At 55.6% G+C, this 66,478-nt stretch overlaps 4 protein-coding genes, 4 non-coding genes and 1 pseudogene across 9 annotated transcripts; 8 read left to right on the forward strand and 1 right to left on the reverse strand.

The window, feature by feature from the left end:
- The first annotated feature begins 15,116 nt into the window (after nt 1–15,116).
- Nucleotides 15,117–21,760, forward strand: KLK15 (kallikrein related peptidase 15). Of its 2 annotated transcripts, none has more exons than XM_046680258.1 (6): nt 15,117–15,166; nt 16,410–16,483; nt 19,306–19,462; nt 19,761–20,044; nt 20,167–20,303; nt 21,015–21,760. In XM_046680258.1, the coding sequence occupies exons 2-6, from the start codon at nt 16,441–16,443 to the stop codon at nt 21,165–21,167; spliced, it is 774 nt and encodes a 257-aa protein (XP_046536214.1). In that variant the 5' UTR covers nt 15,117–15,166; nt 16,410–16,440; the 3' UTR covers nt 21,168–21,760. The 2 variants fall into 2 exon arrangements, with proteins under 2 accessions (XP_046536214.1, XP_046536215.1); XM_046680259.1 differs by having other exon boundaries at nt 20,167–20,261.
- Nucleotides 21,761–22,839: 1,079 nt separating this feature from the next.
- Nucleotides 22,840–27,752, forward strand: KLK1 (kallikrein 1). Its single transcript, XM_046680257.1, has 5 exons — nt 22,840–22,920; nt 24,700–24,859; nt 26,330–26,616; nt 26,825–26,961; nt 27,559–27,752. Exons 1-5 carry the CDS (start codon nt 22,875–22,877, stop codon nt 27,712–27,714), a joined length of 786 nt encoding a protein of 261 aa, XP_046536213.1. The 5' UTR covers nt 22,840–22,874; the 3' UTR covers nt 27,715–27,752.
- Nucleotides 27,753–38,187: 10,435 nt separating this feature from the next.
- LOC124250339 (outer dense fiber protein 4-like) lies at nt 38,188–42,303 on the forward strand. The gene is made up of 5 exons (XM_046682140.1): nt 38,188–38,321; nt 38,700–38,977; nt 39,502–39,648; nt 41,593–41,724; nt 42,236–42,303. The coding sequence occupies exons 1-5, from the start codon at nt 38,188–38,190 to the stop codon at nt 42,301–42,303; spliced, it is 759 nt and encodes a 252-aa protein (XP_046538096.1).
- A 3,371-nt stretch (nt 42,304–45,674) lies between these two features.
- On the forward strand, nt 45,675–53,520 carry LOC124251448 (uncharacterized; annotated as a pseudogene).
- Nucleotides 47,334–47,424, forward strand: LOC124251589 (small nucleolar RNA SNORD88). Its single transcript, XR_006891782.1, has one exon. It is a non-coding gene; the product is annotated as a small nucleolar RNA SNORD88 (small nucleolar RNA).
- Nucleotides 49,838–49,928, forward strand: LOC124251588 (small nucleolar RNA SNORD88). Its single transcript, XR_006891781.1, has one exon. It is a non-coding gene; the product is annotated as a small nucleolar RNA SNORD88 (small nucleolar RNA).
- On the forward strand, nt 50,468–50,558 carry LOC124251590 (small nucleolar RNA SNORD88). The gene has a single exon (XR_006891783.1). It is a non-coding gene; the product is annotated as a small nucleolar RNA SNORD88 (small nucleolar RNA).
- LOC124251591 (small nucleolar RNA SNORD88) lies at nt 51,919–52,012 on the forward strand. The gene has a single exon (XR_006891784.1). It is a non-coding gene; the product is annotated as a small nucleolar RNA SNORD88 (small nucleolar RNA).
- Nucleotides 53,165–60,291, reverse strand: ACP4 (acid phosphatase 4). Its single transcript, XM_046682141.1, has 12 exons — nt 60,187–60,291; nt 60,009–60,113; nt 59,851–59,937; nt 58,891–59,037; nt 58,498–58,596; nt 57,709–57,804; nt 56,810–56,942; nt 56,646–56,728; nt 56,098–56,222; nt 55,705–55,883; nt 55,500–55,629; nt 53,165–53,177 (listed from the first exon to the last, which is right to left on the reverse strand). The coding sequence occupies exons 1-12, from the start codon at nt 60,289–60,291 to the stop codon at nt 53,165–53,167; spliced, it is 1,302 nt and encodes a 433-aa protein (XP_046538097.1).
- Nucleotides 60,292–66,478: the final 6,187 nt, after the last annotated feature.

The following is a 66,478-nucleotide window of genomic DNA, read 5'->3' on the forward strand; positions in this document are numbered from 1 at the left end:
CTGCCCTCCCTTCCCTTGAAATCCCTTCCACCCTTCCCTGGGAGTGGTCTCTGGGGATAACTGTCTCTTTCCCCATAGCTGGGGGGGTCGCTGTGTGTGATCTGTGACCCCAGGTCTGAGAGGTGGGGCCCCACTGACTCTTCTCGCTCTCTCTCTTCCTCTTCGGTCCTAGGGTGACTCAGGGGGCACGCTGATCTGCGACGGTGTGTTTCAAGGAATCACGTCATGGGGCTACAGCGAGTGTGCCGACTTCAACGACAACTTTGTCTTCACCAAGGTGATGCCCCATCTGAAGTGGATCAAGGAGACCATAGAGAAAAACAGCTGAACGCCCGGCCCTCCTGCTAACACAATTAAAATAGAATATTAAGCAAGTCCTAGCATCATCTGTCTTTTCTAGATGTGGAGCCCCCAGAAGCTCAGGACCCACCTGGCCAAAGCTAGACCCTCCCAGCCCTCCTGATGTGTGTCCTGAGCTGTGGAGTCGGGGTGGGGAGAAAGGAAGGGTGAGAGACAGGTGTAGACCAGTGGTTCTCAAATGGACACAGTTTTGTCCCTCCCTCTCGGGAAACATTGGCAGTGTCTGGAGACATTTCTCCCACAGGTTCTGCAAGGACACAGGCAAGGAGGTGGATGGCCACGTTCTCTGTGGCGGTGGAGGGATGGAGGCAGGACAGGTGTCCATTTTGGGAGAGGGGACAGTGACATGTGGTAGATGCTTCCTATGGAGCAATAAGCAGAATCTGGGAGTGAGATGCACCAGACACACACACAACAAGGATGGACCTTAAAGCCTGGCTATATTGGTTTCCTAGAGCTGCCATAACTAAGTACCACACCTTGGGTACCTCAAAACAACAGAAATCTATTCTCTCACAGTTCTGGAGGCTGGAACTCCATAACCAAGGTATTGGCAGGGTTGTTTCCTTCTCAGGGGTTCATAGGCAGAATCTGTCCACGCCTCCTTCTAGCCTCCCTTTGTTCCAGCATTCCTTGGAATTCCTCATCTTATGGTAGCATAACTCCAGTCTCTGTCTACATGTCCACATGGCCATCTTCCCACTGCATCCTTGTCTCTGTTTTCTCTTCTTACAAGGCCATTAGTCATTGGGTTAGGTGCCATCCTAATCCAGGATGACCTCATCTTAACTCATAACATCTACAAAGGCCCCTGTCTCCAAGTATGGTCACATTCACAAGGAGCAGGGGTTAGGCTCTGGGCTTATCTTTAGTTGGCTTCCACTTTCTTGTATCCAGTCAGACAACTGGCAGAGGTTGGTGTACACATTGAGTTTGTTGAGTAGGTCACACAGAAATGGTCCCAAGGATATGAAGCCCTGAAGGAAACTATCACAGTCCAGGATGCCCCCAGGGTCACCCTTGGGAGAGAGTGAGAGGGGCAGTGAGTCACTGAAGTGAGAGACTTTCAGAAGGAACAGGGCAGCCGAATATACACAAGGACAAAGACTCAGGGACACACACGGAGACCCAGGCACGGAAAGAGAGACAGGTTTGTAAACAGAGGCAGCATTGGTCACCCTCCCTTTAAAAAACCAGCCTCAGGAGAGACATCAGCAAAATGACAGAGTAGGCAGCTACGGACACCCATTAATCAACAGAAAGATTGAAAACAAGCAGACACCATCAGAACCAAGTATGTCAGAACTCTGGAACAGTCAAAGGTTTACAGCAACCAAGCGAATGCTGAGTCAAGAAAAAGGCAACTTAGAAATGGGAGAAAAGCTTTGCAGAGTTTTTATTGGCTCCAGATCTGGCACCTCCCTTGTTTGACAGTAGTCCCGAGGATGGCAGCCTACACTCCCAGGGTGGGACTGTGGCCTCTGATTCTGAAGGGAGCACAGCAGATCTTATACACAAGTTATTGTGTTTGTCTATTCCTACCTGTCTTGGTTAACCTGAAGGACTGACAAAGGGTGCTTGTCTCTATTCCCCCAACTCAGAACTCACTCAGGGAGGAAAAGTGGCAGGCATTGTCCAAAAACATCGCCAGGAAAAGGAAAACCCCACAGCTGCCTGGGACAAAAGATTGCAGTTACAACATAAAAGGTACTATCTGAAGCCTGGAAAGAAAACTGGAGAATATCTTTGGCAAATTGGGGCATTTCAAAGGGTACATGTACACTAGGGGAATTTAGAAAGCCACACTCATGCCAAGGGCAGACCATATAGACAGAAAAGACCTGAAAAGTCCCTCAGCTTTCATCTCCTGCTGATCACTAGGCTGAGCACCAGGAGGAAGTGAAGACAAACACTGGGTTATTTTAAAAACCTGGCTAAGAGTCAGAGGAGTAACGCAACACTGAGCCAATCGACACAGGCTGGGACAGGTGTAGATATTCCTCCTGATGCTCAAGGAGATGTCCATCAAAACACTAACTGAATGCAACCTAAAGGAACAGGGACTTCAGTAACCACACACAACAAGGAATAAAGTCTTTTGTAGGAAAAAAAAAGTTTTGAAATATCATTAAACCAATGGACTACTACAGCCTACTACAGTCAAAAAGAAAAAAAAAAAACTCTAGGGAAAGGAGAAATCTTATTTTTATGGTTAACATGCTATAATGTGCAATTTTCAACAACAAAAAAGGCATGCAAAGAAGCAAGAGTATATGGCCCCTTCAAAGGAGCTAAATAAAGTAGCAGAAACCATCCCTGAGGAACCACAGACATTGGATTACTTCTATACAAAGACATTAAAATAACTGTCTCAAATTTGCTCAAATAACTAAAGGAAAACAAGGACAAAGAACTAAAAGAAATCAGGCAATGATGAATGCATAAAATGAGAGTATCAATAAAGAGATAGATCTTATAAAAAGGAACCAAACAGAGCTGGCCCAGTGGCATAGTGGTTAAGTCTGTGCACTCTACTTCAGCAGCCCAGGGTTCATGGGTTTGGATCCTGGGTGTGGGACCTAGCACCACTCGTCAAGGCCGGCTATGGCAGCATCCCACATAAAATAGAGGCAGATTGGCACCAATGTTAGCTCAGGGCCAATCTTCATCCAAAAAAAAAAGGAACCAAACAGAAATTCTGGAGATGAAAAATACAATACCTGAAATGAAAAAATCACTTGGGGCCAGCCAGCCCTGTGGCCAAGTGGTTAAGTTCGTGTGCTCTGCTTCGGCGGCCCAGGGTTCACCGGTTCAAGTCCTGGGTGTGGACCTACACACTGCTCATCAAGTCCTGCTGTGGTGGCGTCCCATACAAAGGAACTAGAATGACTTACAACTAGACAAATATGTACTGGGGCTTTGTGGTGGGGGGGAGAGAAGAAGAAAATTGACAACAGACATTAGCTCAGGTGCCAATCTTAAAAAAAAAAAAAAAAAAAAGCATTTACCAGCAGAATTGAGCAGCCAGAAGAAAGAATCAGCAAACTTGAAGGAAGGTCATTGAAATTATCCTGTCTCAGGAACAGAAATAAAAAAAAGAACAGTGAACAGTGAACAGAACCTAAAGGACATGTGGGATACCATCGACTGAAGCCACATACACATTATGGGAGTCCCAGAAGGCAAACAGACAGAAAAGGAGGCAGAAGAATGTCTGAAAAAGTCATGGCCAAAAACCTCCCAAATCTGATGAAATACATGAATCTACACATCCAAGAAGCTCAATAACTCCAAGTAGGACACACTCGAAGAAATCTGAACTGAGACGTATAATTAAACTGTCAAAACACGAAGACAAAGAGAAAATCCTGAAAGCAGCAACAGAGAAGCAACTGGTCACGTGCAAGTGACCTGCTGCAAGACCAACAGCCAATTTCTCATCACAAACCAGGACACCTAAAGGCAGTAGGATGGCATATTCAAAGTGCAGAAAGAAAATAAACCATCAAACAAGAATTCTACATCTGGCAAAACATTTCTTCAAAAATGAGGGAGAAAGTAAGGCATTTCAAGAAAAACAAAAGCTGAGGGAGGAGCTGACCAGAATGCCCATCCTACAAGAAATGCTAGAGTCCTTCAAGTTGCCATGAAAGGACACTAGACAGAAACTTGAAGCCATGCAAAGAAATAAGGATCTCCGGAAAGGTACTACATAGGTAAATACAAAAACCAGTAATACTACATTTTGGGTTTGTAACACCACTTTTTCTTTCCTACAGAAATTAAGACACAAATGCATGAAAAGTAATTATAAATCTGTTTTACTTGGCACATGACGTAGAAAGATGTAATTTGTGAGAACAATGACATAAAGGGGGAGCAGAGGTGTAGTTTTCATACGCTCTTGAGGTGAAGTTGGTATCGATTCAAATTAGGCTGTTACAAATTTAAGATGTTAATCGTAATCCCCCCAATTAACAGTAAGAAAATATTTTTTAAATATATACACAAAAGGAGGTGGGAAAGGTAGTGCCCTGTGTTTCCTAGCATCGCTGAGCAGTTATTATATGCCAGGCAGGAGGCTTAATCCTTACAGATGTTCATCTAATCCTTGAAATATTTATACGGGGTGGGCACTACTGGCCTCATCTGACAGAGGAGGGGGCTGTGACTCAGAAAGGGGCAGCCACTAGGTGGAGGGAATGAGTTCCAGGATTTGGAGGCTACTGCAAGTGGCAGTAGCATGCACAAGATTTATTTGGATGTTTATTTGGTTTGCATTGGTGGGAGGTTAGAGGATTCCCCCATGACATGAGACCTTCCAGTGGACCAATTTCCAGGGGCCCACCATCCAGAGGGCAGAGGGGAGGCAGGTCCAGGGAGCTTCTAGAGGAGAGGGAGCTCAGAGAGGAGGTTTCCCTGGTGATGTCGCCCAGCAAGTTGGGAAGCCCATGGGTAAGAGAGCTCCAACGTGCCACAGTGCAAAGGGCCTGTATTCATAGGGAACAGATGGCAGATGAAGTTTCTTGGGGTGTTCAAAGCAAATGGCTAAAAGTATGTTTGTTTGGGCTATTTTTAAATAATTGGATACGTAAATTTTTGAGTTTGCAATCATAGGCTTTTGAGCTGATGGGTCTCAGCCTGCTGTGAAGAAATAAACGTACAGACCAGTATACAAAATCTACTGCTGGCTCATTTTTATAACAGTCAGCCAAGGTCACCTGGATGCAGGGGGGGTTCCGGCCCCCACCATCAGCCACCACATACAGAGAAATTAACTGTGACCTGATGCCCACGCCGTGGAGAGGGTGGCAGTGGACTGAAATCAGCACCCACTCTCATCTCTGGGGGATCCTTCACCTCCTTCAGGCTCCCAACCTCCCCTCAGGCTCTCTCTGCCCCTCTCTCCTTCCAGCTCCCACCTGGCCCCTGTTCCCAGCTCAGGCCCCTGCTCTACTCTGGCTCCACCTGGCCAGGTGCACCCTCAGAGCCCCGTGTTGTCCAGAACTGTGAAGGACCTGAGATTTTACCTGCCTGCAGTCAATTAGGTTAACCTGTCACAGTTTCACGGATCCTGGCAGAACACTTGAGACTCCTGGGTCCGAGAAAGGACTTTCCATTCTTGACTCAGTGGGCAGCATGAGCTCCGCATTCACATTGGCTCGCCTTGACCCCCAAGTCCTACAGGATGATCAGAGGGGTTCGGTGTGGATACTGTGCGGCATTTGTCCTACTGCTGGGGAACCCAGGCTTGCAGATCCTTAATCTTAGAAGGTGGCTGGGAAGAAACTTGTCTGACTTTTGTACAGGAGGGAGATAGTATCTTTATTATCTTGGACAGACCTGCTCTGAATGGGGCATACTATATTTATATATTTCGGACAATAAATAAATCCGTTATGGAGGGACATTATCTTTAATCATCCAGGATGGTGAACATACATACTCTGTGTTCTATGTGAATATCCTTGAAAAGACAGCCCAGAAAGAAACAGTAGTTAATGAGTTTCTGAGAAGACACACGGAAAGGTGAGAGGGCTGTGGAGAAGTGTTCCCATCACCGTTCAGCTCATCTCCTCTGTCTCTCTTTCTACTTCCTCCATCCCTTCCTCACTTGGTCTATTTTTCATTCTCCTGCCTGTTCTGTTCTTTCTCTCCTGCTCCTTCCTGGGATGAGTTCTCACTGTCTCTGTCCTGTTTCCTCCATGCTGTCTCTTCACTCCATCTCTCACTGTTTTCTCTCAGCCTTTATCATTCTCTAACTTTTGATGCTCCCTCAGGACTCCATTTCTTCCTGTCATTATCTCTTTCGCACTCTCCCTCTATCTCCCCTTCATTTATTTTCTCACTGTCTCGGTTTCTCCATGAGTTCATGTTACTCCCCTCCCTCCCTCTCTCTCTCTCTCTGTCTCTCTGTCTCTCTGTCTCTGTCTCTCTCTCTCTCTCTCTCTATTCCTCACTGTTTCCTTCTCTCTTCTGGACCTTTCCCAAGCCCTCCTGCCCCATCTCCCTTTCCCCCTCCTCTCTCCTCCTTCCCTGCATCCTTTTCTCTCCCCAGCAGCTACAAGGTCTGGCTAGGTCAGCACAGCCTTCTGAAGCACAAAGACGAAGAGCAGTGGACTGAAGTCAGACGCTGGCCCCCTCCCTGGACGACTACAGCCACAACCTCAGGCTGCTCCACCTGGCGGAGCCTGTCAACACGACCGTGAAGGTCCTGGGCCAGCCCAGCCAGGAACCCAAATTGGGGAGCCCTTGCCACACCACTGGCTAGGACAATGACTCAGAAAACGTATGTCAAGGCCGCCTTGCCGGCTGGGACTCAGACACCTGGATCTGAAGGAGGAGGGGGCTGGGTGTGGGAACCCTTGAGTCTGACTGAAGAGGGGACAGATCTGGACTCCTCGATCCAAAAAAGAAGGAGGCTGGGGGCTGACACTCCTCGGTCCTAGGGGGAGGGGCTGAGGAGCCAAGCGAGGTCAGCAACAGTTCCGTTCCTCCATTCCTACAGCCAGGAAGCCAAAGGATCTCCCAAGTGAAGGCGTCAAACTCCTGTCTAATGACATGTGCCAGGGCCCATGTCCACAGGGTGCCAGATTCATGCCATGCACTTGGAACATGAAGGATGGTAAAGACACCTGCCTGGTAAGCCAGACTCTCCCCTTGGGTCGACCACCTGGGCGGGCGAGAGGACCCAGATTCAAGGCGGGGGTGTGAGAGCGCAACAGACATATGTCTCCACCGCTTCACCCCTCCCCCATTCAGCCCCTGCCCCGAGCCTCAGCTCTCTCCTTTGTGCTGCCTTCGCCTCCCCAAACCCCGACCCAGGCACCACCTGCATCTCATGCCCCCACGTCATCCTTCATTCCGTCCTCCATGCAACATGTCTTACTGAGCATCTGCTATGTGCCCGGCACTGTCCCAGCCCCTGGGAAGACAGCAGTGATCAGACGGAGAACAACCTCCACCGTGGAGCTCTCATTCTGGGGAGGGGAGACAGAGAGATAGACACAGTGAACATGGCACAGAAGTGGTGGTGCTTGTCAGGAGGTGAGGGAGCTGTGGGGGCGGGAGGAGAGAGAGCAGAGCCAGGGAGGTGGCCGGTGTGATGAGAGGGGTGACCTCGTGCGGAAGGTGAGGCTGGGCAGACACCTGCGGCAGGTGAGGGTGAGCCGCGTGCTGTCTGGGGGAAGAGCAGAGGGAACAGCAGGTGCAGAGGCCCCGAGGGATGTGGGCCTGGTGTGTGTGAGGCCCAGCGAGGCCGGTGTGGGTGGAGCCCAGCGAGCAGGGGAGAGGGCGGGAGGTGACGGCTCGGGGAAGAAAGGGCCCGTCCTGTGGGGCCTCCCTGGGTCCAGGGGAGGACTTTGCTCTTCCTCTGAGGGGCCCGGGAGCTGCTGGTGGTGCTGAGCAGGAGCAGGACAGGGTCTGACTTGGGTGTTCACAGGTCCCTGTGGCATCTGTGTGGGGTCAGCGTCCAGGGGTGAGGAGAGGCAGGGGGCCTGGTGGGGGGTGGAGGATGAGGCTGACCAGGGTGGTGGCAGAGACGAGGGGAGATGGGGTCCACTCTGGGTACCTCGAAAGGGAGCCCACAGGATTCGCTGACCGAGTGCAAGTGGGAGTGAGAGGCGGCGAGGACTAAGGATGATCCTGAGGTTTGGCCTGAGTGTCAGCTGAGCAGCCCCAAGGAGACGCTCACACCCCCCACCACACACACACGTGCGCGCGCACACACAGCCCCTGACACCCACCAAGTGCCACCTGAGCCCAGCGTTTTCCACCAAACTCACTCCCACTTCACCCCCCAGCCCCGCAGTCTCTGGGCCGCCCCCTTTCTTCCCTTCCACGACCCATCAGTCCCCAAGCCTGGTCCCTCCTGTCCCCTGACTCTCACTGACTGCCCCCTCCTCTCTGTTGCACTAACTCCACTAACAGGCGGCCTTGTTCCCACCTGTTCTCACTCCAGCCTTCTTCACAGGCTCCTGACCCAGTCTCCCGCTCTACACTATCCCCCACCTGCCCCAGTGGGTTATTCCAATCTCAGAGCTGCCCTTGCCTCTGTGGTCACTTCAGGGCAATGTTACAGGCAGGGAGCCCTGCACTCTACTAGCCTGGGCACACTCCGTGAGCTGCACTCTGTGACCCGCGCACAGCCGGGACTGGAGGCGTGGCCTTGGTTCCGAGGGCGGGACTGGATGGGGGCGTGGTCCCAGCTCCATGGGCAGGGCTGGGCCAGGTGCGTGGCCACAGCTGTGTGGGCGGGACTGGATGGGGGCGTGGTACCAGCTCCGTGGGCGGGACTGGGAAGGGGGCGGGGCCTAGGCTCTGTTGGTGGGCCGGGATGGGGGCGTGGCCTACACTTGTTCTGCGGACTGTTCTAGACCGAGGCTGTGGAATTAAGAAGTCAAATCTCTGCTCAGGAGAGGGCGGGTGACCCAGCTATGGAGACTTAGCATGGAGGGAATGATTTGAACCTGGACATGAGGACCCAGAGAGTAGGGCAGAGGGTGGAGTCTGTTGTGATGGAGACCCATTCTGCTCTGGGTCCGAAACCCAGCTCAGCCTCTCAGGCAGTGAGTGAGATCAGGCAAGGTGTCTTGATGAGCCCTGATCCCTCATCCTTGAGGCAAAGGATGAGGATGTAACTGGAGATGGTTGGGACTGAGGATGGAGCTGGGCTGGCAATGGGGATGGCGATGCGGATGCAGTTTCTGCGGAGCTGACCTGTCCTCTGGTCCTTAGCTCCTCCACCAGCAGCCCGAGTTTGTAGGGCCTTGACCTCAACCTACAGCCGGGCAGTCAGGTGATGGAGGCCACGTGCTCCGTTCCACGCCAGCATACAGCCGCTCCACCAACATCAACAACCTCATGCTACTCAAGCTGAATGCCGCAACCACCGTCAGACTGCATCGGCTCCCTCAGCATCACCTCCCAGTGCACCAGCCCGGGTGCCCCTGCCTCATCCCCAGCTGGGGCTGGAGGAGGAAAAGGGAGCCCTGACTTTGACTCTCACTGTGTCTCTGTGCTTGACTCTCTGCTCTCCTTATGGTGTGTCCCAGGCCAGTCCCCCAGTGCTGCAGTGTGTCAACGTGCGGGAGATGACCGAGGAGGTCTGCAAAGCCACCTACCCATTGCTCTGCCCTCCGGGCATGTTCTGTTCCAGCAGAGGCCAAAAGGCGAGGGGCCCTGCATGTCAGATCTGGGAAAGGCAGGTTCGGGGAGAAAGGAGGAGACCTGTACACACAGGGAGACGGGAGTGGGGCAGAGAGAAGGAGAGAGTGAGAACCAGGACCCCAGGATGGAGAGACACAAAATATGGAGACCCAGGGAGGTCCAACAGAAGGAGAGTGAGGCCCCATTCAGAAAAAGAGGGTGGAAGAGAGAGAAGTGGGAGGCAGAGGGACGCGCGAGGCGGGAGGCATAAAGAGAGAACAAAATGGAGACAGTGGGATGGAGAGAAATGAGGGACATCAAGGGGAAAGGAGGAGGGAGATGCCCAAACTGAGATGGAGAGAGATGGAGGAAGGGAGAAAATCAGACGCAGAGAGGCAGGGAAAAGGGTAAGGAAAACAAAGAAACAGAGGGAACCAGAGGTAAAACAAAGAAACAGCGAGAGAGAGACCAACACTGCGGGTCGCTGAGAACAGCACAGATTAAACTTCAGGACGAGCAAGGACAGGCAGACGGAGGAGGAACAGCTCGGGCGGGAGGGGGGCAGGAAAAGGAAGCAACTGAGCGGGCAGAGGGCGCCCAGGTTCTGGGACGGGACCTCTCGGGGGTGGGGGGTAGAAGTGGGAGAGGGCTGGGTTTGGGGGGAAAGATCTGTCCTGCCTGCCTTTGTCTTCTCTCCTGTTTTCTCCCGCTTCCTCTCTTCTCCATCTCTCTCTGTTCCCCCACCTTTGACATTCCGCCTGACTGGAATCTTGGTCCCCCTCTCCCTCTCTCCCAGGGAGATGCTGGAGCCCTCTGGTCTGGGGTGGGAGGATCCTGCCGGGCCTGTGCCCACGCGAGGGCGTCCCCGTGAGAAACCCGACACGCCAAAAAATCGGCACAAACATGTGCCCGTTCAGCAATTGGATCCAGGAACTCCTGCAGGCCGATTAAGGACGAATCCCAGGACCAAGGCGTCTCCAGCCTCCCCTCCCCGCTGCCGCCAAGATCCACCCCTCTCCTCAGAGTTCCAGAATTCTGAGTCCTTCCCCTCCTCCCACAGCCCTCCTCCGCCAGACCCCGGAGTCCCCGCCCCCAGCCCTCTCAACCAGCCCAGTCCTCCCTCAAAGCCAGGAAACCGAGTCCCCAGCTCCTCCTCCAGCCCCCTCCTCCCCCAGACCCGGGAGTCTGGACCCCCAGACCCTCCTCCCTCAGACCCAGGGATCCAGGCCCCCAGCCCCTCCTCCCTCAGACGCAGGAGTCCGGAGCCCCAGCCCCTCCTCCAGCCTCCTCCTCCCCCAGACCCAGGAGACCTGGCCCCCAGCCCCTCCTCCCTCAGACGCGGGAGCAAACCTCCTACAGACAGGCGCACACTTGCGCCGTCTAGCGGCGGGACACTCCCACGACAAGAAGAGAGAGGCGGGTTTTCAGGCTCCGTTCCCTCCTGCTCCGCCCAGCACAGCCCAAGAAATAGTCTCAGAGAAAAACTAGGCTCTGCGTCGTCCGGCGTCTCCCTGCTCGGTGTCACACTCACACTAGGGCCTCACGCATCCGTTTCCTCTCCCTGGGCCTCAGTTTCTCCATCTGTCTTGATAAGGGGGTTTCAGAAAAGGAGAGACCTTGCCTCTCAAAGTCCCGGATCTGCCACTGCCAGGCTATGTCATCTGAGACAGACCCCACGACCACCCCTCCCCAGGATTCTGTTCCCAGGGGAAACTGATAATAATGGCCCAGTATTACTCAGCACTGAATGCGTGCCAGGCACGGATTGCAGGCATTAACACCTCAAAACTCCCCAACAAGGCAGAAACGACTATCATTCCCATTTACAGGTGAGGAAATTGAGGCACAGAGACACCAAGTGGCTTGTCCAAAGACGCACAGCATTATATGTTGGAGGCAGGATTCGAACCCAGGCGGCCTAGCTCCAGAGTCAGTGTCTGAATCACGTCCTGCATTAACCGGTCTTTCAAGCGGCTGCCTAATTTTACGATTTACACACCTGCTCCATGTGGATTACCTCATCCAACCCTAGCTACCCCACCCTAAGACCCCTTCACAGACGAGCACCTCATAACCAGAGAGGTGGTGCTGTGCGCCCAAGGGGCAACAGGACTTGCCTCCCCCCTCAGCTCCTGCAGCCCGGGTGACCTTGAATGACCAGGGCCCGCCCCTCCCCCACTGCCTGCTCACGCGTCAAACCGGGTGGGATTAACAGTCGTGGTTCACTCCGTGTTCTTAGCTCCTTACACGCACTAACCCTTAGCTACTCCTCAAAATACTCTATCGGGGGTCCTCTGATTATCTGATTTTAAGGATGAGAAATTGAAGTACAGAGAAGTGAAGACATTTACCAGGATCTCCCAAATTAGCAAGTGTGGAGGGGGGGTCCGGGCCCAGGCCGTCTGACTCCAGAGCCAGCACCCTGGACTGGCCCCATGAGGGATGGGGGCTGTGGTGAGACGAAAGGAGAAGAGGGCAGATGCCACATGGGGGTTCCCTCGGGCACCAGGAGTCCAGTGCCCCTCCCAGGGTGAGCAGGACGCAGTGACTGTCTGCCTGGGGGAGGGGGCTCAAGATGAGGCTTGTGGTAGTAGGGGGGTCCCAAAGGGCTTCAGATGCCAGGCTGAGGGCCGGGACCTTGTCCGGGGGGCAATGGGGAGTCATCACAGAAGGGCAGTGAGGAGAGGACGGATGGCTCAGCTCTGAGTGTAGAGAGACCCTCAGAGGCCACCTAGACTGGAAGGTGGGAGGACAGGAAGAGGCTGGGGTGAGGGTCTAGGGCAGAGGAGGGTGCCCGAAGTACGGCCAGGCCCAAGGGACAGAGAGGAGGGAACGGGGCAGCAAGAGGCAGAAGCAAGAGGGCGCGGCTGGGGACTGTTGGGTGGTAGGGGATGAGGGGAAGAGGGGGCGCCCTGGGAGTCGGGCCACATGGCTGGGTGGACGGCCAGGCTGTCCCTGAGATGAGAAACATGGGAGGCAGAGGGTATGGGGAAAAGGAGAAATGAGTTAGGACACAGTGAGTGAGAAGGGCCTGGGGACACTGGGGAGGGGGGCTCCCGGGAGCAGGTGGCTGCCCCAGGCAGGAGCTCAGGGTCAGACGGAGGAGAACTGCCTGGTGGGGGCTTAAGTTCGAGAGAGTTGATGAAAGACTCTGGGGAGGAGGAGGAACAAGACAGAAGGCGGGACTGAGGCCGCGGTGGACGTGAAGGACATCTGAGGAGATGCCCGGGAGGACGTCGACGGCTCAGGTCTGACTCGCCAGAGTGGGCGGGAGGAGGGGCGCTGACGTCAGCGCGTGGGGGCGGGGCGCCCTCCCGGGGATCCCCCGAGCGCTCGGGGCGTGTGAGCCTGGGCCGCGCTGCCTCCGGGGACTCCCTCAGTGTCCCCATCTGTGTCACGGAGACTCTGTGCGTTAGTACCTGCCTCTGGGCGTTAGTGGGAGGAGCACGTGCGTCTACGATGGAAAATGCTTAGCCTGGCACCTGGGAAGCCACCCCACTGGCTCACCATCTTCCCTTCGCCACCGCCCAGCCCCAAAAGAGGGAGGTGGCTCAAGGGGTGGGGGCGAAGGGCCAACCAGGTGTTCCCAGAGTCAAGACACTGGATTCCTCTTTGCAACCTTTGCCTGTGACGCCCCTCTCTGGGCCTCAGTTCCCTCCGTACTAGGGAGGAAGCCATAATAACCACCTCACAGGGCTGCAGGAGGATAAATGAGATCATGGAAACAGGGACGGCTCAGCTGAAGCTGTGGCCCTCTGTAACGCCCACAGACTTTGAACACAGAATTACGGCGAGATGAAGGGAGAGAGGAGTTCTAGAATAGCTCCCAGCCCGGGAATCCAGAATGTCTGAAGGTCTGGGGGTTCCAGGACATCCGAAGATCTAGGGTTCTAGGATGCCTGGAGATCTGAGATTCTAGATTATTTGTAAATCTTGGCGTTCTAGAGCGTCCGAGGACCTAGACTTCCAGAATGTCTTAGGGCTAGAGATTCTAGAAAGCCTGGTATTCTAGAGATTTTGAGGATCTATGGTTCTAGAATGACTGGAACCCTAGGGTTCTGGAATAACAGAGGGCCTGTGGTTCTGGTCTGAAAGACATTTGGGAGTTTAGAGACCATCATTGCCCCATATTATCTGTGGGGAAGTCAAGGGCCAGGGACCCCTAGGCACTGGCCACTGATCTCCTGAACAGTCAGCCCTAATCATGCAGCCTCTTCCCATAAAGGTGATGGCTTTCCAGATGCAGGGAGGGGCCATACTGACAACAGAACCCATCCTTCACTGGGTGTTCTGAGGCTGATTCCTACTGCTCTCTGTGTATCCTCACTAGTTAAACAAGTCAGGATAGACTCTAGACAATTGTTCAGGGCCCTCCATGGACCCAAGATACTGGAGACAACTTCAAATTCCCAGAGCCTTGGGTCATCTTACTGATGCTATCCAGCCTCAAGAAGCAAAATCCAGATTTTAAGCCTCAGAAGCCAGAATCAAGACTGCAGGATCCAGAATGAAGGCTCCAGTCTCCCAGTCTCCAAATTCAGGCTCTAGAGTCAAGATTCTAAGAATCTCAGAATCACGGAAGCAAGGCCCGTGTCTCCCCATCCAGCCTCTTAAATGCACAATGGAGATTTGAAACTCTAGACTTCACAATCCAAAGTCAACCCATGAAACCTCAGAATCAAGACCCAGACTCTAGAATCCAAGTCTCAAAATTCAGAATCCAAAATCTGCCATTCATACTCCAGGCCCCAGGCTTCACACAGCAGATGTGAAGGTTTCCAATCTCAAGTCCTAGATTCCAAACACTAGACTTCAGACTCCTAGTCTAGACTCTAAATGTGAAGGCCCAGGATCTAGAATCCAAGCCTGAGACTTGTCATTCAAAAGCCACGTTCCAGGATCCAGATTCCAAACCCAAACTCCAGAACTCAGACTCCAAAATCCACATTCTAGACTTCAGGCCATGAATGCTCAAATCTAGACCCCCAAATTGAGAATCCAGAATTGGAGGTTCAGAATTGAAGATCCAGAACCAGAGATCTTGATCCAGAATCCAGAACCATAGATCCAGATCCAGAATCCAGAATTGGGAGGTCCAGAATCCAAGATCCAGAATTGAGAGGTCTAGATCCAGAATCCACTGTCCAGAATCCAGAATCAGAGATCTGAGGTCTAGAATCCAGAATTGGGCATCCAGAATCAGGGATCCAGATCTAGGTCCAGGATCCAAGATCCAGAATCCTCCTCCAGACACAAGAAGCATGACTCTAGAATCCAATTTCGACACTCCAGACCCCAAATTCCAGGTTACAGCCTCTAGACTCCGGGCTTTATATTTTGATATCCTCCTATTTTCTGCTCTTTCCCTCCTGTCTCCTCCTCCTGGAGTAACTGCCCCTGGCAGAGAATTCCACCTTGTAGACTCAGACAAAAGCTTGAGACTAATAAATGCTCAATAGGCATCATCCCCCCGCCCCACCAGCCACCTAGGCGTCCCTGCCTGTAAACCCAACTCTCAGTCACCTCCCACCTCATCCTACCCAACCCCACCCCAGATCGGGGTGGGTCTGGGAGCTTATAAAGGCAGGCATTCAGGTGCCTGCTCTCCTTTTTCTGGCATCCAAGCTGCCGCAGATGCTGCTGGAGGATCTGGAAGGGGGTAAGATCTTTGAGATAGGAGTGATGAGGCTGGGAGGCACAAGTCTGCCCCGGTCTAGGGGAGACACCGATGCCCTGATCCTAAGGGACAAACATGGATCACCCTGAGGGAGTTGAGTGTCAAGGGCACCTGGGTAGGTCTGTGTGTCCTTCACTGAGGCCCCAAGTTGAACCTAAACCAAGAAAATGTCCTGGAGATGCAAGAAGGACCCGCGGGGGGTGGGGGAGGGCGTGAATCCCCAAAAGCCGTTGTACCAGAGCCAAGAACAAGGTCAGGAGTTATCAGAGGTTCCGGTCAGCTCAGCACACCCTCCCTGAGGCGTCCTGTGTGCCAGGCCCCAGGCTGGGCAGTACTGGGGACATAGAGAAACCCCGACATGAGTGTTGCTGGGGATCTGTGCTGTGGGACCCAGAAGAGATGCCGCTCAGGTATCAGGGCCTCTCAGAAGAGGTGGGGGGCTGAACCTCAGAGGGCAAATATGGATTTGGAAGGGGAAGGGAGGAAGGACTTTAATTCATTCCCAAAGCTTGCTGAAGATGGGACCCTGCACCAGGCCATGCTGGGGATCCAGAGTCCAGTCAGGCTGAGCCTGCCCTCGGGAAGTCCTCAGTCTGGTGGGGGAGGTGGGCATCACTGAGAGGGGGAGCTCAGAAAAGGCCTCAAAGAGGAAGTGGATTCTGAAGGGAATGGCCTACCTGGGAGAAAGAACAACCTGAGCAAAGGCACAGAGGCATGAAATTGCAAGAAGGAAAATGGAAGAATTGGCTATGATCTGGCCAGAGGGGCTAGAAGGGGAGAAGCCACGCCTGTCCTCAAAAGTGGGGCTGGAATCTTATACTGGGGGTGCTGGAGATCCATGAGGGCGGTGAGTGGGAATATGGCCAACTCTGGCCATACAGGGGGACAGGCTAGGGGGTGCGAACATGAGTGGAAGGACAGATTGGAAGCTACCCAAGAGACTGGGACAGGGTCAGGGGAGACAATGTATCTTAAGCCAGGCTTTGGGGATCGAGAGAGATCCAGGAGGCAAGTGGGAGGGTGCTGGGGTCTCTTCCGGTGCCTGGGGAAATGGCAGATCCTTCAGAGATGGGGAACGCAAGAGGAAGAGCAGGTTGGAGGTGGAGAACAAAGATGGTGAAAGGAAGTTTCTTAAGCAACAGGTGGGATGAGTTTGTGTCTGGAAGGGACCAGGTGGGGGCAGGAGGGTCCAGCCTCACCCTGGTTCGCTCTCTCCGCTCCTCAGACTTCAGCAGAGCCCTGATCCCTCTTGCACAATGTGGCTTCTCCTCACCTTCTACTTCCTGCTGACATCGGCAGGTGAGCTGGGCCAGGTTGGGTCCGGGGCTATGGGAGCTTGATGTCCCCTAACTCCCCCATCCTGAGCATATCTGGGCCCTGCAATCTGCCAGCCCCTCTCTGACCCGGAGACCATGTGATGATCTCTCCCTCACTCCCACCCCCACCTCAGCCACCAGCCCTTCCTGAGTCCTCAGCCCACCCCAACAGCTGTCAGGGGCCTGGGGCTGCTCTGGAGTTCCCATGACAAGGAGCACGGCCCAGGGTGACACAGACTTGAGTTCAATTCTGGGGCTGCCTCTTCCTTGCTGTGTGACCTTGAGGAAACTACTTCCCCTCTCTGGGCCTCAAGTGCCTTCTCTGAAGGACAGACAGCACTACCTGTGAGTAGGATGATGAGGTTTCAACAGCATAATGTAGGTAAAGCTCATAATAAGCATTAAACAAGCGTTGAGAGGCCAAGAACACAGACTCTGCGTTTGAATCCTGCCTCTGCCACTTTCTAGTTACTTACCGTCTCTGTGACTCAGGTTTTCCAACTGTACCATGGAGATGACAACAGACGCGTGAGGCACTAGAAGGTGCCTAGCTGGGCGTAGTGCCCTGTACGGATGTGTTAGCATTGCTGAGCGCTCAGTATATACCAGGCACAGTGCTCAGTGCTAGGATGCTCAGCTAATCCTCTATGGGTGGGCTCTACTGGCCTCAATTGACAGGGGAGGGGGCTGTGGCTCAGAAAGGGGCAGCCACTAGGTCAAGGTGACCCCGTGTGGCAGGAAAACTCCAGACCCCATTCAGCCACCACCCGTGGACAAATTAATTGTAACTTGATGCCTGTACCCTGGGGAAGTTGAAGGTAGACTTTCATTAACCCCCCCCTCACATGACCCTCGTCCCTGGGGGCCCCTCGGACCTCCCTCAGCCTGCCGCCAGCCTCCCCTCGGGCTCTCTCTGTGCTCTCTCCTCCCTGCCTCCTGCCTGCCTGCTGCACCCAGTTGGGGCCTCCGCCCTCCTCCGGCTTGGACTGGCCAAGCGCGGCCTCGGTGCCCAGCTCTTCAACCCACATCCTCTGTCCCTCGCAGGACACCCCACCCTTTTCTTGTTAAGCCCTTTGTCCACCACATCCGCCTTCCCCCTGCCTTGCGGGGGCCCCTGGCCCAGTTCCTGACTCTTGTGGGCAGAGTGTGGGCATTTGGTCCAGCTGTGCAAATCCTGCCCCAGTGTGGGTGTCTGTGTACCTGGCTGTGACCTTGAGGGGACATATCTACATTGCCCAGTGTAGGGAGTCATAGTCCTGTGACCTTGAAACATCCCTGTTTATGTCCTTGTGCATGGTGCTATTCTGTCTGTGTGTGTGTGTGGTGGGTGTGCAAGGCCCTGTGTGTCCACATTTTGCACACCTGTACGAACCAGGTCCCCAGACACGAAACCGGATGAGTCACCTTGGACGTCAAGTGACTGATTTGGCGGCTGATCTAGAGATGGATAAATACATCCCGTCCTGGCTGCCTGTGTCTCTAGCTATGTGTCTTTGACCTTGACTGCCCAGCCGTGGGTCCAGGTGTCGCTGTGGGGTCTGATCTAGTGGCTCCACATCCAATGTTGGCCTCTGTCGGTGGTTATACCTTTGAATCTCCACAAAGAGGCTTGGGGATGAATTACAGTTTTGACCTTGGTTATCTTCATCTGGGTCTGCACACGTGTCTGGCTAACTTGGCCATATCTGAGTCCACAACCTGAACATCCACATATGCTGCGCATGTCTGCATAACCAAGTCTATTCTCCTTTATTTAAAATAGCTAAGATTTATTAGGCAGCTACAATGTGCCAGAAACCACACACACACACACACAGACTCCTATTCAATTCTTACAACAACCCCATTTTACAGATGAGGAAACAGAAGCACAGAGAGGTCAAATAGTTTGCTCAAAGTCCCACGGATAATATGTTTGGGCCCAGGGGACTGTATCACTCCAGGTTTTTAACCAAGATATTATAGACTGATGTCTGTGAACAAGTCTTAGGGGGCCTGAGTGCATATCGGTGTCTCTCCCCATGTACCTTTATTAAGGACCCCACCTTGTGTGTGCAGACCCCATGTACAAGTGTGTGCGTCTGTGACCTGGTATATGCAGACCCACACTATAAATTTAGGTCTGAGCTTCCGTGCCCAAATCTGCATCTGTGAACGTGTCTGTGTGTGTGCACGCCCACGTCTTAACTCTCCATGTTCATACCCCCATATGCACGTCTGTGCTATGATTCTTGAAGCTGCAACCCATGAACACGCAAGTGAGTTTCTGTGTAAAACACTGTCCATAGCAGTTCCTGAGTTTGCAAGACTGGTTGTGGCTGTCTGTTTCCCCATGACCTTGTGCGGCCACATCTGTGTCCTTGTATGACACACTGCTTTTGGCTGAGCTGTCCAGACTCTGGAGCCAAGACTGTGTGTCATACCTATGGAATGGCCACATCCATTTGATGTCTGTGACAGCTCAGTAACCTTGAGTGACTTGTTTCAAGGGGCCATCTGTCTGGACCTGTATCCATTGTCCCTGCCTCCACTCCCAATCACAGAGGACTTCTTGTCCTCTGGTCCTCTCCCCTCCTCTCTCTCCCAGAGTCCTGAAGCAAATGGGAGTGGGGCCGAGGGCAGGGGGACAGTTCTAAAGAAAACAAGCAGCAGCTGTAAAAGCTAAAAGAAAGCAGTGCTTAAAAATCAACAGCAGGGACATCTTAAGAAACTGGGGGAAGACATGAGTGAAAAAATATGTAATGAGGGCAGGGTGCGAGGAAAAGTACTTTGTCCTCAGGGATCCTCCTCTCCCCCCTCTCCCAGCCTCACAGGACGACAGTGACAAGATGCTGGAAGATGAGGAGTGTGCACCCCACTCCCAGCCGTGGCAAGCGGCCCTCTTCCATCGTGGACGTTTTAACTGTGGTGCTTCCCTCATCTCCCCGCGCTGGGTGCTGTCTGCAGCCCACTGCCAAACCCGGTATGAAGGCAGGGCTCAGGGTCCTGAGGGGGCGTGGCGGGAAGCGTCTAGGGAGCTGAGGATCTTGGATTCTGAGGAAGAAAGAGCTGGAGCCAGGGAGTGAGTTCCAGGTGTGTGCACGACTCTGGACACCTTGGTCCCTGAAGAGCAGAGGCTGGAACTATTGGCCTCAGGGCCTTGGGGAGAGGGGAACGGATATCCAGATTCCTAAAGGGTCAGGGGACCCCAGGTTGCCCGCTCTCTGATTTTTCCTGTCTACTCCTCACTCCACTTGCGGCTAAAACACTCGCCCGCACAGCTCCATGAGAGTGCGTCTGGGCGAGCACAATCTGCGCAAGCGCGATGGCCCCGAGCAACTGCGGGCTGTTTCTCGTGTCATCGTACATCCGGGCTACGAAGCGCGCGGCCATATCCATGACGTAATGTTGCTGCGACTAATCCGGCCCGCGCTCATCTCCGAGCAAGTGCGACCAGTGGCGCTGCCCACGCGCTGCTCTCAGCCCGGCGACGCCTGCCTGGTGTCCGGGTGGGGCCTGGTGTCTGGCGGCGGGCCTAGGACCACGGGGAGCTCGGTGCCCCAAGGTGCGTGAAAGGATGGAGCTGGATGCTGCGCCCCTAAGGACCGTGTTCCCGAGGCGTCTTGGGCGGAGGGGACAAGGGCCTGAAAATGTACGGGTTCGCTCCAAGCCCACTGTCCTCCCCAGTGAGTCTTCCGGATACGTTGCATTGTGCCAACATCAGCGTGATCTCGGCCGCATCTTGCAACAAGGCCTACCCGGGGTGCTTGATGGACACCATGGTGTGTGCGGGCGTGGAGGGCGGAGGCACGAACTCCTGTGAGGTCAGAGCCCGGGGGCCATGCCCGGAGGGGAGACGGAGCGGGGAGGGGAACAGGTGCTGGAGTTGGAATGGGGTCGCGTTTTGCCTGCTTGGGGCCGGAGAAGATCCGAGGGGTAGGTTTGGGGATGGAGAAAGCAGAGCAGTTAGAATGGGCGTGATATTGGAGTTGGGGTTAGAGACGGTGATAGGGTTGGGTTGTGTGTGTCGTGTGGAGTGTTGCTTGGTTTGGGATGGCGCGGGCTGGTGTGGAGAAGGGGAACGGGTTTGGTTTGATGTGAGGTGGGAAATGTGTCAGGGTTGAATTTGGGATGGGAGTAAATTTTGTTTGGGATGCCAAACACGTGACGACTGGGGTGGGTTGTATTGGAAGTGAAGATGGGCGTGGCTCTGGTTTAATTTCAAATGGGGAAGATGTGGGGTTGAGTTAGAGTGGCATGGGGTGGGGTTGGACGTGGGTTGGCTGAGTCGCGTTGAGTTGTGTTGGGTTTGGGTTGAGTCGGTTTGGGTTACATTGAGTTGGGGTGGGCTTGGATGTGGGTTGGCTGAGTGGCGTTGAGTTGAGTTGGGTTCTGGTTGAGTTGGTTTGGGTTACACTGAGTTGAGTTGGTGGCGTTGGACTGGATTTTGACTGAGATTGTGCATGATGATTAGGATGGGGATGAGGGCACTGGATCCAGAAGGTTCCCACTCAAGCTTCCTCTTCTTCTCACAGGGTGACTCCGGGGGACCCCTGGTCTGTGGGGGCGTCCTGCAGGGCATTGTGTCCTGGGGTGACGTTCCCTGCGACACTACCACCAAGCCTGGTGTCTATACCAAAGTCTGCCGCTACTTGGAATGGATCAGGGAAACCATGGAGAGCAACTGACTGTTCTGGCCTTACCACCGGTGTCCCTGACTGAGCAGAAGCTCCCACGGCTGGCCAGCAGCCCCATCCTGACCTGGGACAGAATTAAGCCATTCCACAAGACCCCATTTGTCCAAGGCCCAGATGCTAGCCAAAGACTTGTCCCGTCTGAGGCCAGAGCTGGCGCTCAAGGTCACCTGTTTAACACCAACATAACAGAGAGTGCTGATGCAAATTTTTCTGTGACTTTCTTCTGAGGGTGAAGGGAAATGGGGGCCAGAGACTGGGTGGGGACCTCAGAGCCACCGAACACTGTTCCTTTTCACCTACCGCCCTAATCCCTAGGTGAAGAGAAGAGGCTTGAAGGAGGACTCTGTTCATTCAACACCTAGGATCAGCTGTGTGATCTTCAGCAAAAGACCCAACCCCACTCAGCCTCAGTTTCCTCATCTGTAAAACGGGGATCGTATTGCTTACCTCATAGGGTTGTAAGGATTGAATGAGGAAATTCATATGAAGTGATTCAAATAATGCCTGGCACTGGGAAAACACTATATATCTCTGGACCCTGGTGAAAGGACCCACCACAAAATAAATTATCAAGAATGACTTCATTTTCTTCAAGACTTAGTTCTGGGTTTCCTGGTAGCCATAGCAAAAAGGCAAATACTCTCCTTTGCTTAGGCAGGTTCCTGACCTACCGCGGAGGCTGGGACCCTGTAACCTGCTTGGATCTTACTGAAGAGCCAAGGGAACTTGTCGCAAGCCCATGGGTTTACCATTGAGGCTGCAGGAATCCAGTTCCTGATTCTCTTCAGAGATCCCAAATACATGACTTTCAAGGTCACTCAGTGTTGAAGTACGTGAACTTGGCTCCTCAGACCTAAATAATTTATTGTTGTGGGGGTGGATTGGAATTTGAGGAGAGGACGCTCTTGACCTTGGAGGGGAGATCGTTTGGGACTCCTGGGACTTTGGATGACGTAACCTTGAGCATCCGGATTTGGAGAATAAGGAGTGGGGGATGGTAATGGGAACCCAACATTGTTTGGCAGGAAGATTGATTTTGAAATCTAGGGAACTTATCCAGGGAAACCATTGAAATTCCACGTTCCGGATCCAGGATGCTAGGATGGTGGTGATGGGTACCCTAAGCTTTTATCCTGAGAGGAGCAGGAATTTGGGGGCCCTAGATCCGAGTCTGGGAGTACAAGAATCAGAAAGCTATTTCAGGGGGAGCTGGAAGCTGGGAAGCTGACATCTTGGCTCTAAGTGGTGCAGGGAGGAGAGAATGAGCCCCACTGTTGGTATTTGAGGGTGCACAGGTCTTGGGGTGCATGGCCTTACTTGGGGTTCAGGTGTATGGGGTCTGGATTAGGGATTAGGGAGCAGTCTCTGCTCCCTCTCACTCTCCCCTCCCCTCACTGGCTCTGTCCCCGAGAGCAAGGCCCCGGGAGCTCCAGGCCCTGCCCCGTCTGGCCTCAGGCCCCAGGACTGCTTCCAGCATGATTGAGGGCCTGCAGCTCGACAGGTGCTCGCGCTCCCTTCCTCCTGGGGTGGGAGGAGGTGTCCGGCTCCCAGGTGGCAGGGGCAGAGCCTTGGCGGGGCGTCTGGGTTGCCAGCAGGGCAGAGGCGGGGCCCGGGGGGACGAAGGCTTTAAAACACTCCTCCGAGAAGCTCCCCAGCTCCGAGCTCACGGCCTGGCTGCCCCTGGACGCCTTTGTCACCATGTGGCTCCCAGTTCTGTGCCTTGCCCTGTCCCTGGTGGGGACCGGTGAGAAGTGGGGAAGATGTGGGCGGGGGAGCGGGCCCCGACTCTCACTCTACCCTCTCCCTCCCCCCCATAGGTCCTTCCCCTGTCACCCTTCACCCTAGACTGTGCCCCAGATCAGGGTAGCAGGCTCTTTCTTCTCTCCCAGCCCTACCCTAACATCCTACCCCAGCCCCTCCTCACAGGCCTCACTCCTCCACTAGGTCTTCCCAGGATCTCCCAGAATTTTCTCCTCCTCCCCACTCAAAGGGGCAGGTCCTGGGCCATCTCTGTCTCTGGGCGACTCCAGCTCTTCCAAGGACGCCCCCACCCCCCACCCTGCCAAGCCCACCAGACCCTGGGACCCTGACCACCTGCTCCTACCCTCTGGTTCTTTATGACCCAATGGTCTGGTTCCTGAGTCCCCATATCCTACCACACCCTGGTGACTTCCCTTCCAGCTGTTAGCTCTCAATTAGGTCCCCCAGATTGTGGCCTCTGGTCTCCCCCAATCCTCCCAGGACCCCCAAATACCACCAGATACCTACACTTCTTCCCAAACAGACTTTCTGGTCCATGACATCTGGTGGGCCCCCCATCCTGGTTGGGGGCTGTGTGAATGTCTCTTCCTTTCCTGACTCTTTGCCCCAGAGCTCGCATCCAGCACCCCCAGCCTTCTCCCCCACGCAAAACAGCCAGAACCCCCAACCACATGCTCCTTTCTTTGTAGAATTTCCATCCTTTCTCAAACTCCAGCCCTTCTCCAGCCGAGACCCTCCTGTACAGCTCTGGTTTTCTGGGATCCCATCCCCAGGATCCCAAACACCTTCCAGCCCAGCTGTCCTGCCCTGCCTCCCCCAAGTGCCCCAACATGTGATTCTAAAGCCCCACATGAAGGGGTCCTCCCCGTGTTCCCACAGCTGCTTGGCCCGATATGTCTCCTTCTCCATTCGTGTCCTGGCACCACTCCCAAGAGAACCCCACATCCTGCCAGCACCCTCAGACCATGAACCCCATCCCCATGGAACCACCCGGTCCAGAATGACTATCATCCGGCTCTCTGTCCTCCTGAGCCTAACCCACTTTTGACCCCAAACCTGCTCCCAGAGCCCTCACAATGCCATCCCTGGTTTGCAGGACCCCAAACCCTCACAGGATCCCTCTCCCAGCCTAACCCTTTCATTCGCTCTTGACCTGGAACCCCAACTTCTACCAACTCTCGGAGCCCAGTTGGCCCCCTCCAGTCCCAAATCCAGGGACCCCCAAATTCCCCAGCCCAGATGTTCTCCTTGGCCTCTCACACCTGATTCCCCAAATCTGTATCCTTTCCAGAACCCCAAAACTCCATCCGGGACCTCACCATTTCCTCACCTGGTAGCCCCCAACCCTCCGAATCCCCCCCCAGCTCTGAACCTCTCCCTTGGGGCCTTTATTCCTGGTTTCTCTTTCCCCTCTGAACGCACAGCTTCCTGCCCCTTGTCCGAGACCCCAAGCCACCCGACCCCCACCCTCGATGCCTGCCCCAGTGCTGTCTTGTCATCTCCTATCCTGATCCCTGGGGTCCACTCCGCTCTCAGCATCAAGTCTCCCCACCCAGGACCAGCCACCCACCCCCCATCCCAAGGACGGCTCCATAATTCCGGGTCCTTCCCAACACCCCTTGCCCATGTCCCCAGACCCCCAGCCTGGTCCTCTGCCCCCGTGTCCCCCCAACCCCACAGCACAGCTCCCTCTCCTAGCCCAGTCCCCTGGCCTCTCCTGTCAGCCTTCGCCCCCACCCCTGACCCAGCCCCCCTTTCACAGGTGCCGCGCCCCCCATCCAGTCTCGGATCATAGGAGGCTGGGAGTGTAAGAACCATTCCAAACCCTGGCAGGCGGCTGTGTACCATTACAGCAGCTTCCAGTGTGGGGGCGTCCTGGTGGACCCCCAGTGGGTGCTCACAGCCGCTCACTGCAAGAACGAGTGAGTAGGGGCCAGCCCAGTGGTGAAGCAGTTAAGTTTGCGCGTTCTGCTTCAGCAGCCTGGGGTTCACCGGTTTGGATCCCGGGTGTGGACCTATGCACTGCTTGTGAAGTCCTGCTGTGGCAGGTGTCCCACATATAAAACAGAGGAAGTTGGGCACAGATGTTAGCTCAGGGCCAATCTTCCTAAAAAAAAAAAAAAAGAAAAGAAAGAAAGAAAGAAAGAAAAAGAAAAGAACAAGTAAGTAGGATCAGGGGGTCTGGGGAGGGTGGCGTCTGTGCTCCCACAGAAACAGTCAGCCAGGGCCATTACCCTGGGATAACCTCAGGGAGGCTGGGGGCTGAGGGAGAGAAGGATGGCACTGGTCCAGGGCCCAGGGAGAGAGGCGGGGCTGGGACTGGACGAACTCATGGAAGCCCTGCCATGGCTGCCTGGTCTCTGTGTCTCCCGTGCAACCGGCTCTCTGTCTTCCTGTGTCTCTCCCATACCTGGCTCTGTTGTGTGTCTCTCTGCGTGACTTTGATTTGTCTCTATCTTCCTCTGTCTTCTGTCTCCATGTCTCTGTGTCTCTCCCTGTCTCTGTCCATCTCTGGGTCTCTCAGCTGCCATCCCTGTCTCTGTAGGTCTCTCTCTGGGTCTCTGCCTCACTCCCTCTCCCCCATCACTGCTGAGCACACTGTCCCCCAGGATGGGACCGCAGGGGACCCCCAGAGAAGAGGAAGGGATCATCCTCAACATGTATGGGGGGGGGACTTCTCACGCTGCCCAGCCCCTCCCTCCAGGGCGTCCTTCATCCAGGGGGACACAGGGAAGGGCTGGTTTGAGCCGGCACTGGGTGGGGGCAATGGAGGAAGGTGGAAGGAGAAGGAGAAAGGGAGAAGGTGCTGGGGAGGGAGGGGACGCTGGCCTTGGGGGGGGCCAGGCCACCCAGCTGCTGGGGAAGCAGCCCCACAGCCCCAGCTGCCGCTGAGCCGCCTCAGGCCTCCCCTCCTCCCCTGCCCCACCTCCCGCCCCCCTTCTCTCTCACTCTGTCTCCCCTCCCTCCATCCTGTTTCTCAATCACTCTTGACTTCCTCCGTGCCTACTCACTGTCTATTTCTCCTTCTCCTGCCTCTCCGCCTTTTCACTCCTGCTGTGACGAGTCTCACTGTCTTGTCTCCTCCTCCCGTCCGTGCTCTCTCTAGCTCACTGTTCCCCTGCCTTCCTCATGCCCTATATTTTTTAAGCTCTTTTTTTTCCACTCCGTTTCTCTTTGTCCCTGGATCTGCCTTTCACGCTGTCACATTCTTTTTTTCCTCACTCTGTCTCTATTTCTCCATGACTCCAATCTTTCCTTCTCTCTCTCTCTCTCTCTCTCTCATGTTTTCTCCTTGTTCTTCTTTCCCATTTTGGACCCTCCCCCAGGCTCCCCTGCCCCACCCCCCTCCCGCCTCCCCTCTCCTCATTCCCTCCATCCCCCTCTCTCCCCAGCTATTACCAGATCTGGCTGGGACGCCACAATCTGTTTGAGGATGAAGACACAGCCCAGTTCTTCCTCGTCGCTAAAAGCTTCCCACACCCTGGCTTCAATCTGAGCCTCCTGGAGAACAACAACCGCCTCCCAGGAGAGGACTACAGCCACGACCTCATGCTGCTCCAGCTGGCGCAGCCCGCCCAGATAACAGCCGCCGTGCAGGTCCTGGCCCTGCCCACCCAGGAACCTGTACTGGGGAGCACCTGCTATGCCTCCGGCTGGGGCAGCATCGAACCAGATAAGTGTATGTCGGGGGCCAGACCTGCAGCCTGGAGCCCAGACCCCCGGGGGTAAGGGAGGAGGGGCTGGTGGCCCGGACTCCTAGCCTGAGGGAGGAGGGGCTGGGGGCCTGGACTCCAGGGTCTGAGGGAGGAGGGGCTGGGGGCTGGACTCCCGGGTCTGAGGGAGGAGGGCTGAGGACACCTGCGTGTCTTTATCTCCCTGGCCCATAGTCACATACCCGGATGAACTCCGGTGTGTGGACCTCACACTCCTGTCCAACGATGTGTGTGACAACGCCCACTCCCAGAACGTGACAGAGTACATGCTGTGTGCTGGGCACTTGGAGGGCGGCAAGGACACATGCGTGGTAAGTGAGCCTGTGCCCCCAGGGCTTCGAAGTCTTCGGGGAGGGGACTCAGATTCCAGACTGGGTGTGAGAGCAAAGTAGGCATCTGTCCCACTTTTCCCAGTTGTAGCCCCGCCCCCGTGCCTCAGCTCCCTCCCCGTGCCCCCTCTCTTTCCCAAACCCCCATCCAGACATCCCTGTATCTCCTTCCACATCATAGTTCACCCCTTTCTCCCTCTGACACATATTTATTGTCCAGTCCGAGAAAGTTTCTTGGCAGAGGTGACATCTGAGATGACCCCGAGGGTGGACGGGTCCCATACACGTATCCTGTTCCCTCTGCACTGACCTGTCTGCAGGTACTGTCCTGCTGGACCCTGCCCCATGTGCAGAACCTGGACCCTGAAGTCCCATCCCCATGGGCCAGGGCTCGAGGCACTGTCCTCTCTGCTGGAATCTGGCTTCCCTTCTCTGGGAGTGGACTCTGGGGATAACTGTCTCTTTCCCCATAGCTGGGGGGTCGCTGGGTGTGATCGGTGAGCCCAGGTCTGAGAGCTGGGGCCCTGCAGGCAGAACCCGGGGCTTCGCGGACCTCTCTCTCTCCCCCTTGTGCTGTAGGGTGACTCAGGGGGCCCGCTGATCTGCGATGGTGTGTTTCAAGGAGTCACGTCCTGGGGCCACATCCCGTGTGGCAGGCCCAATAAGCCCGCTGTCTACACCAAACTGATACCCCATGTGCAGTGGATCCAGGACACCATAGCAGCCAATCCCTGAATGCCCCCACCCTGTCCCCTACCCCCAGTAAAATCGAATTCGCATCAAGTCCTGGTATCATCTGGGCTTCCAGGCGCCGGGCACTTGGAAGCTCGGGACCCACCTGGCCCAGGTTGGAGCCATGAGCGAAGGGGAAGGGAGGGGCTGAGACAGGCATGAACAGGCAGAGAAAGGTTCAGACCCCAAAGGGCAAGGCAAGGACTCGGAACCGGTTCGCACACGCTGGGCCTGACCTCGCCCTGGGGGCAGAGAGGGCAGTAGAGGGTCAGACTCTGAGAGGTTGGGGGGCGCCCACGTTTTATTGTGTCTGGGAAGCCTGAAAGGGGACAGAGGGAGGTTATTGCAAGCCACACCTTCCTGGGGAGGGGACTGTCCCGCAGAAGGGCGGGACTACACCAAATGCTGGGCGCTGTCCTTTGCCCCCACGGCAAGACTGGACACCCAGGGGTGGGGCTGGACCTCGGAGAGGGAGGACTTCCGGTGATGGCGTGTGGCTCCGGGGTCGAGGCCTAGCTAGGCTTGGGGGGTGGGGCCGCACCAACTGGCCACGCTGCCTGGGGCTGCACACAACTGGAGGGGGCGGTGTCGGACTTCGGGGTGGGGGCGGGGCGAGGACTCAGTGGGCGGGAACAGAGCTGCAAGGGGTGGGCCCTAGCTGGAGAGTGTCCTCCCAGGGTGTGGCCTGTTCTTAGAGAGCGGGCCCCAAGGGAGGTGTAATGCTGGACTCGTGGCCAAGATGATCCGAGAAGCTCGAGTGCAATTGCTTAGAAAGGCTTGGGGGGGAACCTGGGGCGGTGAGTGAATTGGGCAGGTCCACGGTGTGCTAGGGGTCTGCGTCTGACTGCTGGTCGGATACGTGCCTTGGGGTGCTCTGGGTCGTGACCCGCCGGCGGCTCACCCGCCGCTCCCGGCTGTACGTCCCTTTGCTCCACATGCCCACTTGGTTTAGGTAGCTCAGCGTGCCTGGGGGCGGGGGCTAGGTGGGCCGTTGGACTCGGAACCCCGCCCTAGGCCCCGCCCCGTCCCTCGAGGCACACATGCCCCTCGGGTCCGCCCCATGCGACCCCGGGCCCTGCCTCGGCCCCGCCCCCTGCCCAGGCCCCGCCCCTCTCTCCCGAGGCCCCGCCCCTCCCTCCCGAGGCCCCGCCCTCACCGGCCCACAGCATCAGGGCGGCAGCGCCCCAGCACAGGTAGGTGGTCACCAGGTAGGATACCTGTGGCCTCGGGCGCAGTGTCTCGCAGTTGACTACAAAGAGCGTGAGGCTGAGGACAATCAGGAATCCTGCACTGGGGTGGGGCCAGAGACGGACACGAGGCTGGACAGGGACCCCGGGACTCGCAGAAAGAGAAGAGACAGAGACATCCTCTCCCCGCCTCCATGACAAACAGACACACACACACACACACACACACACACACGATAGACTAAAATGATACCAGCAAAGAGGCGGAAAGAAGAGGGAAACATGGCAAAGTGAGAGACACCCCTCACACCCCGACTGAGAAAGATAAAGTAGAACAGATGCACCAGGGAGAGGTGGAGCAGAGATCCCAAGAGACATTCGAAGACGGAGACCCAGCAGCCAGCAGGACAGAAACTCTGAGATACACCTCCCCAAAGCCGGAAAGAGAGCCCCGGGGAGAGATGCTGAGGGGGGAGGGGACCCCTTCCCCCAAGCCGACACTTACCAACGCTGAAGCTGAGGGAACTGAAGACAAGGTCGATCTTATTAAGGCGGCGGAAGACTGGCCAGAAGGAGATGCCCATGGTGAGGAGGAGGACGAGACACAGCATCAGGGCCAGCATCATGCAGCCCATGCTCATGTGGATGAGAACTGGGGGGGAAAGGGGGGTGGAGGATGCCCCAGAGTCATCCCCAGACGCTCTCCAAGGTCACCCTCCAAACTCATCCCCGTGACACCCACGAGCAGCATCCCAAACAGACACCCCCAAAGTTTAGCCACAGACATCCTCAAAATCAGCTCCACTTGCATTTCCAAACTCACCTCCTAGAAACCCCAAAATGACTCCTCTCACTCACAAATCATCCCCAAGTCCCCGTAAAGTCTGTTCAAAGTCATCCCCACTCACACCCTCAGAGCTGTCTCAAATCGCACCCACTTACTCCACAGTCAGCCCCGAGCGAGCGTCATAATCAACCCCACCCACACCCCCAAGGCCACCCCACAGATGACCCTGAGTCACTCCACAGAAGCATCTCAACCATTTCTAGAGTCACCTCCACATACAGCTCCAAAGTCACCCCACTCATAATTCCAAAAGATGTCCCACAGCCACTCACATTCGTACCCTCAGTGTCACCCCTAGACACTCTCAATAGCACCCTCAAAGTTACCCAAGACACCTTAGTCATCTCCAGACACCCTACTTCTGCTAAAGTCTCTCCACTCCCACCCTAAGGTCCCCTGGTCACCCCATTCACAGCCCCAGAAGTTCCCTGGGTAGCGCAGTGGCACCCCCATTCACACCCCAGAGCCCCCCACATTCTCTGAATTACCCCCGTCGTCCCCCAGAGCGCGCACAGACATGTATACACAAGGAAAACCTCCAATCAAATACTCTAATGCCAACGTACCTAAAAGATGCAATCACACTCCGTTTACAACTGATATTTATCCAATTTACGTTTCAGTATGTCAAGAGCTTCAGCCCCTCCTGAGAATTACGTCTCCTCCTTTTAGCCTCTTCCTATTGAGTCTGCTTTTCAACAATGCAAGACTGTTTGAGCCAAATGAGCTAAGACTCTCTCTGCTTCGTTTCTGGCAAACTGCACGTCTCTAACACCTAACCAGAAAGCGGGAGGTTAGTAATAGAGACAGAATGACCATAGCGCTCTCGGGGTCAATCACACTGTCTTGATTAAGGGCTTCTCAAGACACACCCTGCCCTCTGGGACCACAGAGGTACTCATGTGACTCCGGCTGAGCCAATCACGGTGCCCCATGCCCCAGCCATGGTGATTGGCCCAAAGATGGTCACATGACCAAAGCCCACCAATCAGGCTCTGCCCTGGGACTTATTTCTGACTAAAGCTGTCAGGGATGAGCTCTCGCTCCTCCAATCAAGAAGATAAGGAGCCTGCAACTGCCTGAGCCTTGGATCCAGCCTCATAAGGGACAGGAGCTCTGAGAGAGCAAAACTAAGAAGGGAAGGCAGACCAGAAAAAGAGAGAAAGAGAGCTGAGATGACACTCAAGTCCCTGGCTCTTGTCGTCCCACAGACCGGGCCACTCTGTGCTTTGGTCAGCAGTCCACATTTGCAGCTTACCTTCCCAACATGCATTTCACCCTCCCGCCCGTTCCCTACTCTGCCCCACTTACAAGCTAATCAATCAGTACATTGCAATGCTCTAGCCACCAGGCTTGGTTTGGGGTACCCGTGTGACCCAGCCACACAGGACTTTGCAGAAAATGTTCATGCTCTTTTTCCTGCCTGACTTGAGGCCCAAGGTTAGGAGTTCGGCCGGTCGTTGTCTGCTCTCAGATCCATTCCCTGTCCTTCCCTAGTCTGTATCACAAGAACTACATTTCCCAGCCTCCTTTGCTTCCTGGCTTATCACTACGTTAGGCTAATGGGAAGCACTGGGAGAAGACTGGCTCTGGGAGGAGGGGACAAGCCTCTCTCTGCTTCGGTTGGTGTCTTCAGGAGTAGCTGTATTTCTTCAGTGAATGTAGCCACCTCTAAGCAAATCCCACCATGAGTCAGTGCCTTCCAGATGGCTCCAGCTTCTGGGTTCTGGTCATACCACGTCCTCCCTTTGTCCTTCTGGCCTAGGGACTAGCAGCTTGCTGAGTTGCTAACCCCTGCCTTGCCTCATCATTCCCTACTTGGCTTCTCAGCTCTTCTGTGACCCGTGAAACCAGTTCCCTACAGTTACTACCCTCTGAAGCATCTAGAATGATTTCTTCTCCTAGCTGGATCCTGACTTGCCACTACATGGAGCCTTGAGAATGAAACCAATTCAAGTAGCCAAGAAACAGACAGACAGAAATGTCTGATGCTATCACTTGGACTCCTGGGTTCAGCCATGCCTGAAAGCACTCCTACCCCAACCCTTTTTCACTGAGGCGAGCCCGTAAATTCCTTCACCCAAGCTAGTTCAAGTTAGAGTTTCTGTCATTGTGACCCAAAAACTCCTAATTCAAGGTATTCCATAGGTTGGCAAGGAACACAGGAGTCAATGCTGCCTGCGTACCAGCCACCAAAATCACAGTCAAACCCTAAAACACACACACACACACAGCCAGAATTCAATATTCACCAAAAATCTAGAGTGAGGAGAACTCCCCAAAGCTGAGAAACAATTGGTAAGGTCACAGAGGCAAAGGTGGAGAAATTAGACTACATAAAAATTCTACATTTCTTCACCTTATTAAAAAAAAAACTTTCATAACTTACATGTTACATCTTTATGCCAGCCATAAAGCTTTGCACAGTCCTAGCATTCAATAAATGGTGATTTACTTTAAAAAGAGACTACAATACTGCCATTTGTGTTTTTGTTTTTGGGGGGTTTTTGTGTGTTTTTGAGGAAGATTGGCCCTGAGCTAACCTCTGTTGCCTGTCTTCCTCTTTTTGCTTGAGGAAGATCATTGTTGAGCTAACATCTGTGCCAATCTTCCTCTATTTTGTATGTGAGTTGCTGCCACAGCATGGCTTGATGAGTGGTGCATATGTCCACGCCCAGGATCCAAACCCGCGAACCCTGGGCCACTGAAGTGGAGCGCACAAACTTAACCATTATGCTTCTCGGCCAGACCCCTATGTGTGTTTTTAAAATGGTAAATAAATAAACATATATACATATACACAAACCTATGTGTGTGTGTGTATATGTCTATGTTTGTATATGTATATATAGTCATATGCAAGTATAAATATATAGCCTTTTTCTCATACGTGGAGAGAATATGGCTAGAACACAAAAGACCTTAAAAATGGTTTGGTGACATCAGAAGCCCCCAGGAAGGGAGATGGGAGGGAAGGAGGACGGAAATGACGGGCAGACATTTGCACTTGTTAAAATGTTAAAGCGTGTAAATATATCACAGGTTCAAATTCAATAAAAGTCATTTAAACTTTCAAATAAAGAAAAACTTTGAAGTCACATGAACAAAGTTAACGTTTTAGAATAAACGGGGAATGTAATGAACATTCACCTTTTTCTTCTTCTCAGTACCTTTGAACAGCAGTCCCGCATTTGGGGAATTTTCCCATCGTAGGCATCCACCTCTCCCAGGAAGGAATCCAGCCTCCCTTACAGCTAGGACCTCGGCACGAGACCAGGCTCCACCAATAAAACAGGGCCACGCCCTGAAATCGGCAGCCGGAAGAAGTAGGCTGGTCAGAGCGGCCGCAGCCATCTCTAAGGTCCTGAGGCAGCAGAGAAAAGGGTTCCCCAGGGGAGACCAGGCCAGGAGAGGCCGGGGTCCACAGGGCAGGCTGCAAGGCGTGTGGCCAGCCAGCCAGTCCTCCAGAGCATCTCTGGGTATGGTCCTGGTCACTCGACCCCCGCAGCCCAGTTCTCTCGCCTCCCAGAGATCCCACAAGCTCCCCGACAGACGTCCCGTATAGATCTGTTTTCTGCTTAAACCAGCTTGAATTGGCTCCTGCTGCTTGTCATGAGAATCCTGACCTCTCTGGGGAGTGTCTATCAAAGGCTTACAAAATCTCACCAGCCCTTTTGAAACACGGTTACTCCACTCTTGGGAATCTTACCCCCAAAGGAATTATGCTCAAATAAAGAATCACAAATATAGGGGGAAATGGTGCGCAGTTGTTTCTGCCCACCCAGCATCCGTTCCTGTTCTTCTGGCAACAGCAACTCGATTTTGTTCGGAGGAAGTCTCCAGCCACCGTCTGTCCTTGTGCTCCTGACGGAAGGGACCGCTCCACTGACTTTTAAGAAAAGCATGTGATCCAGATCCAGCCAGTCACAGCATGACGTTCTCCTGACCACAGCAACTGGGAGGAGTGAGAAATGCCACGGAAGAGCATCTGATCCCATTGGAGTTAATCCTGAGACCTTCGCTTGAGAGCCACAGAAGGCAATCAGTCCTCTTTTTCCCAGGGTTGTTTACAGAAAGGAGGGACTCTGGGCACTGGTGACGGCCCCATTGCCACAGCATGAGCACAGCTTGTCTGAGGGCCCAACACAGAGGAAGCTGTCACAGAGAGATGGCAAGAGACAGATTGCTACTCACACTCTTTGAGCACCTGGATCCAGCAGTACCTGAACCCGCTTACATCCATGCCTCTGGATTTTTCCATAACTTAAAGCCATGTTCATTTTAATTATACTAACTTGAATTTGGGAAGTATAAGAGAAAGAAACCTCCAAAATAAATAAGTAAGATTAACACTACACAGTGTTCTGGTAGTTTCATAAGCAGTTATCTGAGATATGAAATAAAGGCAGGTGCATTGGCTGGGGGGAAAATCCTTATAATAAAATAGCTAACCCTGTTGTCCCACTTAATATGTGCCAGGCACTGTTCTAATTCTTTGGCATGTTTTAACTCACTTTTTCCTCAAACAGTCCCTGAAGAGTTACTACCATCGCTGCCATTTTAGAAATGAGGAAACTGAGGCACAGAGAGGTGCCCCAGATCACCCAGCTACCAAGCAGTTGAGCCAGGATTCCAACCCCCTGTTGGCATGCTCAGAAGCCCTGGAAACGCACTGAGACCTACAAGGAGGCAAAACATTTCTGAAGAAGCTGGGAGCCTCTTGTCATCTTGAAAAAAACCCCACTATTTTAAAAAGTGAGAGAGCGGGCCAGCCCAGTGGCATAGAGCTTAAGTTTCCATGCTCCGCTTCGGCAGCCTGGGGTTCACAAGTTCGGATCCCAGGTGCAGACCTACACACCACTCATCAGGCCATGCAGTGGCAGTGTCCTACATAGAAAATAGGGGAAGATGGGCACAGATGTTAGCTCAGGGCCAATCTTCCTCACCAAAAAAAAAAAAAGAGTGAGAGAGAGAGAGAGGATGATGGTGTCTTTAGCCATCTAATCATGAGTCGGATTGGCTTTTGATCCAGTGTAATGTTCTCCTTCCCATGAGCTAGACAGTCCCATTTCCGTATAAGCCATATACAACTCCAGGAGACTCCCTCGCAAGGCCTTCAGAGAGTTCCCAGAGACCCTCTGGAGAGTTCTAAAGATTTCCCCCCAAGAACCCCCAAAAAGATTTCCCCAGAGATTCCAACCCCTGATAATCTCCAGAGACGGCCCCCCTCCAGAGCACCCCGTAGCCTGTCCAGGCTCCTACTGACCGGTGACTTGGCCCAGGATGGCACACTGGTGCTTCCTGCAGTCAATCCAGATGCCCACATAGCCAGTGTGAGAGCCCTGCATGTAGGCCATACGCCCGTCCATCATGGTGAGCGCCATCAGGGTCGCGAGGATGCTGAAGACGAGACACCAGGCCCGCAGGACGAACTTGCGATCTTCCTCCCAGGAAGAGGCTGCGTCCACCGGGAAAGAATAGGGTTCTGGGGGCCCAGATCCACCTGCATCCTAGTCTCCATGTCTGGCCACAGCCACATCTCCATCCCCACACATCTCCCAATCCCGTCCTCATCCCCACATCTGTGCCTGTCTCACAGCCAGCTCCAACTTCACCTCCAGCACTGTCCACAACCCCAAGCCATCCACCATATTCTCTTCGTCCTAAACCCCAAACACAACCCCATCCCCATCTCTAGCTCCAGACGCATCCTCATTTTCATCTCTAACCCTAATTCCCAACCCATCTCCCATCCACTACCCTATCCTAAGCCCAAACCCACTTGTTTTGTCTCCAACCCCATCCTCCAGTCTCTAGTCCCCAAACCCCAGCCCCATCTCCACCCTCAACCTCATCCACTTATCTGCATCCCTGTGACAAATCCCAACGCAGGACACACACAACTATGACACAGGTCCCAAAGTGTGTTCATGAGGCCAAGACCCAAAGTGTTAAAAGAATGAACACAGGTGGTGCACCCAACATTCACCAACCACTGGGATCCTCCGACCTTCCCAGCTGGTGGGGACGTTGCCCACTTACCTCCAGCCACACTAGACGTCACAGGGTCCCTCCCACACACCAAGAGCCTTCCTACCTTGGGGTCTGCACACAGTTCAGTTCATGGTCCTTCTGCTGGGGCACTCTGTTCCCAGCTTTTCCCACCTAATCACCTCACCTCCAATGTCACTTCCTCCACCTCTCATTTCCTGAGCCCCCCACCCCACCCCCAGCCTCGGTTCCTGGTCAGATCACCCATCAAATGCTCCCATAGTGCCATGTGCAATTCTCCTTCGCTGGTGTCCTACAGTCTTGTGGTTCATCACATCACTGATTACTTTTTTCCCTACAAGCCTTCCCGAACAGATCTCCATGAAGGTAGGTGACAAATCCCTTTTGTCTCTGGCTGCGCCCTCATTGCCTGGCACAAAGCCTTTGCTATTTGTTGAAGGAAAGGAGCAACAAATGAATGTGTGAATCAATGTGTGGGTGGATGCTTTAGCGTATCCACTGGTAAGAACGCCTTTCTCTTCTTCTGTGGTCCATCTCAGTGTGGATTTCAGGGGAAGTTGGGTCTACGGGTCTGGAACTCAGCAAGGAGAAAGAAACGTTTAGAACCGAAATAAATATCTGTGAAGTGTAAACTTCAACAAGTTTTTATGGCAACGGGTTCTAAGTGCTCTTCCATATTATTAACCCATTTCATCCTTATGACAACCCTCTGAAGTATCATTATCTCCTTTGACTGATGGGGGAACAGAGGCACAGAGCAGTAAAATGGGTATTCATGTCGGTGAAGACGTAAACGTTTGTGGGGTTTTTTGTTTTTTCAAAAGGTCGTCACAGAAGCCAAAGGAAAGGGTGGAGGAAGCAGCCGTGTGAAAAATCGCCTCTCTTGACTGGAAAGAGTGAACCTACTGGGTGGGTGCCCGCACCCCTGCTGGCCTCTCCTGAGCCCTTCTCAAGCTGTGGCTGCGTCTGCCTCTCCCCAAACCCAGCTGGAGGTCTTTGAGGGCCCGATCTTCTCTGGATCCCTGAGGCCTCAGAGAAAGGTGAAGAGAGACAGAGACGGAGGAGAAAGAAAGAGAGCAAGGATAGATGTGGAACCAGAGAAGGGAATACAGGGATAAAACTGATTCAGAGAAGATCTTGGACGGGCCTGGGGTGGGGGCATGTAGGAGGAGGGTATTATAATTTCAGATCTCAGGCCCTCCAGAAGCTGCAAGAAGTGATCTCACAGATGCCAGTGACCCAGCCCTGATTCAGCCCCGCCTAGCCCTGACCCTACTCTGGCCCCTCTCTGACCCTGTTGTCTCCACCCTGACCCCTCCCTTTCACCCTGACCCCACTCTGACCCCACCTTGGCCCCTCTCTGACCCTGCTCTGTCTCCACCCTGATTACTCCCTACCCTCCATCTCACCCCTGCCCTGCCCTGATGCTTTAACCCAGCAGTGACCTCTTCTTGACCCAATCCTGACCCTCCTCAGACCCCACGCTGAACTCGTCCTGATCAGCCTCAGCCCCATTGTCACTCACGTGGAGCTAGGACGGAGGATGAGTCCATGGCCAACGTCTCAACCTCCTGGAACTCCCCCAACTGTCATGGAACCTCCCCCCTGCCCCCAACTGCAGGCCACACTGCAGCCTGGAGGCCTGCCTGTGGACAGCAGGAGAGACCAAGAAACACAGAAGAAGGGACAGAGAGATGCAAAGGCCAAGGGACAGGGCCTGAACCCCGGAGAGAGACCAACGGACTTCCAGGTAGCCATGGAGGTGCCTGCAAGGAGGGGCTGAGGCAGTTGGCAGGCTGTTGAGTGCATCTGGGGACTGACCTTGCCCTGCGTCTCCTCATGTCCCAGAGGCCCCAATCTGGCCACGAGAGCACCCAGCCAGATTTCCATCCAGAATCTCCAAATAACAACCAAGATGAGACCCAAAACCCTTCGCCACTTACCTACAGGCCCCAGGTCAGTACTCAGGACTCTCCACCGATTGTCCACAGTCGCCGGGTCAGTATCCAAGAACCCCTGCCCATTAGCCACAGTCGCCGGGTCAGTATCCAAGACCCTCCACCAGTGAGCAGTCGCCGAGTCAGCATCCAAGACACACCATCCATTTTCAGCAGTCGCCGAGTCAGTACCCAAGACACACCATCCATTTTCAACAGTCGCCGAGTCAGTACCCAAGACACACCGCCACTCACCTACAGTCGCTGGGTCAATAGCCAAGAGCTTCTACCAGTTCTCCAAACTCGCCGCCCCAGCGTCCAAAGCCCTCCATTGATTACGCACACCACCCTGAGGAGTATAGAATCAAGTGACGACAGTAGTGAAGTCAGTCTCCCGGACCACCGGCCAAAAACTGGGATCTGGCCGGTAATCCGGGCCAAAGTCGACATCCCCCCTTCAATTACTGACAGCCCCGAGGCCAGTATCAAAAGCATGGAATCGATTACCTGGGCCTCCCAGGAGAGTCTCAAAGGCTCTACGGACAGCTCCCAATTCAACCAAACTACTCTAGAGAAAAGCACCCTCAGCTCACCATCAGGCCACGACTTTGAGGTCAATTCTGGCAGGTGAGAGGAAGTAGGTCCAGGCAGTAGGCCAGGCTCAGGGCTAGAATTCTGCGGGACGGGCAGCAGTGAAAGGCGAGGGACCAGAATCATATCAGAGACTGGAGGTTGGACCTAGGGGTGGCAGGGTATAGAGGCTAGACCTCTGATTCAACCTAGAGACTAAATTGGGGATGGCAGGAAGCTAGATCTGGAGGCAAGGGAGCCTGGAGGCTGAACCCCGGTGGGCATGTCCTAGAGGCAGGATGTGGGGGATCCAGAGAAGGAAGATGGAGTCCAAAGGCTAGACAGGGTGGGACGGGCTCTGGCAGCTGGACTTGGGGTGTCTGGGCTGAGTGGCTTGACTCAGTGCTGACATTGGTGGGGGGTGATCTGCTGCAGGTTTCAGAACAAGTATAAACGCAGCCATTCACCGCTGCCCGTAGGCTGGCGGCTGCTGCATGAGGCCAAGAAGATCAGCCGCCTGCTGAGTCTGGCACTGAGCCTGGCTGGCATGGTGATCATCGGTCTCATCTCTCTGGGCCAGCCCTGGATCCACTTCCAGGTGCCATTGCTGCCCCCTTGGGACCCTGCGGGCCCCTTGACCATCCCCGTCAGCACCATCTTCTTTATGCAGTGCCCTGACAGCTCCTGCCTGCATGAGTACAACCAGGATATTTGTAAGGCCTGCCCTCTATTCACCATTCCTGGGACTCGTCTTCTCTCTTTGTCTCAGAGACCCCTTTCTGCCTTCCCTGGGATGGTTCTCACTCCCCCTAGATTGTCCCCTCTCCCTCGGGATGGCCCTCACTGCCCCGGGACTATCCTCATTGTGCTATGCCCATCCTCACCTAGGTGCTACCCATCCTCAGAGTCCTCATAACCCTAGGAGCTTACACAGTCTCCTGAGGCTTTTTCACCCCAGGGAATCTGTCCTCAGTATATCAAGCTGGTTGCTCAATGTCCACCCCACTTCTCACTGCCCGAGAACCTGTTTTGACTGACCCAGAGGTGTATCCTCAATGCCAAAGGCATCTGCCTCAGTATCCCTTCTCTAGAGCCCAGTTTCAATTTTCTTAAGATGAGGATGAAGAGTTTGCAAAGGAGAGGGTTTAAAAATACTCCTAGACTCACTGGGGACCCTTTCCACAAGCTCATGGCCTGAGGGCCTGCCTTGGTGTCCCTGATTGTCTTTCTTTCCCAGACTTTCTGGACTTCTCCTGGGCCTTCCTCATCATCGCCAGCATCACCAACGTCTGCCTCTGCATCATCCTCATAAACATGAACTTCTTCAGCTGGTCCAACATGCCAGCACTGGACTTCACCAACATCGTCCTCAGCATCCTGACAGGCATGGCACTGAGATCCTTCCCTCAGGACCCAAGGCGAGGTGTACCCGGCCCAGTGCCTATCGTGATACCCAACCCCCCTCCACCTTACTCCAGTCCCATCCCCATCCTCACCTTCATCCCTAATCCCGGTCCTATCTCCCTCCAAATTTCCAACCCATCCCAATAAAAATGTCAACTTCCAACCCAACCCCATCTCCAGCCCCAATACCAGCCTCCACTTCACCTCCCATCTCCATCACCAACAAATCTCAAGATCATTCACATCCCCTTCTGTGATACCCATCCCCATCCCTACCTCCATTCCAATTCTATCTTCTATCCAATGTCCAAACCATCCCCAACCCCTTTACAAATCTCAACACCCAACTCAACCCCATGCCAGACTCTCCTCAACACTCATTCCAAATCCAACCCAACTTTATGACCTGTGAACCTCAACTTCAGACTCAACCCCAACCCATCTGTGACCCCATCTTCTTCTCAATTTCCAACCTCACGCCCAACCACAAACACAATCCCATCTCTCTCACCTGTGAACCTCACTCTCAAACTCAACCCAACCCGTTCCCAACTCCATCCTCTCATCAATCTCCAATCCATCCTCATCCCTGCTCACAACCCATCCTCATCCCCAGCACCAGACTCAGCCTCCATCCTTGTCACTCAAACTTCAACCTCTACCCAATACCCAACCCCATTTCCCATTCCAATCCCATCTCAAATCCTGTCTCCCCACCTCCACTAGCTGGGTGATTTTGTTCAAGCTACTCAATCCTTCTGAGCCACAGTTTTCTCATCTGAAGGATGGGGATAAAATTTCCTACCACGCGGAGATGTCATGAGGATTGAATTAGAAAATGTTGGTACTTGATGGTAGCTATTTCACTTTGCACGAATCCTTATGGTGATAATCCTCCCACCCCTACCCAAATAACTCAAAATTGATATTGTGATTAGAATAATTTAGTTTTCCATTGGCAAGCCAAGTCATACTTTTGTTAGAAAAGAAGATGAGGAGCACTTTAATTTGGAAATGAAGGATATTGCGTTCCCATCTCTGGTAGTAATTGACCCTAACTTTCAGTTGCATCAAAGGAAGCACGTTCTTGGAGAGTGAAAATGAGGCCAAGAATGGAGAGCACTCAACTTCCTGTTTCCCTGTTAGTGAACGGTATTCATCCAATTTGTCTAGCGGCTCTTCCTGATTGTTTAGATACGAGATACAAAGCGTAGAAAACACCTCAGTTTTATGCCATCTTAAATGGGACATTTTTCTCTAAGAAAATCATTTTTGTCCATTTCCCCTCTTAATGAAATGGAAAACACTTCCAATATTATTTTTCGATAACATAAAGAAAAAATTACCCAGTACTTTGACGACCCGAGCTAAAACCAAGTCTTTTCCTTTTCACAAATTAGCTTTAATTCATGTCATTTCAAAATAAAGTTAAAATATCCAGAGTGACTGGGTTCCTTGTCCACTGCTTCAGAAGCCCCAAAATTAAAGACCCAATATAGTGATAATAACCAATCTCAGTTCTTGAGGGTTCACTGTGTGCCAGGACATGAGCCAATCTCAATAATTCCCCATGACAGCCCAAGGAGATGGGTCCCATGATTATGCCCACTTTACAGATGAGGGAAATGAGGCTCAGAGAGGTGGAGTTGCTGCCCTAGCTGGGTGGCAGAGGCAGGACAAGAGCTCCAGTCTGCTGGCCCCACAACCTGTGATTTTAGACACCACCATCACCTGGTTAAAGACCAAGGCTCCAATGTCCTCTACCATGACGTTGTGGGAGTCCATTTTTCTGCTCGTGAGCAGAGGTACAGGGAGGCAAAAGAAAGTGGGAAAATAATGAGCAAGAGCTGGGCGGCCACACAGCTGTGGGACAGGGGTCCTCACACAGCTGACGCCTGGCCTCCTAACACCTGTACTTACACAGGGACGAGCACGATCTTGGGTGTCTTGTGCTACCTGCTGCAGGCTGACGAGTTCCTGCAGGAAGGCATGACCTACAGGCTGGGGCGGAGCTTCTACCTGGCATGGACCAGCGTCTTCTTCTTCATGATGACTGGTCTGGGCTGGGGTGGGGTTGGGTTGGGCATGAGTTCAGGGATGCAGATGGGGACTTGGTGGGACAGGGTTTGGGGTGGGGTTGGGGTTGTGGACAGGGTTAAGTAGGATGGAATTGAGTTGGGAGACAGGCTGGGCGTAGGGCTGGGTGTAGGGATGGGTTTGGGGTTGGGTTTGGAAATGGGTTGGGGACAGTGTTGGGAATGGTGTTGGGCTTGAGGACAGTGTAGAGGATGGCTTCGGGTTTGGGTTTGAGGGTGGGGGTTGGGGAAAGTATAGGGAGAGGGGTTGGGTTCAGCTTTAGGGACAAGTTTGGGAACAGGGTAGAGGGTGACATGCGGCTGGGTTTGGAAATGGGTTGGGGACAGAGTAGGGGATGGGATTGAGTTTGAGTTTAGGGATGGGCTTGAGGACTCGGTAGGGGGTGTGGTTGGGCATGGGGAGAGGACTGGGATCAGGGGCGGGCCGGTGACCTCTGCATCTCACACCCTCTGCTCTCTTCCTCCCCCCAGGTTTCTTGTCCTATCTCAACTACATGAATTTCTGGTCCATCCTGGCGATCCAGGCTGTCTGGACTTAGGACGTGGGAATGACCCCGCCTCTGACCTGCTCCCACAGCTCGCTGCCAAGCACCTGGCAGGACTTGAAAAAGGAGAAGACTCTTTTTCAGTCTCTTCTGAATCCCTCCCCAACTCAGATTAATAATTTGTACTTTTAAATAATCTGTATTTTTCACCCAAAATATTCTTTTAGCTCAGTACCTTGTAAACGTTCTTTGGAAATGCCATCCCTCCCTGGGGCCATCCCTCAGGCCCTCTAGGCTAGAGGGACAGGTGAGGAAAGGGGCTCAGGGGAAAGAGACTCGAGGCACAAGGTCAGCAAAGAGGCTGAGCCGATGGCTCCTGGCATACAGATGGTGCTCAATCAATGTTTGCTGAATAGCTCATTCTCCCCAAGCTCTCTGGACGTCATTCTGTATCTTTGTGCTTTTTCATACTTTTACTGTTTGCAATCCCAATAATTTCCCCCTCCTGTGATGAATTTTCCCTGCACCCACACTTCACCTGCTGCCATTACCAGCAGCTCCTGCCACCACTTCCTCTTTCTTCTCCCCAAATCTCCCAACACAAGGCTATTCTTTTCTTAAAAACTTTGTTTATTTTCTATAGGGTCCCGTTGCTTCTCTAAATTTCTTTCTTTCTCTTTTCCTTTCTTTCTTCCTTCTCTAATTTTTTTCTTTCCTTTTTCCTTTCTTTCTGTCTTTCTTCCTTCCTTCCTTCTCTGATTTTCTTTCTTTCCTCCTTCCTTCCTTCCTTCCTTCCTTCCTTCCTTTCTTTCTCTCTTTCTTCTTTCCTCCCTCCCTCCCTCTCTCCCTCCTTCCTTCTTTCCTTCTTTCTTCTTAAGGCCATTGTGTGTAGCCGATGATTTGCGGCTAACAGAGTCATTTACTGAACAGGGCAGGGTTGCAACTCAAGTACAAAGTTACATCAATGTCTGGGGTCCTCCTGCAGGGCCCGGACCTGGGGGTCCCATCTGTCTCCCTCTCACACAGGGGTTAAGCTGCCAGGTTTTGAGTCTGGGCTCGGCCACTTACGAGCTCTGTGACCTGTGACAAAGTGTTGAACCCATCCGGCTCTGTGTCCTCATCTGTGAAAGGAGGATCATGAGAATACTTCAATCTAGATAGAGTTGAACACATGCCTGGTGTCGCCTGCAGCGGCAAAGGGCAAGGAATGACAGGTACCGCCAAGGCTACTTGGTTGTTTAAGCAATCAGAGTATTGATAAAGGGAAACAGAACGAGGAGCAGGCATAAAGGGGAACAACAAATTGGTGCTTACAACATCCACACCGCAATCAGCCAGGGAAGTCCCAATAGTTTGTAGGGCAGATGGGAGTGCCGATTGTCCGGGTCTGAGGCAAAGCGTCCTCTCCTCAGCGAGACTGCCAATTGTTCTATGCCTGTGACTCTCTTTTATCCTAAGGTTTCTCTGTGTTCCGACTCAGGGTTTCAGACATTTGGATACTTTGAGTTATTTCTTCTTGTTCTCACGGATGGGGTGCTTTTATCTTTTTTGTTCCCATGGATGGGATGTTTCTAAAGTCCTGTCAGGTGCCCGTCGGGGTGGCCAGGCCAGACAAGTAACATGACGCAGGACGTATTTTGTGTAACTTGTGCCTTAGAGTCAAGGCCGAAGTGGCCATCTTTGGCCCCGAGCCCAGACACATTCCTTTGTGTGGGGCCCAGGCCCCGTGTCCTTGGAAGGAGGGGTGGAGGGTCAATGAACTCTGTACACCTGGTCCAGAGTATGCGCTCTTTGAGTACTGCTACAATAACCCTTCCTCATGTCTCCCCCAAAAGGCTCTCAAATATTTTCATTTTTAACAGAAATTGAGCTACAACTAGGCGGCCGACACTGGGCCTACAGCAGTGATCGAACTAGACAGAAATTCTCGCCTTTGTGAAATTGACATCTCAGCAGGGAGGCAAAAGTATATGCCCACAAACAGATATGATAGGAGAAAAATAAAGGAGGGTAAAGAAATTCCATCCGGGAAGGATGGGGTGCGTTATACAGAGCGAAGGGACAGGGGGCTCTATGCTAAGGTGACACCTGAGCAGTGACACGGCTGAAGAGAGGAAGAGAGCCATGCGGATAGACTGGGGGATGGGGGAGAAGAGTTCCAGGCAGAGGGAACAGCAAATGCAAAGGGCCTCAGGTACAAATGTCCTGAGCAGGTTCCAGGATGGCCAGGGAGGCCAGCGTACTAGTGTGGCCTGAGTGAGGGAGAGAGAGAGGAATAGGGGCCAGGTCACCCCAGGCCTTGTGGGCCACCGTGAGGACTCTGCTGTACTCTGAGTGAGGCAGGAGCCAGTGAAGGACAAGTCTCCCACATTCTTAAGAGAGGAGTTTAGTTTTAATCCAGACCACAGCCTTGACGAGACGAGTCTCCTCACTGGAAGAAAGACAGCCATCCAAAGGTCCAGGGGACCAGCTAAACAAAGTGTGTTGTGTCACACAAAGGAATACTTTGCCCCTGTTCAAGGAATGAGGTCACTCTGTACATACTGATGTTGGGGGAGACTACTTATGGGACAAAAAGCGTCTTTGCCCATAGTGTGTGTGTGTGTGTGTGTGTCTGTGTAGCCATCAAGTAAAAAACTGTTGACAGTGGCGACTGTGGTGAGTGGGTTTGGAGTAGAGAAGTTTCATTTTTCATCTCTGAAAAAAAATTTTACAGTCACGTCAGTTGCAAGACACTCCTTCGATCTCCAACCCTACCAAGAATCCAAGCCCCCAGGGCTTAGAGGATCTAAACCGGGGGTGAGCCCCAAGTCCAGTCCTCCCTTAGCCCCAGGAGTCCTGTCCCCGGCGCCCTCCTCCTTCAGACCCGAAGTCCAGCCTTCCTGTCCCTCCCTCGAGGGCTGGCCCATCCTCTCACTGCGCAGAATCAGCCTCCAAGTCTGCGCCACGTGGGTGCTTTCCCAGAAACGCCCCCCTGTCAATCTCCGCACTGGCCCCGCCTCCCGCTCTGTGCCGGGACTTCGCCTGGCTCGGCCCCGCCCCTGCAGCCTCAGCTCACGCCCCTGCCGCGAGAGCAATTCTTGCGGCTTCCCTTTCTGGCCCCGCCCATTCCCGGGGGGGTCCTTCTCCTCCACGGCCCGCCTTGAGTGCCGTCCGAAGAATTGCCTGACGCCCATGACCGGACAATGGGCCCCGACATTTCCCTGCTCCTTTTTCTCTGCCTCCATCTCATCGCCTGTTCAGGAAGATTCTCGCGGGAACATGCGTTCTTCCCTTCTGCAAGCACGAAAGCAGGGTTTCCGACACCGGCGTATGCACTGGACGCCTCGGGGCGGAGCCCGAGCTGGCGCCGGTGGGCGGACCTTGCGAGCGGCGCGCACTATAAAGTGGGACGCGCGCCCGCCTGCGCACGCTTTGAAGAGAATGAGTGGAGGTTAAGTGCTGTTCGGCTTTGGTACTTTTTTGTCTGCGCGGCGGGGTTGGGGTCCGGGCGGTGCTCGGGGCGGCGGCGAAGCTGCGACGTCGCCGCCTGGGTGGGGTCAGGGCCTTTGAAGGGACCCGGCGCGCGCGCGCTCCGAGGCGAGCCTGGGGGCTCCCTGCGGGGCGGTGGTGGCGGCCGCCGAGGGTCAAGGGGGCCTCCTGCTGCCCGAGCAAACGGGGGCGCCGGGCTAGTCCTGTGTCTGCACCGCGGCCCGGCCGCGCCATTTCTGCGGCCCACGTTGCACGTCTCCGCCATCTTGGCCCTTCTTCTTGGGGGACAGGAGTGGGGGGTGGTGACGTTGAGTTTCTGAGGTTTCCCACCCGCGTGCTAGGCACGTGATTTCTTTAGGAAATCGCACTTGTGTTTTTCGATTCCGGGCGGCTGACGTTTTTGTGCAAGCCCGAACACATCCTCTGGGGCAGCTGGAGGCAAGATTTCGGGGGTGGCTAAGCAAGAAGTGGGAGTGGGGGTCTCTACGGGAGTGACGGGGTGGTTTCTGAGAACCAGCCAGGAGTGGTCTTAGGAGAAACCAAGCGGGGGCTTATTTCATCTTCAGGAATCGTTATGACACGGTCACTCCAAATATCAGAGTTTTGTGGTCACTCCAACATCACAGTCTTGTTAAAGGTTAGTTCTGGGCTGGTTGGTGCTTAAGGTCGTCTTGATCATCCGTTTCCTGATGGCTGAGCAAGGCCGCACCCCTGCCGAGGAGGCCCAGCCCGGGGCAGCTTGCTGATTTTCTGTCTCCCCACCACGGCCCAGGAAGAACCCCCCTGGCTGTGTCCCTCTCTTCAGGCAGCCACCTAGAAAACCCTTGACTTTATCCTCACCATCGCCATGTCCGAGTGGAAGGCTTTTTCTCCGGCATCCATCATTGGCATGCCCTCTTGCGCCGTTGTCCAATATATTCCTTTTTCATAGCTTATTTTTTTAACTTATTATTAAAACCCTCCTACAGGGAAATAGACATAAGTTTCACAGTTGTACCATTTGGCCTTGTTTGTTTTTTTGTGTATTTAGTGTTTTGAAAGTAAATTTATTTCATCCAAAATAGTTAACCGTTGTGTCTCTTAAAGTAAAATTTTTCTCCTGAACGACAGTGCTGTTGTCACCTCTAATGAGACTGATCCCTTAGTGACGCCGTCCCCTGTCTGCTTTGTGGTCACGGTTCCTAAGACATCCCCAACATGTCTCTCACGGCTGATTTTTCAAAAATGGGTGCCGCGAAGAGTCTCCAGTCATTGCTCGTGGTCCTTGTATCTCGGCTTTTTTTCCCTAGAATAGCCCCCTCATTCCTCCCAACAGCTTCTTCCAAGAGATCTGCATCTTAGCTTTCACTGTAGGCTTATTAGCAGGAATAGCCAGTGCCGAGAATGTGCAAAAGTGGGCAGGGGCGCGGGGACCCCTGGTTCTCTCCACAGAGTGGGTTTGAGGACAGTTCCCTGGGACGCTGCGGGGGTGGGGGCATCCTGCCGTCTCCATAGGGAGAGCTGTGGGCATTCTCACCCTCATGGATTTCGTGGTTCCCAGTCTCAGTGCTCTTCTCAGCTTGGCCTCTGTCCCCGAAGGTAAGTGCCCTTGGGGCCTGATTGCAGAGGGCCCAGGGCTCCCATGATGTCCAGCACTGGGCTCCTATCACCCCTGAGGACACAGTGCCCCCCAGGACCTTTGACACCTGGGGATCTGAGGAGCCCTGGTTTTGATAGTCTCTGTACCCCCAGACGGTTTCTCCCCCACCCTCACCAAGTCCTTTCTGTGTTTACAGGTGTGTCTTCAAGCGGAGGAGCCACCCACCACCACCCCGTCTTGGTAAGAACCCTTGCTCCCACTCACTCATGCACCCACATCGAAAACACCTCACCCTCTGTTTGGGTGACTTCATACCCAGTATCTCTGGGACCTAATTTATGTGCCAACCATTGTGCTTGGGATTTATGCCAGATCCCAGCTCCGCTGTTGATGGCTTGGTAGTGTTAGTCAGACACTGCTCTCCCGAGCCTCAGCTTCTGTGTCTGGAGAGTGGACCCAACACATCAGGGGTGGATGGGCCCAAGGCCTCCACACAGCGGGTGGTGGGCCGTGAGGTTTCCCGCCTTCAGAGGTAAGGGTTGAATAAGACAGAATGTGTGGGCTGTGGAAGGAAAGAATACGGATGTGTTTGGGTTTGGGGCAAGACAACTAAGGAGAACTCTCATTTTCAAACTCAGCAGAAGAAAAGAAACAGAAAGGCTGGCGGCTGTCATCGCTCACACTGCGGGTTTTGTACAGCCTGGCTACAGTGTACCTTTCAGCAAAGCTTAGCCAGCCTCCCATGAATCCTGGGCTTACAAACTGATACAGTTATTCCAGCTGCCCTTACTTTACACACCAGCCCTTATTAAAATGACACAGATTATCGGGAGAACGTTTAACAAGTCTTTCAAAGAGCTGAATCATCAAAAGGGCGGAGATCTGCGTGTCCTCCAAAAAGAAAAGAGTTCTCAGCTCTAGGGGGGATTTTCCGGTCCAAGGAGCCGGGAGAATGGGGGCTGCGGGGAATTAGGACTGAAAGTGTGTTCTCCAGGATTCTCAGGTTTCGCCTCTTGCTGATGAGCGTTTAGGGATGAGCGGCTGCTTTCTGGGAAGGGTGAGCTCAGATTGTGGGTCATCTGAGGGGCTCAGGCGAGGGGTCCTCTGTAGAGCTCTGAGCCGTCAGCGCGGGCTGAGAGGGAATGTCTGGGGAAGCGTGGCGCAGGCAAGGGGCCGCCTGGGCAGTGATATGTGGCGGTGGGGGGGTGGCAGCAAGCAGAGGGAAGATGTGACAGCAGGATAGGGAAGACCTGAGGAGTGTGTCACATCTGTCGATTTCTCAGGCAGTGCTGGCCGACAGCTGTCAGGACGTGCCCGTCCTCTCTTACATTGTCCATTCCAGTAGCCCCTGCCACACGTGGCTCCAGTACCTGAAACAGCAAGTGCAACTGGGAGCTAGATGTTGAAATTGTACCTATAAGTAGCAGCTGTGTCTTTGGACAGTGCATCTCTACAAACATGGGTTTGAGGGTTGTGCTTGCTAAATAGTAGCTCACACTTGGGGAGCACTTGCTCTCTGAGTCCTCCCGGGGTCCCAGTGAGAGGCATAACCGTTCCCCATTTCACAGTCGCCTCCCCAAATCACAGAGCAAGGGAGTACAGCCACGCGTCGCTTAACAACGGGGCCCGTTCGGAGAACTGCGTTATTAGGCGAGCTCGTCGTCGTGTGAACATTCAGTGTGCTTCCACACACCTAGATGCTAGAGCCTCCTGGGCACCTGGGCGCTGTAGTGCTGGTCTCATGGGACCGCCACTGTTTATGGGGTCCGTCATGGACCGAGACGGGATACAGCACATGACTGCAGTGATGTGGGTCCCGCCCAACCAGTTTGTCTCAAGACCACGGCTGCGGGGCCGGCCCCGGTGGTGCAGCAGTTAAGTACGCACATTCCACTTCGGTGGCCCGGGGTTCACTGGTTCGGGTCCCGGGTGTGGACATGGCACTGCTGGGCAAGCCATGCTGTGGCAGGCATCCCACATATAAAGTAGAGGAAGATGGGCACGAATGTTAGCTCAGGGCCAGTCTTCCTCAGCAAAAAGGAGAATTGGCAGCAGTTAGCTCAGGGCTGATCTTCCTCAAAGAAAAAAAATATATATATATCAGCCGAACAAGAGACTTGGGAAGAGTTGGGAAATCAGACGAGAGGTGTGGGGTGTTCTCATTCGGCACGCTGGGGAGCTGAGCCCGGGGGAGGCCGCCTTCGTCTCACTGGAGTCTGCCAACTGCCTGTCTGCCTGGCGGATCTGTTCCATTTTCCAGAGGAAGAAACAGCCAGCGGGGCGGGGGGCACTTAGTTCTGTGGCTGCAGGTCATACAAGAAGTGACACCCGGGGAGGAGCCAGGCAGGGAGGGGTGGTCTAGGGGGGCTTAGGGCCGCAGGTATGCTGTTGGAAGGTGAGTCATGGAGGCTTGCCTCCCAGGGACCAGATACCGCTCATTTGTCCCGCCTGCGTCTCTGAGCTCTTGTCTGTGTCATCCCCTTAGGACTATAGGCAAGGGACTCTGGGACCTGAGCGAGGAGGGGGATGAGGGCACCAGGGCCCCCGTGATGTCCAGCACTGGGCTCCGACCGCCCCTGAGGACACGGTGCCCCCCGGGACCTTTGACACCCGGGGGTCTGAGGGGCCCTGCTCTGGGTGGGGGAGGGAGGGCTGGCGGGCCGTGGGTGCCCTGCGCCCCACTCACCTCCTCTTCCCCTCCCCCTCTTCTGTGTGCAGATGTTTCCTCCGGGACTGGAGCAGCCCCACCATCCATCTTGGTAAGAACAGAAGAGGCTCCCTCTTATTAATACCATGATGATCATATTCAATTTATGTTATAAATGTATTGTTTATAAATAAAATTTATAAACTAAAAATTTCTAGATTATGGTAATACTAATTTAACAGAGACAAATGCTGAGCATTTGCTGAGCCAGGCTTGGTTGTAAGCACTTGCCTGCCCCCGCTGGCCAAACAAGGGCTTGGGGAGACCCCGGGCTGGTGGCCGAGGGCTCAGCTGGTGCTACTGAGGATCACCAGGTGGTGGCAGAGGGGAGCGTTGACGCCAGCCTCTGCGGCCCCCGAAGCTGCCATCCCCTCCGTGACGTGGCGTCCACCGCGCAGATGCTGGGGGAATGTAAGACGAGGGGGGTGCTCCATCAGAGGATGCTAAAGGGGCAGTACGCGGGGCCCCCGTGATGTCCAGCACTGGGCTCCGACCAGCCCTGAGGACACGGTGCTTCCCGGGACCTTTGACACCCGGGGGTCTGAGGGGCCCTGCTCTGGGGATGAGGGATGGGGGCCCGTGGGTGCCCTGCACCCCACCCACCTCCTCCCAACCCCCCACCCTCCCCTTCTGCCGGGAGCCATATTACCAACGCCTGTACAGCCGTCTGACAGGGTCCGGGCTGAGAAGGGCCGAGGGGCGCAGGGACGCCCCTCGGTGGAGAATGGCCGACCGTCACCCCTGATATTTTCTGAAATGTATGCATGCTTTCTATCAAGGTTTGACTATACTTGTCTCTGCTTTTCATTCTTGAAGATAGATAATTTAACTTAGCTTTTCAGTCTGATGCCTTACTAGCAAAATGATATTTTCTCCGGGCAGTGTGCTCAAGGGACAAATAGTCCTACCCCCTGAAAGACAAAGGAATGCTTTCACCCCCTAAGGGGCGCGGGAAGGTAAAGATGTTTACCCGCTGAGAACGCACATAGTCCTGGGGATAAGCTACCCAGGAGTTGCTTTTTGTTCCCATTGACCATCTGAACAATGACTAGCTGATCGATGGGGGCAGGGGTAGCTCCCCCAGGACGTGAACAGACGGAATGCTGTCCTGTCCGGGTGTCTGGACCTTCTCTCTGCCTTTGATCTAACTTTACCTTAAATTACCTTTGTTTCTGAACCCACAAATCCATACATGAAGAATAGAAGATTCAAATAGACCCCATCCCTGATGTCAATGTATATTCATCCCAAAATAGTAGAGGAAGTCATTTCTATACCCTTTAAAGTTTAGAAGTTAAATTTACACATACTCCACTACAACAGATGCTAAGCTACCTATCTCCTTTAGTTTAGAGACAATAAATAATCGTTAATTGCGGAAAAGATGATTGTTAACCTCGTGCTCGATAGAATGGAATGCTAATAAAAATTCTTGTGCTCGCTTTGTACTTCCTTATCTCTCTGAGAACATCTGTAGAGCTATTTCTGTTCTAATCCTGAAAAACATAAAAACGACACTTGTGCACAGTAAAGACAGACTTGATTGCACCGACTCAAGTTTCACGTCTCTTCCTTCACTGCCGCGACTCCGTCCCTCCCTCAGGAACCTGGACTTGGCTGGAGCACCACTCCGGCACCCTTCTGTCTGCAAGTGCTTTCTCCAGGACTGGAGCAGCCCCACCGTCCTTCGGTAAGGACAGAAGCTCCCTCTTGTTAATACCATGCTAGTCATTAAATTTATTCTAAGTTCGTAGTGAGTAAACCTTACAGACCATGGCAGCGACAGGCAGGTGCCGAGCGCTTGCTCTGAGCCGGGAGCCATTCTAAGTGCTCAACTCATTTCATCTCCACCGTTGCCCTATGAATTGGGGGGGTCACAGCCAACATCCTGTGTCAGGGGTCCTGAATGGGCTGTCCCCCGCAATGTCCAGCACTGGGCTCTCACCGCCTGTGAGGACATGGTGCCCTCCGGGCCCTTTGATACCCTGGAGGGCTCTGAGGGGCTGCTCTGGAGAGATGGGGGCGGGGGCCGCTTCCCCGCCTGATGTCTTTGGTGTCCTTCCTGCAGGTCCTCTGGCCGAGGCCTCAGGCTTCTGTGCCTCTCCCGCCCGGGGCACCTGTGGCCATGGCCGAGGGCGCGCTGGCACCCACGGAGGTGGGGCGGGGGGACCGCCAGTACACGTACACCGAGCTCCTGGCCATCTCGCAGTGCTTCAAGCAGAACCCCAGCGAGCTCATGATCACCTGGATCCTGCGGGTGTATGACCAGGGGGGCTCAGCCCCAGGGAGCTGACGCTGCTGGGCGACCTGACCAGCGACACCGTCTTCAACTACCGCTGCAAGGCGCTGCGCAGCGGCCGCCAGCCGCTGCTCACCTGGCTGCTCCTGGCCTGGCGCCAGCGATGGGAGTCCTTCCTGCATTTCGACTCCCGAGCTGCCCTTCCAGCCCTGGACCACCATGGAGGAGGGCATCCAGCTGGTGCGCGAGCTGGGCATGCTGGACTGGATCTACAGCGAGCTGCCCCTGCCTGCCACGCCCGAGGACGTGCCCTTCACGCCCGGCCTGCAGCAGCGCCTGCTCACGGCGGCGCCCTCTGAGGCACGGGTCTCGCTGGTCGACCTGCTGGTCAAGGGCATGACGGTGCTGGAGGCCGTGATGAAGATCCAGGCCATCGCCGACGTCGGCCTGCTCTGGCGTCACAGCCAGCCGGGCGGCGCCAAGCTCGTGCTGGGGCCCAACCCGACGCACAAGGACCTCCTGGGCTGGCTCCTGAGCCACGGCGTGCCCAGGGAGAGGGTGGACAAGCAGCCCACCAAGGTCCTGATGGAACTCTACATCAGAGAGGCCAGGCGCAGCCGTGGCCACCCGGCCTGTGTGCTGGGGGACAAGCCGCTGCCGCCGCCACCACTGGTGCATCACAATTAGGACCCCCAGGCCTGGCCTTCCATGGCCCTCGGAGTGGAGGCAGGAGGCCACGTTCTGGGGGAGCCAACAGGGCAGGGGGCGAGCACCTCAAGGGCCACGAGTCTCCTGCGCGTCCCCAGGACAGACTGAGGGACCATTTGCCCGCCTGTTCTCCAGCCTACTGTGGGCAGGCCCCCTGACAGCGTGTTGGGGGAGCCCAGAGGGGTCCTCGCCCCCGGCCACCCCACGGGCATCACCGGCCAGAACTGTGGAGGGGAAGGGGCTGGCTGGTGGCTGCCAGGTGTGGTGGCCCCTCTGGGTGAGCCAGCCCGACACAGGCCGGCACGTTTCAGTCTGTCTATTGGAGCCCGATGGGCATGGCGGGTGGACCCCTCTCCCACCCGGGCCCGCAAAGCACTACAGGCCAAGCGGGGAGACCTCATGGTCCGTGGCATGTAAGCCTCTTGAAGTTTGTGCCCTTTTTCTTAAGGTTTCTTCAAATGCACTGTTTTTACTTAGCGCTTTAAACATAGATGACACTTCAGTTTTAGGGGGCACTCATTTCTCTTGTAAGTGTTTTTTAAACCTTTTGGCCATGGCTTTCCCTTTTGAAGTGGACTCGTGCTGTTTACTCACCTGGGGAAGGTGCGGCTGTTCCCATCCGGCTTGTCCAGCTGCCTGTGTAGCCTCCAGCCAGTGTTTGTCACGTGGGTTAAGAGTGTCGGGAACCACAGCCTCGTGAGGGTGGACGGCCCTGCAGTCAGTGCTGGGCACACTGCGCGCTACAGAGCGCGCCTGGCGCTGCGCATGCACTGCAGTGTTGGTGCAGTCCTGGGTGGAGCTTAATCCAGGCCCCTCCCGGGGCAGGGGCAGGTGGGACACAGGGTGGCCACCTCCCCGCGAGCTGGGCTCTGTCAGCCCCTGGGAGCCGCTCACAGCAGTGAGGGAACCTGCCAGAACTCTGGGTCTCTCCTGGATCTCTAAGCAAGAAGCTGCACGCACTCCCAGGACCAGGAAGTGCAGAGGGTATCCGAGGCTTTCCCTGGGTGCCGCTGCTGTCCACGGAGGCCCCGGGACCACCCCGCACCCCTGCAGGTCCCTGGGGATGGGTGCTCCTGACAAGAGGCTACTTGGGGGGCCCATGGCAGGCTCCCTCTCCCCATGGCACTGGGAGTGGATGGGCCTGTGGGGAGGGTGTGCTGGTGGCCCGAACAAGGAAAAGGGATGTCCCTGCCTCTCTGGATATGAGGACAAGGCTGCTGGCCCTGGCCCGTTCCCTCCCACAGTCCAGGGGTCCCGGTGCCTAGGAGTGGCTCTGCTTCTGGTCACAAGCTCCCCTTGCCTCTGAGCCTCTTACCCCTTTAAATGGGCACCAAGTGACTTACTGAGTGCCTGCTGTACACCAGGCTCTCCCCGGGTAGTCCAGTGGGTGTTCACATGTTTGCCCAATGGTGCAGGCACAGCCGTTGGTGCTGTGCACAAGGGACAAGACCCTTGGGACTGGTGCCTTGGCCAGGGCCACACCGAGAGGAGGCAGCCCCCAGACTGCTGCCCGGCACCCGGCATGTGGGGAGGGTGGAGCCCCCTTCTGGGGTGCAGGAGCACAAGTGCCTGGGCTCCTGGCTTAGCAGGTGTGTGGTGGCTGTCCTTACCTACTGTGCTGTCCCAGAGAACACTTGCGGTAGTGGAAACTGTGCACTGCCCAGGGGGCAGCCCCCAGCCATGCACAGCCAGCAAGCACTTGAATTGTGGCCACTGTGACTGGCACCTCCAGTTTACATTGTATGTAATTTAAGCCGTCCCATGGTGACCAGTAGCTGCTGCACTGGACAGCACTCAGGTGGTGACCTGTCCCGTCCAAATTACGGCAGCGTGTGCTGTGCTGGGCAGCCCTGGGGACGGTCCCCAGCCCCACCTGCTTTGCTGGGCCCCATGAGGTTAGTTTCAGGGCTCGTGGAGCCTCAGGGAGGAATCTTGTCTCTGCCAAGTGAGATGGGGGCACAGAGAGGCCAGTCACTGGCCTGGAGTCACACAGTCTCAGGATTGGTCCCAGCTGGCTGGCTGTGGGGCCGGGCTTTGAACCCTGTACTCTCTGAGGTCTCCTCTCAATAGCGGGCACCAGAGCCGGGTCCCAACAGAGCAGGGGCTTGCCCAGCAGGCACAGCTTCATTGCACATCATGTGCCCACACAGGTCCCCACGTGCCCTCACATACACTGCACACTCTCATGCACGCCTGGAAACTTAGACATAAACTGCCTAAACACGTTACCCACGTGTGCAGCCACCTGTGCACACGCACATGCACAGACAAGTGCAGGGACGTCCACATGAATGTCCGTGTGCGGGTACCACTGCAGGCACACACGTGCCACGTGCACGCGCACACAGAAACAGCCTGTCACAGGCCCGTGGACACGCACACACACATGAACGCTTGAGCACACAGAGAACCACTTGTGGCTTCCAGGCCAGGGAGCCCTCCCCGTGTCCCCCACGCGGACAGGCACACGCAGGAAATCACAGAAAGCCAGAGCAGCAGGTGAGCAGACGTGTTGGGGTCCAGCGTCAGCCATGGGGAGGGGGTACCCGGTTCCCCGGCTCACACGGGGCCCCCCCCAGGCCCGCAGGCAGCCCGGTCTCCAGGCCAGCAGGCCCAGCCCCATGCTGAGTGCCGCCAGCACGGCCACAGCCCCGGCCAGCAGGGGCACCACGGTGGCTGCGGGGAGAACATGGGGGTGTGAATCTCGACACGTGCCCCCTCCACTCCCACCCCAGCACCGAGGGCCATCACCTGCGGTGGCGGCAGGCTCTCGAGAGCCGTGGCAGGGGACCCCGTGGGCCGGAGGCCGGGCGGGGGCCGTCAGCTGGTGGAAGCGGCCTAGCGGGCAGGGGGCCTGGCACCCGGGGAGGCGGAGGGGCAGGGGCGGGCTGGCGGAATCGTTGCGGTAGAAGAGGGAGATGGTGATGTTCCTGGAGGGAGAGAGGAGGGGGTGGCACGCAGGCCCCTCCTCGCCTTCCCTCCCCCGACCTTCAATCTGGAGAAGAGCAGCTCAGTGCAGAGACTGGGCTCCTGACTCCTATGTGTCCACCTGCTGATGCCATCCTGACCCACCTGGGCCGGGCACCCGTCCCTCCTCTCCAGAGTTCTCTCCCACCTGTTCCCAGGCGCCACCCCCTTCCTCACCCTGAGTCTTCGTCCAAGTCCCCGAGGCGTCTCCGGAACTCGAAGCCAAGGCAGGCAGCGTATGGGGGGGTGTGCCCATCATAGAGACCCAGGGCCCCCTGCAGGGCCAGCAGAGTGCTGTCGTGCTGCAGGTGGATCCCAGGGCTGAGACAGGGCTCCTCTCCGGATGTCTCCTCTCCCGAACTCTAGGCTGGTGCATCCAGGTCCCCCGGACCTCTTAGCACCAACCCCCCCCACCCCCTGCTCACCCTGGAGGCAGGCCCACCAGTTACAGGTGATCATTTAATAAACGTTGGTCAAATGGATGCAAGATATGATTGGCCAGCTCAGTCACACAGCCTGTCTTTCCAGAAGAAGTAAATTCTTTCTCTCATAACACTATCACCTCCCTCCTTCCAGAGTCTATTCCTCTAGTGATATGGCCCAAGAGTATGGTTTGGAGATAGGAGTTACCCAAGACTGAGGTTCCATTGAGACCACCAGCTCTTCCTCACCACCCCCCTCATCCCTGTGCCCACATGGCACTGCCTCCCTCCCCAAAGACTCACAGCTGAGTACATAACCATCTTGAGGGGCAGCCCCAGGCGCTGGACCCGAGAGAAGTTGGAAAGGATGGCATCTAGCAGGATCCCTGAGAGAGCAAGAACAGAATGCGGAGAAGCCCCCAGAGGAAGGGCCCTCAGCCTCCTGGCCTCCCAGCCCCACACCTCACCCCCTGTCAGCTGGGCCTTCTCTGCTGCCCGGGGTGGGCCCACGTGGGCCCCAATATCCAAAGCTGAGATCTGGGCTAGAGTCTTCAGGACATCCGGGGAGGCCCAGGATGGGAGGGGAAGCCCGTGAGCTTGCTGGGGAGAAAGAGAGAGGATAAAGTGACCGGGTCATCCCGAGCTCGTCATGCTCCTCTCAGGCCCTCCCAATGCCCGTGCTGTCCCCATTGGCTGCCATCATCTCTCCCGCCCCTCACCTGACCCCCTCATGGTCTGGGTCTGGCCAGGAAGTTGGGGGGGGGGGTGGCAATAGCAAATATTAATTAACAATAGTAATGACCATCAGTCCACAGTCCAGAAGCCCTTATCTGAAACCCCTGGCGCCAGAGGGGTCTCAGAATGCAGACGTTTTCGATTTTAGAAGGGTCCGATGGTGCCAATGCCTTGTACCTCAGAACACGGCCCGTGGGGAGTGCGGCAGCCCCCTTAATGGTACGCATTGCTATTTCCGCCGTGCCTTTGGGAACATCTCCATGAACTGGGGGAAGGAAGAGCACCACCCCGCCCCGGGTCAGCCCCTGCTGCCCAAGTTTTGGTTTCGGCGCTTTTCCGATAGTGGGATGCGCAGGAGGTATTGCAAACACGCGGCCGCACACCCTCGTGCGCGCCTCACGGCGTGCCAGGCGCTGTTCCGAGCGCATCGCGTGGATCACACCGTTTGGATCTTCACAGCAACCCCAGGGGGTGCTGACACGGGTGTCGCCAAGCCCATTGTGCAGATGGGGAAACTGAGGCACCGAGGGTTAAGTGACTTGAGGGAAAACAGGTGGTGAGCAGCAAAGCTGGGATGTGAACCAAAGTGCCCTTAACCACTCGGCTTGGGTGAGTGGGGCGGGGGACTCACCTGGCACATCAGCGTGTCCAGAACCTTCCACGCTCTGCGGAGGGGCTCCCCGACCAGCGACAGCCCGGTGAAGTTCTCCAGGCGAATCAGGAAGTCCTGGATGGACCGCGCAGGGTGAGCCTGGCAGATCTCCGCGCCCCTCCTCGCAGGCCCCGCCCCTCTCCACAGGCCCCGCCCACTAGCCTCACCCCTCTCCACAGACCCGGACCCGCCGGCCCGCCTTCCCGTTGGCCCTGCCCCTCCCACGGGCCCCGCCCCTCCCACAGGCCCCGCCCACCCGCCCTGCCCCCTTCACAGGCCCTGGTGGCCCCGCCCCTCCCCACAGGGCCCGGCTCTCCCACTGGTCTCGTCCCGCTGGCCCCGCCCCTCCCACAGGCCCCGCCCCCTCCCACAGGCCCTGCCCTTTCCATAGGCCCCGCCCCTCTCCTCAAGCCCCGCCCCTCTCCACAGGCCCCCGCCCACTAGCCTCACCCCTCTCCGCAGACCTGGACCCGCCAGCCCGCTCTCCCGTTGGCCCTGCCCCTCCCCACAGGCCCCGCCTCTCCCGCTGGCCTCGCCCCTCCCACCCACAGGCCCCGCCCCTCCCACAGGCCCCGCCCACCCGCCCTGCTCCCTCCACAGGCCCTGGTGGCCCCGCCCCTCCCCACAGGCCCCGGCTCTCCCACTGGCCTCGTCCCGCTGGCCCCGCCCCTCCGGCAGGCCCCGCCCCCTCCATAGGCCCCCGCCGGCCCCGCCCCTCTCCTGAAGCCCCGCCCATCCCGCTGGCCCCGCCCCGCAGGTCCCGCTCACCGTCCAGCCCTCCAGCGCCGCCTGGTACTCGGCAGCCTCCGTGGCCTCCCGCAGCAGCTCGTGGTATCGGGGACAGCTGCGCATGGGGAACCTCAGCAGCTGGGGGAAACTGAGGCTCAGAGAGGACAGTAGCATGACTGGGGCCCCACAGCCGGCGGGGGAGTCGGGTCCGTGGGGCCCTGCTCTCTGGTCCAGGGTCTCTCCCAGCGCTGGCTGTGCAGCGTGGGGACCCCGGCTCACCCCATCTGGACAGCTCTGCCCCCAGGAAGGTCTTGGGCTCAGAGCAGCTCAGGCTCCGGGGAGCCGCGCAGCCAGGAGAGACGCCGGCTCCCTCCATCTGCGTCTCTGTCTCCCTCCAGCCCTCCCACCCTCTGGCCCTGTCCCGCCCCTGACCTTGTCCTCAGAGGTGGGCACCGTGTGCACGGGGATGGGCCTCCAGGCAGACTCGGGGCGCCCCGGGGCAGCCTCGGGGAACAGCCCCGCGAGATTGGCCTGAGCGCTCTCCAGCGTGCGGTCGAAGTCTGTGCTGCGAATGTACACCTGGGGGGTGGGGACGGGGCAGGCAAGGGGACCAGGGTCGGGGTCAGAGGTCAGCTACAGCGGCAAGCCGAAAGCTTCAGATTCAGTTCTGGGTCGAAAGTCGGGTGTTGGGGGTCAAAACTCAGGGCGGGTTCAAGTGTCTGGCCCTCAATGTTGGAAGCTGGGACCAAGGGTCAGAGGTGAATGTCAAGAGCCGCTGGGTTGGAGGTCAGAAGTTGGGTGGACATGTAGGATTAAGGGGGTCAGTGGGGTCAATGAAGGTCAGGAAGACGAGAATGGCTGGAGGCTGGAAGTTAGAGGTCAAGATGAGGTCATGGGTCAGAGTTCAGGACATATCTATCAGGGATTAGAGGTCAGAGGTTAGGAGGAAATCCTGACTGGGGGATGTCAGAAGACAGAGAAGGAGATAGGAAAGGAAAGTCCTATTTGATGAAGGGTAGAGGTCAGAGGTTGGAGGTCAGGAGGGCAAGTGGAATCAATGAAGGTCAAAGACAGACTCAGTCAAGCTTTGGAGTCAGAGGCCGGAGGTCAGGAGGTCTGGCTGGGGTCAGTCGGCGTCAGAAGACAGAGGTGGAGGCCAGAAAATAAAGTCAGAGTTGATGGAGGTCAGAGGTCAAGATGCGACTCAGATTGAGATGGGGTCAGAGGTCAATGTGACTGAGTGGATGGTTTGGAGGTCCGAGATCAGACATAGGGTACAGGTCATGTGGATGGGGGTCAAAGGCCAGAGGTGGAGGCCCAAGGGAAGCCTTGAGTCAGTGGAGGTCAGAGGTGGGAGGTCAGGAGGCCCGGTGAGGGTCCACGTGGCAGTACCTCCTCCCGCCGGTACTTGGGGCTCAGAAAGGTCTCGTAGCGGCTCCTCAGGAAGCGGCCCAGCTCCAGCTGCTGGCGGACCCCCTCCTGGGGACAGAGCAGACTCAGCAGACCCCTCCCCCTCAACCCTCTCCCCCAACCCCACCCCAGCTCCTCACCCTGGTCAGCTGGCCCAGGCCGCGCGGCCACAGGGTGGAGACGGCCTCCTTGTGTGGGTCGGTGGGGTAGGACACCAGGGGGGCGCGGTCGCCGTGGCGGAACACCTGGGGACAGGACGGGGTCAGGGCTGGCCTGGGGCAGGAGAGGGGCCAGGCCGGGCTTGGGGGCGCTCCTCACCACAGCCACGAACACCAGGGGTCCCTCCATCAGGGCCGGCGGCAGCAGGAGCAGCAGCAGCAGGAGACGACCGGCTGGGTGGCCCCAAAACCCCGGGCCGGCCATGTCCACACAGCCCAGACGCTGAGCTCAGCCCGCAGTCTGCACCACAGCCCCAGCTGCTCATTAGCCTCAGCGCCCCAGGACAGCACGTCCCAACATGCCTCCTCGCCAGCCTCCCGGGACGCAGGGGCCCCAGCGCCTTGGATTAACCCGTGAATTTACCCATTTCGTCTTTCCTGAAAACGGAGAAACTGAGGCACAGAGGGTTAGGTCCCTTGCCTGAGGGCACACAGCTAGTGAGTAGCAAAGCTGGGCACAGCAGGACGGAGAGAGACCCCTGCCCCACATTCTAGACTCCCACTCTCTGCTCTCTCCTCCCTCCCCTCCCCTTCCTCTGAGTCTGTTCTTCCTTTCCGCTTCCCTTCAACGTCAGGGCTCTTTGAGGCTCCCTTGGCCTTCTTGGAGATGTCACCTTCTTCCAGGTGGCCCAAGCCAGCATGGCCCAGTGGTCGAACCCCCAGACCCTGGCGCTGGACAGGCTGGGTTCAAACCCTAATTTCCCCATTTGCAAGCTGTGTGACTTTGGGCAAGTTGCGGCACCTCTCTGTGCCTTAATTTCCTCATTTGGGAACGAGCACAATCTGTACCTGGGAGAGTTGCATTGAGGATTCATGAGTTCTAATATAGTCGGTACTCCGAGCCGGGTTTGGCAGAGTAACCGCCGAACAGCGTCAGTGATCGATTGCTGCGTAACAAGTTATCCTAAAACTTGGTGGCTGAAGACAGCAGCTGTTTATCATCTCTGGGTTTTGTGGGTTAGGGATTTGGGAGTGGCCGAGCTGGCGGATTCCGGCTCGGAGTCTCCCACCAGGCTGCAGTCAAGATACGGGCCAGGGCTGCGGTCGTTCGAAAACTTGACTGGGGCTGGTAGAGCCACTTCCAAGCTTAGGGACGTGGCTGCCGGCAGGAGGCCACAGCCGGTCCCCACGTGGGTCTGTCCTCAGCGCTGCTTGAGCATCCTTACAACGTGGCCGCTGGCTTCCCCCAGAGCCAGGGACCCAGGAGTTGGTAGTACCTTTTGTTTGTTTGTTTGTTGTTGTCTTTTGAGGAAGATTAGCCCTGAGCTAACATCTGCCGCCAATCCTTCCCTTTTTGCTGAGGAAGACTGGCCCTGAGCTAACATCCGTGCCCATCTTCCTCTACTTTATATGTGGGACACCTGCCACAGCATGGCTTGCCAAGTGGTGCCATGTCCGCACCTGGGATCCGAACCACCGAACCCCAGGCCGCTGAAGCGAAACGTGTGCACTTAACCACTGCGCCACCGGGCCGGCCCCCCAGCAGTACCTTTTATAGCCTCACCTCAGAAGTCACCCGTTTCCACCTTATCTGGTTGTTTTCACAGATCAGCCCTATCCGATGAGGGAGGGGACACGGGGGGTGAAGACCAGGAGGGGACAATCCCTGGGGGCTGTCTTGGAGGCTGGCCCCATGGCAATTTCTTTAAATAAGTAAAGATGCATCTTCATACTGAGCGCCCCCCAAATTCCTATCTTGAAATCCTGACCCACCATGTGATGGTCTTAGGAGGCTCGGCCTTGGGGGGTGATGAGGTCATAAGGGTGGAGCCCTCAGGAATGGGATTAGTGCCCTTATGCAAGAGACCCCAGGGGGGCCCGCTGGTGGCATAGGGGTTAAAGTTCCTGTGCTCCGCTTTGCTGGCCTGGGGTTCACAGTTTGGGATCCCGGGTGTGGACCTAGCACCGCTCCTCAAGCCATGCTGTGGAGGCGTCCCACATAGGACAGATGAAGATTGGCACAGATGTTAGCTCAGTGACAATCTTCCTCACCAAAAAAAAAAAGAAAAAAAGTATATATATAAAAATCTATATGTATATGTCTCTCACATAGATTATAATCTTAAATCCTAAGAACTACTCATCCACGGAAATTCAATTTTCTTTATTTTACAAACTGGAAACTTTGCCTGAGGCCGCCCCACTCACAGGTACCAGAGCTGGGATTCAAACGCCTCCCGCTGGCCCCAGGGTGGGAGCTCCCCGCACAGCAGCGCCCCACTCCAGGCACCCTCTCTGGGCGTCTCTCTGCTGAGAGCTGGGACAGGAGGGCAGAGCACCACCTTGTCTGACCTGAGCTGGGGATGCGCGCATCCACCGACTCCAAAGTTTAGCCGCTCTGCGCATGTCCGCGAATGATCGCGAGAACGCCGCGAGTCTTCATTGGGCGGTTACAAATGACTTTTAGCGAACAGGCGAATTCGCAAAGATGGAATCCGCGGGTAGAGAGGGTCGACTGTACTTGTTTCTCTCTCCTGTGTTTCTGGTAATCTGGACGTTAATTCTAAAGGCGTGACGGACAAAAAGAAGCATCTGCAATAGTAACAGGAGGGCTGGCGGAGTAAAAGTCAGGGACCGCTGGAAGCTGCTGCCACTACCACGGTTTCTACCATTAGAACTGCCACTCCCACCCCCACAGCTGGTGACCAGGCGCTGGGATGCCCAGTCTAGCCAGCGCCGTGTCTCTTAACTTTGCTCTGGCAGACGCTGCTGGCGGAAATTCGGCCTGGGCCACCTCACCTTCTCTTCCAGCCTCACCCTCCTCCTGCTCCGGGATATTTCTGGCACTAAGAGCTGACTGCTGCCTCCCCTGCTCACAGCCCCACCATGGCTCCCAAGCACCCTCAGGGGAGACAAACTGCTCGGAATGGTGTTGGAGGTCTGGGCTGTCCCATCTCAAATGTCCCAATCCCAAATTCAGATACTGCATGTGACAGTCTGCATCCAATTCCTTTTCTCCCCCAAGCCTCTGCCCCAAGGTCCCCTCTACCCAGAATGCCCTTCTCTTGTCACCATGGCCACCATTCTGGTCTCCCAGACAACCCCTCTCAGGTTCTGGTGGCTTGTCTCCCCTCTCTAGCTCAGAGACCCAGGAAAGGGAGAGAGAGGTCACGTGAATGAACGCGTGTGGCTCAGTCCCCATGGCCATGAACTTTCAGGAAGTGAGGAGGGGTCCAGCGGTGGTGGGGGAGGCCTAGGGGGGAGGGGAGGGAGGGAGGGGTGGGCCCTGACCTCTGAACCCTCCCCCCAGAATGTAACCCTGGCCATGGCCGTATTTACCATCCTCGCCTCCATCTACTTCTTCAACAAGGTGAGTGGGAAGAGGGCGGCGGTGGCGGGCTGGGTCTGTCTCTTTGGTCTCCACTTTATCGTCTTGGTCTCTCTTTCTCGCTCGTGTCTCTGTGTGTCTCTGCCTCTCTTCCTCTCAGGCTCAGCAATGAGAAGACACAGGATCCCCCAATCCCAGAGCCCCGCCTTCGCCCCGGACCGTGGCTCCGGCCTCTGAGACCAAATAAATGTGACCGATCAGCACACCGTGCTCCATCCCACTGCCCCACCCGTCACAGCCTCGCTGGCTCTGCTTCAGGGCCAGGCCCCTGGGTCTGAGGGAGGAGGGGCTGGGGCTGGACTCCTGGGTCTGAGGGAGGAGGGGCTGGGGCCTGGACCCCTGGGTCTGAGGGAGGAGGGGCTGGGGGCCTGGACTCCTGGGTCTGAGGGAGGAGGGGCTGGGGCCTGGACCCCCGGGTCTGAGGGAGGAGGGGCTGGGGGCCTGGACTCCTGGGTCTGAGGGAGGAGGGGCTGGGGCCTGGACTCCTGGGTCTGAGGGAGGACAGGCTGGGGCCTGGACTTCTGGGTGTGAGGCAGGAGGGGCTGGGGGCCTGGACTCTCAGGTCTGAGGGAGGAGGGGGCTGGGGGCCTGGACTCTCAGGTCTAAGGCTAGGGGCCCAGAGTCTGAGCTGGGTTTTGAGGGATGCATAGGAGTCTGTCAGGAGCGTTTAGAGACGGGGGACGGACATTCCAACTCTGGGTGCAAGAGCGCAGAGGAGAGATAGAGCAGGGCCGATTCACCTGGTACCCACACGGACTGCTGGGTACTTCAGATCTGTTCCTTCTCTCTGAGCCCCAGTTTTCTTCTCGGCCAGACAACAGTGAAAATCTCTGTCCAATGGGCCCCAGAGGCCACGGCAAGGCCGGCCCGAGATCAAAGACGTGAATGGAATTTGTAAGCTGCAAAGGGTCTGCCGTTATCATCTTCATCGTTATATCATATCAACACGTCTTTCTCTTTTCTTAGCAAACTCCTATTCAACCGTCAATACCATCATCCATGCCTCCATCTTATAGAAGCATCCAGGCCCCCAGACAGAGGGTCTGTCACCAGCTCCCTCGCTCCTCCCCACCCCCTGCCTCCGTTCCCAGCAGGTGGGAGACGCCCCGGGTGACACCCCAGCCTTTGGTTGAGTTTCACCCACTTTCTCATCTGTTGAGAAACAATTTCATTTCGCTCGCGATCCGAAAAGGCAGCTTCTGAAGAGGATGACGGGAACTCTTGGGTTTTCCGGGGAAGGCGTCGTGAACGCCCGTTAGGAACGGACTCACGGCGTCGCTGGAACTTTCGCTGGAGGGTTGCAGACGCCCTGGTCCCTCCTCCTGCGTGTGGACGGAGGACGGTCTCGCTCGCGGGAAGCCCCGGGTGCAGAACTCGGAGCCGCCACGCGGGGGCGGCGCTGGCCCGTTTTCCCGTCGGTCCGCGACTCCTGGAGGGAAGTCGGTTTCGCAAAAGCGTCAAGCTGATGCCTGATGGCGGGTCTTTCTCTGGGCTTCTACTCGGTCCTCCATCTCTCCTCCCGTCCTCCCAGGAGTCTTTCTACACCCGGAGCTGACCCTGACCCGCCCTCCCTTGGCTCCTCAGTCCACCCTGGGACAAAAATCCCAGACCCTCCTTTTGTCACTGGAGGTTGTGTGTGACCGGACTCCCTCTCGTCTTTCTTTTTCACCTCACTCACCTCCTACGCCCCCTCCGTGGTATATCCTTAACCACATATAACTCAGAGATTGTAAAAAAAAAAAAAAAAAACCTCGCCATGGCATGCCCCAGTGCCTTTGCACATGCTGTGCCCTCTGCCTGGAGTGCCCTATTTTGTGTCAGCTCCCCCTGGAAGGCCTCCTGGAAATCCCTGCCAATCAATGAGTCGGCCTGCCTCCTCCCTCCCACCGCCCGCTCCTCTCCCGTCCCATCTTTGGTGGCTGTAACTGGGAGCTTGATAATGGGGGAGAGGTGGGGCCGCCCAGAATAAGACCTTACTCCTGCTGGACCCCCAGCTTGGGTCTTGGCATTGGAGGTTTAGAAAACAAACAAATATTGATAGAGAAGTCGGTCTTTGCGTCCCTGCCCCGCCCGCGGGCTTTGCAACCACTCAGTGCTGGGTTTCTCAGTCCCTCCCGGGAGCTATATCGTGTTGCATTTTCACAACCACAGGCACTCGGAGGTGGCGGGCGCTCAGCCACCGCGCCCGCGGGACCCCCCGGGGGAGCATTTGAAGCTCCCGGAGCCCAGCTCCCCACCCCCCCCGCCCCGCACCCCCCGGCCCACTGAAACCGCGGCGCCCGGGGACGGGGCCTGGGCATCGATCGGCTTTTAAAAGGTTCTCCCAGAGTCAGATGCGCAGCCGGGGGCGGGAGGCGTCGCCGGAATGCGATTCCCAGACACGGAAGTGACAGATTGTCCCCTTGGAGTCGGTGCCCTTTCTCAGGTGGCTCCATGGGTACATGAAAACGCTCAGAATGCGGAGCAAAAAATTAACCTTCGGTTTGGAAACGTTTGGGAGTCGGAAAACCAAAGATGGCAGAAAACGTCGTTTCCCAGGGCAGGGCCTGCAGGGGTGGTGGGAGGCGCGTGCGGCAAGAGAGGACAAGGACAACTCACGCCCCGGGGACCCAGGATATCCGGGGGCCCAGTGCTGTCCTGTTCCTCGGTCCCACCCAGGGGGACCAGCGCGTCCCCGTGTGCGCGGGACTTTCCTGGATTTAGCCCCAAAAGCCCCACATCCCAGGAACGGCTCAGCGGGGAAGAACTGGGCTGTCCGGTCACCCCGGCTCCAGATCCCCATCCCAGGGCTCGCTCTCTCTGTCTCTGAGTCTCTGTCCCTCTCTGTCCCTTTCTCACTGTCCGTCTGTCTCTCTCCCCTCATCCTCCTCCCCTTCAGGCCGACGCCAGTTCCATTTCCGTCTGGCACCAGAGCTCTCCGCGTGCCCGTCTCTCTCCGGGTCTTTGTCTCCATGTTGTCTTCTGTCGTGTCACCCACTGGGTCCCTCCCCGCAGCCTGGCCTGTGGCTCACCCTGTCTCCCAGCCTCGGCCTCCGGTGTCTGTATGACCCCATCGTGGCCACAT

The sequence above is a fragment of the Equus quagga genome, chromosome 13 (genome assembly GCF_021613505.1).
Source record: "Equus quagga isolate Etosha38 chromosome 13, UCLA_HA_Equagga_1.0, whole genome shotgun sequence".
Lineage (NCBI taxonomy): Eukaryota > Metazoa > Chordata > Mammalia > Perissodactyla > Equidae > Equus > Equus quagga.

What these genes read in the sequence shown, in the direction of transcription:
- KLK1 (XM_046680257.1), top strand. Translation starts at nt 22,875, where the DNA reads ATGTGGCTCCCAGTTCTGTGCCTTGCCCTGTCCCTGGTGGGGACCG. An exon ending in CCTGTCCCTGGTGGGGACCG is followed by an intron (nt 22,921 to 24,699) that starts GTGAGAAGTGGG and finishes CCCCTTTCACAG; the next exon opens with GTGCCGCGCCCCCCATCCAG. An exon ending in GCGGCAAGGACACATGCGTG is followed by an intron (nt 26,962 to 27,558) that starts GTAAGTGAGCCT and finishes CTTGTGCTGTAG; the next exon opens with GGTGACTCAGGGGGCCCGCT.
- LOC124250339 (XM_046682140.1), top strand. Translation starts at nt 38,188, where the DNA reads ATGGAATCGATTACCTGGGCCTCCCAGGAGAGTCTCAAAGGCTCTACG. An exon ending in TGAGTACAACCAGGATATTT is followed by an intron (nt 38,978 to 39,501) that starts GTAAGGCCTGCC and finishes TTTCTTTCCCAG; the next exon opens with ACTTTCTGGACTTCTCCTGG. An exon ending in CTTCTTCTTCATGATGACTG is followed by an intron (nt 41,725 to 42,235) that starts GTCTGGGCTGGG and finishes TCCTCCCCCCAG; the next exon opens with GTTTCTTGTCCTATCTCAAC.
- KLK15 (XM_046680258.1), top strand. Translation starts at nt 16,441, where the DNA reads ATGTGGCTTCTCCTCACCTTCTACTTCCTGCTGACATCGGCAG. An exon ending in GCAGCCCACTGCCAAACCCG is followed by an intron (nt 19,463 to 19,760) that starts GTATGAAGGCAG and finishes TCGCCCGCACAG; the next exon opens with CTCCATGAGAGTGCGTCTGG. An exon ending in GAGGCACGAACTCCTGTGAG is followed by an intron (nt 20,304 to 21,014) that starts GTCAGAGCCCGG and finishes TTCTTCTCACAG; the next exon opens with GGTGACTCCGGGGGACCCCT.
- ACP4 (XM_046682141.1), bottom strand. Translation starts at nt 60,291, where the DNA reads ATGGCCGGCCCGGGGTTTTGGGGCCACCCAGCCGGTCGTCTCCTGCTG. An exon ending in GCCTGGGCCAGCTGACCAGG is followed by an intron (nt 59,938 to 60,008) that starts GTGAGGAGCTGG and finishes CTCTGTCCCCAG; the next exon opens with GAGGGGGTCCGCCAGCAGCT. An exon ending in AGATGGTTATGTACTCAGCT is followed by an intron (nt 56,223 to 56,645) that starts GTGAGTCTTTGG and finishes ATCCACCTGCAG; the next exon opens with CACGACAGCACTCTGCTGGC.